Consider the following 72,089-nt stretch of genomic DNA (forward strand, 5'->3'; position numbering starts at 1 on the left):
TACTTTTCAAAAGCAAATGTAAACTATGAACATCGGGATAAGTTTTTCCTGATTTAGCATCCTATAAGATAGCATATGAGCTTCCCTGGTGGCTCAGATACTGAAGAATCTGCCTGCAAAACAGTAGAACTGGGTTCTATCTGAGTTGGGAAGATCCCCTGGAGAAGGAAATGGCTACCCACTCCAGTATTCTTGCCTTGAGAATTCCATGGACAGAGGAGCCTGGTGGGCTACAGTCCAAATGATCGCAAAGAGTCAGACACGACTGAGTGACTAACACTTTCACTTTCAAAATAATATACAGCCAGTATTGAAGAGACATTACCTTAAGGAATAATTGCAGAGCTGTGAGGAGTGTTAAGAGAACACATAAAGCATGTTAGCAAAAGCCAGAAGCTGCTGTTATGCTAAGGACTGAAGAGGTGAGTGGACAAATTAATTTCCAGAATTCAGTGAGACCTGAGGCTAAGAAGGAGAATCAGGTCCCATAAGCTCCAAACATGGATGGAATAGCTACTGCTAGAGATTCGACCTTTCAGAAAAAGTGTTGCAATCAGAGAAGACTTAATAGTTCTTGGCATTTAGGAAAAATGGCTATAGATAATATCTTTACTTGTAAAATATTGACTAATGTTGCATTTCAATACCTGAAAATGTTTTAAGTCAGTTCAGTCGCTCAGTCATGTCCAGCTCTTTGCAACGCTATGGCTAACCGAATGATTTACTTCATTTGATTATAGTGTATCTGAACATCTTGTGATATCTTGAGAGAATTCAGAACTACGAGAGAATTCAGCACCACCAAACCAGCTCTCCAACAAGTGCTAAATGATCTTCTCTAGACAGGAAACACAAAAGGGATGTATAAACTCAAACCCCAAACAATAAAGTAAATGGCAATGGGATCATACTTATCAATAATTACCTTAAACATAAATGGGTTGAATGCCCCAACCAAAAGACAAAGACTGGCTGAATGGATATAAAAACAAGACCCCTATATATGTTGTCTAGAAGAGACCCACCTCAAAATAAACTTAAGGGCTTGAACTTAAGGGCTGGAAAAAGATATTCCATGCAAATAGAGGCCAAAAGAAAGCAGGAGTAGCAGTACTAATATCAGATAAAATAGACTTTAAAACAAAGGCTGTGAAAGAGACAAGGACATTACATAATGATCAAAGGATCAATCCAAGAAGAAGATATAACAATTATAAATATATAGTCACCCAACATAGGAGCATCCACAATGTGTAAGACAAGTGCTAACAAGTATGAAAGGGGAAATTAACAATAACACAATAATAGTGGGAGACTTTAATACCCCACTCACACCTATGGATAGATCAACTAAACAGAAAATTAACAAGGAAACACAAACTTTAAATGATACAATAGACCAGTTAGACCTAATTGATATCTACAGATCATTTCACCCCAAAACAATGAATTTCACCTTTTTCTCAAGTGCACACAGAACGTCCTCGAGGATAGACCACATCCTAGGCCATAAATCTAGCCTTGGTAAATTCAAAAAACTTGAAATGATTCCAAGCATCTTTTCTGACCACAATGCAGTAAGATTAGATCTCAATTACAGGAGAAAAACTATTAAAAATTCCAACGTATGGAGACTGAACAACACGCTGCTGAATAACCAACAAATCACAGAAGAAATCAAAAAAGAAATCAAAATATGCATAGAAACAAATGAAAATGAAAACACAACAACCCAAAACCTGTGGGACACTTTAAAAGCAGTGCTAAGGGGAAAGTTCATAGCAATACAGGCATACCTCAAGAAATAAGAAAAAAGTCAAATAAATAACCTAACTCTACATGTAAAGCAACTAGAAAAGGAAGAAATGAAGAACCCCAGGGTTAGTAGAAGGAAAGAAATCTTAAAAATTAGGGCAGAAATAAATGCAAAAGAAACAAAAGAGACCATAGCAAAAATCAACAAAGCTGAAAGCTGGTTCTTTGAGAGGATAAATAAAATTGACAAACCATTAGGCAGACTTCTCAAGAAAAAAAGGGAGAAAAATAAAATCAATAAAATTAGAAATGAAAATGAAAAGATCACAACAGACAACACAGAAATACAAAGGATCATAAGAGACTATTATTAGCAATTATATGCCAATAAAATGGAAAACTTGGAAGAAATGGACAAATTCTTAGAAAAGTACAACTTTCCAAAACTGGACCAGGAAGAAATAGAAAATCTTAACAGACCCATCACAAGCAAGAAAATTGAAACTGTAATCAGAAATCTTCCAGCAAACAAAAGCCCAGGTCCAGACGGCTTCACAGCTGAATTCAACCAAAAATTTAGAGACAAGCTAACACCTATTCTACTCAAACTCTTCCAGAAAATTGTTGAGGAAGGTAAACTTCCAAACTCATTCTATGAAGCCACCATCACCCTAATACCAAAACCTGACAAAGATGCCACAAAAAAAGAAAACTATAGGCCAAATTCACTGATGAACATAGATGCAAAAATCCTTAACAAAATTCTAGCAATCAGAATCCAACAACACATTAAAAAGATCATACACCATGACCAAGTGGGCTTTATCCCAGGGATGCAAGGATTCTTCAATACCCACAAATCAATCAATGTAATACACCACATTACCAAATTGAAAAATAAGAACCATATGATTATCTCAATAGATGCAGAGAAAGCCTTTGACAAAATTCAACATCCATTTATGATAAAAAAAAAACTCTCCAGAGAGCAGGAATAGAAGGAACATAGCTCAACATAATAAAAGCTATATGTGACAACCCACAGCAAACATTATCCTCAATGGTGAAAAACTGAAAACCATTTCCCCTAAAGTGAGGAACAAGACAAGGATGCCCACTTTCACCACTACTATTCAACATAGTTTTGGAAGTTTTGGTCACAGCAATCAGAGCAGAAAAAGAAATAAAAGGAATCCAAACTGGAAAAGAAGAAGTAAAACTCTCACTGTTTGCAGATGACATGATCCTCTACATAGAAAACCCTAAAGACTCCACCAGAAAATTACTAGAGCTAATCAATGAATATAGTAAAGTGGAGGATATAGAAGCAACACACAGAAATCCCTTGTTTTCCTATACACTAATAATGAGAAACTAAAAAGAGCAACTACAGAAACAATCCCATTTGCCATTGCAACAAAAATAATAAAATACTTAGGAATATATCTACCTAAAGAAACAAAAGACCTATATATAGAAAACTATAAAACACTGGTGAAAGAAATCAAAGAGGACACTAATAGATGGAGAAATAAACCATGTTCATGGATCAGAAGAATCAATATAGTGAAAATGAGTATACTAACCAAAGCAATCTATACATTCAATGCAATCCCTATCAAGCTACCGATGGTATTTTTCACAGAGCTAGAACAAATAATTTCACAATTTGTATGGACATACAAAAAACCTCGAATAGCCAAAGAAGGAAATGGCAACCCACTCCAGTATTCTTGCCTGGAGAATCCCAGGGATGGAGGAGCCTGGTGGGCTGCCGTCTGTGGGGTCACAAAGAGGTGGACACGACTAAAGCAACTTACATGCATGCATTGGAGAAGGAAATGGAAACCCACTCCAGTATTCTTGCCTGGAGAATCCCAGAGATGGAGGAGCCTGGTGGGCTGCCGTCTGTGGGGTCGCACAGAGGTGGACACGACTGAAGCGACTTAGCAGCAGCAGCAGCAGCAGCCAAAGAAATCTTAAGAAAGAAGAATGGAACTGGAGGAATCAACCTGTCTGACTTCAGGTTCTACTACAAAGCCACAGTCATCAAGACAGTGTGGTACTGGCACAAAGACAGAAATATAAATCAATGGAACAAAAAGAAATTCCAGAGATAAATCCACACATATATGGACACCTTATCTTTGACCAAAGAGGCAAGAATATACAATGGAGAAAAGACAATCTCCTTAACAACTGGTGCTGGGAAAACTGGTCAATCACTTGTAAAAGAATGAAACTAGAACACTTTCTAACACCATACACAAAAATAAACTCAAAATGGATTAAAAATCTAAATGTAAGACCAGAAACTATAAAACTTCTAGAGGGGAACATAGGCAAAACACTCTCCAACATAAATCACAGCAGGATCCTCTATGTCCCACCTCCCAGAATATTGGAAATAAAAGCAAAAATAAACAAATGGGGCCTGATTAAACTTAAAAGCTTCTGCACATAAAGGAAACTATAAGCAAGGTGAAAAGACAGCATTCAGAATGGGAGAAAATTATAGCAAATGAAGCAACTGACAAAGAATTAATCTCAAAAATATACAATCAACTCCTGCAGCTCAATTCCAGAAAAACAAATGACCCAATAAAAAATGGGCCAAAGAACTTAACAGACATTTCTCCAAAGAAGACATACAGATGGCTAACAAACACATGACAAGATGTTCAACATCACTCATTATCAGTTCAGTTCAGTTCAGTCGCTCAGTCGTGTCCAACTTTTTGCGACCCCATGAATCGCAGCATGCCAGGCCTCCCTGTCCATCACCAACTCCCAGAGTTTCCTCAGACTCACGTCCATCGAGTCAGTGATGCCATCCAGCCATCTCATCCTCTGTCGTCCCCTTCTCCTCCTGCCCCCAATCCCTCCCAGCATCAGAGTCTTTTCCAATGAGTCAACTCTTCGCATGAGGTGGCCAAAGTACTGGAGTTTCAGCTTTAGCATCATTCCTTCCAAAGAAATCCCAGGGCTGATCTCCTTTAGAATGGACTAGTTGGATCTCCTTGCAGTCCAAGGGACTCTTAAGAGTCTTCTCCAACACCACAGTTCAAAAGCATCAATTCTTCAGTGCTCAGCTTTCTTCACAGTCCAACTCTCACATCCATACATGATCACTGGAAAAACCATAGCCTTGACTAGACGAAACTTTGTTGGCAAAGTAATGTCTCTGCTTTTCAATATGCTATCTAGGTTGGTCATAACTTTCGTCCAAGGAGTAAATGTCTTTTAATTTCATGGCTGCAATCACCATCTGCAGTGATTTTGGAGCCCCACAAAATAAAGTCTGACACTGCTTCCACTGTTTCCCCATCTATTTCCCATGAAGTAATGGGACCAGTTGCCATGATCTTTGTTTTCTGAATGTTGAGTTTTAAGCCAACTTTTTCACTCTCCTCTTTCCCTTTCATCAAGAGGCTTTTTTGTTCCTCTTAACTTTCTGCCATAAGGGTGGTGTCATCTGCATATATGAGGTTATTGATATTTCTCCTGGCAATCTTGATTCCAGCTTGTGCTTCCTCCAGCGCATCGTTTCTTATGATGTACTCTGCATATAAGTTAAATAAGTAGGGTGACAAAATACAGCCTTGACATACTCCTTTTCCTATTTGGAACTAGTCTGTTGTTCCATGTCCAGTTCTAACTGTTGCTTCCTGACCTGCATACAGATTTCTCAAGAGGCAGGTCAGGTGGTCTGGTATTCCCATCTCTTTCAGAATTTTCCACACAGTCAAAGGCTTTGGCATAGTCAATAAAGCAGAAATAGACAACTTTCTGGAACTCTCTGGCTTTTTTGATGATCCAGCGGATGTTGGCAATTTAATCTCTGATTCCTCTGCCTTTTCTAAAACCAGCTTGAACATCTGGAAGTTCACGGTTCACGTTTCACATATTGCTGAAGCCTGGCTTCGAGAATTATGAGCATTACTTTACTAGCATGTGAGATGAGTGCAATTGTGCAATCACTGATTATCAAAGAAATGCAAATCAAAACCACAATGAAGTACCATTTCACTCCAGTCAGAATGGCTGCGATCCAAAGTCTACAAGCAATAAATGCTGGAGAGGGTGTGGAGAAAAGGGAACCCTCTTACACTGTTGGTGGGAATGCAAACTAGTACAGCCACTAAGGAGAACAGTGTGGAGATTCCTTAAAAAACTGGAAATAGAACTGCCTTATGACCCAGTAACCCCACTGCTGGGCATACACACCGAGGAAACCACAATTTAAAGAGACACGGGTACCCCAGTGTTCATCACAGCACTGTTTCTAATAACCAGGACATGGAAGCAACCTAGATGTCCATGAGCAGAAGAATGGATAAGAAAGCAGTGGTACATATACACAATGGAGTATTACTCAGCCATTAAAAAGAATACATTTGAATCAGCTCTAATGAGGTGGATGAAGCTGGAGCCCATTATACTGAGTGAAGTAAGCCAAAAAGAAAAACACCAATACAGTATACTAACACATATATATGGAATTTAGAAAGATCGTAATGATAACCCTATATGCGAGACAGCAAAAGAAACACAGATGTATAGAAGTCTTTTGGACTCTGTGGGAGAGGGCGATGGTGGGATGATTTGGGAGAATGGCATTGAAACATGTATAATACCATATATGAAACGAATTGCCAGTCCAGGTTCAATACATGATACAGGATGTTCGAGGCTCGTGCTCTGGGATAATCCAGAGGGATGGTATGGGGAGGAGGTGGGAGGGGGGTTCAGAATGGGGAACACGTGTACACCCCTGGCGGATTCATGTTGATGTATGGCAAAACCAGTATAATATTGTAAAGTAATTAGCCTCCAATTAAAATAAATAAATTTATATTTTAAAAAAGTTTTAAAAAATACACATTGTATCCTGTTTTCTGAATTGAAATACATAGTGAATTTATTTCAAAAATATGAATTTCTCCTTTTGCAGTCTTTAATAACCAAAATTCTCTATCAGGTATTTCACATATTTATAATCAACTTTGGGCTTTCCAGGTGGTACTAGTGGTAAAGAACCCACCTGCCAATGCAGGAGACCTAAGAAACCAAGGTTTGATCTCTGGGTTAGGAATATCAGCTGAAGGAGGGCATGGAAACCCACTCCAGTATTCTTGCCTGAGGTTCCCATGGACTAAAAATCCTGGTGAGCTACTGTTCTTGGGGTCGCAAAGAGACAGACACGACTGAAGCGATTTAGTATGCACGCACACACACATAATCAACTTTAGAGCATCAATTCAATTTAAAAATGTTAACCCCAAGATTTTTGACACATTGTTTGGCTAGAAAAACAAAACTGTATTCTACCAAACATTTTTCTCTTTTCTGTATAGTATCTCTACCTGCTTTGAATAAGATTAGTTCATTGAGTGACTGTCTCAGGTATAGTATTTTCCTAGGCACCATGGAGGATACTAATTAGAAAACAGCATTCCTAGTATATGATGCCTAAAATCAGTTTGTAGGGAATCAGATCAGATCAGATCAGTCGCTCAGTCCTGTCCGACTCTTTGCGACCCCGTGAATCGCAGCATGCCAGGCCTCCCTGTCCATCACCAACTCCTGGAGTTCACTCAGACTCACGTCCATCGAGTCAGTGATGCCATCCAGCCATCTCATCCTCTGTTGTCCCCTTCTCCTCCTGCCCCCAATCCCTCCCAGCATCAGAGTCTTTTCCAATGAGTCAACTCTTCGCATGAAGTGGTCAAAGTACTGGAGTTTCAGCTTTAGCATCATTCCTTCCAAAGAAATCCCAGGGCTGATCTCCTTTAGAATGGACTGGTTGGATCTCCTTGCAGTCCAAGGGACTCTCAAGAGTCTTCTCCAACACCACAGTTCAAAGGCATCAATTCTTTGGCGCTCAGCCTTCACAGTCCAACTCTCACATCCATACATGACCACAGGAAAAACCATAGCCTTGACTAGATGAAACTTTGTTGGCAAAGTAATGTCTCTACTTTTGAAAATGCTATCTAGGTTGGTTATAACTTTCCTTCCAAGGAGTAAGCGTCTTTTAATTTCATGGCTGCAGTCACCATCTGCAGTGATTTTGGAGGCCCCCCAAAATAAAGTCTGACACTGTTTCCACTGTTTCCCCATCTATTTCCCATGAAGTGATGGGACTGGATGCCATGATCTTCACTTTCTGAATGTTGAGCTTTAAGCCAACTTTTTCACTCTCCTCTTTCACTTTCATCAAGAGGCTTTTTAGTTCCTCTTCACTTTCTGCCATAAGGGTGGTATCATCTGCATATCTGAGGTTATTGATATTTCTCCTGGCAATATTGATTCCAGCTTGTGTTTCTTCCAGTCCAGCGTTTCTCATGATGTACTCTGTATAGAAGTTAAATAAACAGGGTGACAATATACAGCCTTGACGAACTACTTTTCCTATTTGGAACCAGTCTGTTGTTCCATGTCCAGTTCTAACTGTTGCTTCCTGACCTGCATACAGATTTCTCAAGAGGCAGATCAGGTGGTCTGGTATTCCCATCTCTTTCAGAATTTTCCACAGTTGATTGTGATCCACACAGTCAAAGGCTTTGGCATAGTCAATAAAGCAGATTGTAGGGAATAGTCATCTACAAACAAATAGGTTGAAATTCAGAAGAGAAAAAGCTGGCAGAAAAGAGATAAAGCAACAACTTCACAAAGGATACGATATCTGAGCTCAAAACTTAAGAATGGGATATGCAGAGTGACAGGTTATTTTCCAATTACAGGGAGCAGAGAAGATGCCACCTTTTATTGTGATAATTGAAAATAAGTAGGCTCTGGGTACAGCCAACACCATTGTATATGGAAATAAATCAGCAGTGATGCAATCACTGGGATAGATTGCTCTCTGGGGAAATACAATTCTGTCTACCAGATTCTATATCCTTGGGAAAAGTGATGACATAATACTTTTCATAATGCTGAGTAAGCACTTTGTTCTGATCTACTATAACCACAGTATTTCTAGAAAATCATAAACCACACTATGTGATCATGTCTTCATAAGTTCATTCTAAACCTTTGAAATTGGTACATCATTATCCAATTTGGACCAGCAACAATATGTTTCATTTCCTTGGAAGTTGAGAAAATAGAATGAGATGATTTGCACTGAAAATCAAGATGCAAGTTTGTAAAAACAGCTGCCAGCTTAGTTATCTCTAGATAGTTCTTAAATTACCAAAAGGAGAACTGATATCTGGGGGGAAAAAAAAAAGAAAACAGATGATATAGAGTCTTGAGAAAGATATACATCACAAACCTGATTAAATGATGCTTATTCCTTTACAGTCAGCTTATTTTCTTACCAATGTGAAACTTACCATTTTAAAAATATTTGTAGTTATAAGTATCTGCTTAGTATTAACTATATTTTCATATCAGAAAATGATAATTGTGGTACACAAATCTCTAACTTTTGTGATCTTAAAACAGCACTCCACTTTTAACTATTTCCCTAGATTTTCTGTACAACATCCAAGGTGTCAAGGACACCATCAACCTGCAGATGCACCATCATCTTCAATTCAGTTCAGTTCAGTCACTCAGTTGTGTCCGACTCTTTGCGACCCCATGAATTGCAGCATGCCAGGCCTCCCTGTCTATCACCAACTCCCAGAATTTAACCAAATTCATGTCCATCGAGTCAGTGATGCCATCCAGCCACCTCATCCTCTGTCATCCCCTTTTCCTCCTGCCCCCAATCCCTCCCAGAATGAGGATCTTTTCCAATGAGTCAACTCTTCACATGAGTTGGCCAAAGGATTAGAGTTTCAGCTTCAACATCAGTCCTTCCAATGAACACTCAAGACTGATCTCGTTTAGGATGGACTGGTTGGATGTCCTTGCAGTCCAAGGGACTCTCAAGAGTCTTCTCCAACAACACAGTTCAAAAGCATCAATTCTTCAGCTCTCAGCCTTCTTCACAGTCCAACTTTCACATCCATACATGACTACTGGAAAAACCATAGCCTTGACTAGACGGACCTTTGTTGGCAAAGTAATGTCTCTGCTTTTCAATATGCTATCTAGGTTGGTCATAACTTTCCTTCCAAGGAATGTCTTTTAATTCCATGGCTGTGGTAACCATCTGCAGTGATTTTGGAGCCCCCAAAATAAAGTCAGCCACTGTTTCCACTGTTTCTCCATCTATTTGCCATGAAGTGATGGGACCGGATGCCATGATCTTTGTTTTCTGAATGTTGACCTTTAAGCCAACTTTTTCAGTTTCCTCTTTCACTTTCATCAAGAGGCTTTTGAGTTCATCAGTACCATCTTTCTAGATTCTATATATATGCATTATATATGATATTTATCTTTCTCTTTCTGACTTCAGTCTGTATAATAGGCTCTAGTGTTATCCACCTCATTAGAATTGACTCAAATCCTTTCCTTTTTATAGCTGAGTAATATTCTATTGTGTATATGTACCCAGCATTTTATCCATTCATCTGTCAGTGGACATCTAGGTTTCTTCCATGTTCTAGCTATTGTAAATAGTGCTGCAGTGAACATTTGGGTGCATGTGTCTTTTTCAATTTTGGTTTCCTCAGAGTATATGCCTAGGAGTGGGATTGCTGGGTCATATGGTGGTTATATTCCCATTTTTTAAAATAATCTCGATAATGTCTTCCATAATGGCTGTATCAATTTGCATTCCCCCTTAACGCGGAAGGATTCTTTTTTTTATACCCTCTCTGGCATTTATTATGTGTAGACTTTTTGATGGTGGCCATTCTGACTGGTGTGAGGTGATATTTCATTGTAGTTTTGATTTGCATTTCTTTAGCAAAATGTTTAGCATCTTTTCATGTGTTTCTTAGCCATCTGTCTGTTCTCTTTGGAGAAATATCTGTTTAGGTCCTCTGCCCACTTTCTGATTAGTTTGTTTATTTTTCTGGTTTTGAACTGCATGAGCTGCTTGTATATTTTGGAGATTAATTCTTTTTCAGTTGTTGCGTTTGCCGTTATTTTCTCCCATTCTGAGGGTTGTCTTTTCTCTTTGCTTATAGTTTCCTTCATTGTATTAAAGCTTTTAAGTTTAATTAAGTCCCATTTGTTTATTTTTGTTTTTATTTCCATTATTCTAAGAGATGGGTCATAGAGAATCTTGCTGTGATTTATGTCATAGAGTGTTCTGACTAGGTTTTCCTCTAATACTTTTATAGTTTCTGGGCTTACATTTAGGTCTTTAATCCATTTTGAATTAATTTTTGTGTATGGTATTAAGAAATGTTCTAAGTTAATTCTTTTACAGGTAACTGTCCAGTTTTCCCAGCAACACTTATTGAAAAGGCTGTCTCTGTCCCAATGCATATTTTTGCCTCCTTTGTCAAAACTAAGGTACCCATAGGTGCATAGGTTTATTTCTAGGCTTTCTATATTGTTCCATTGGTGTGTTTTTCTGTTCTTGTGCCAGTACCATACTAAACATACCATGTTTCTTATGCTTAGTGTTGTCCTAGTATGTAGTTTCATCCTTTTAAATTCACCTTAGTTCTGTCTTTGTATATAAAGTGCTCACTCTTGATATCACAAAATAATTGAGTTTTTTATCCAGTCTGATCACCTCTGCCTTTTAATTACAGTGCTTAAAAGTGAAAGTCACTCAGTCGTGTCTGACTCTTTGTGACCCTATGGAGTATACAGTCCATGGAATTCTCCAGGCCAGAATACTGGAGTGGGTAGCCTATCCCATCTCCTGCGGATCTTCCTGACCAAGGAATCAATGAGGCTTTCCTGCACTGCAGGTGGATTCTTTACCAGCTGAGCTACCAGGGAAGCCCAATTACAATGCTTAGTGCACTTATATTTAATATCATTAATTATATTGCTTGGTTTACATAAACTGTTTGCAATATTCTTTAGTGATATTATCTGGTTTGGCTTTCTTTTTCTCCTTTCCTCACTTCTTTGGAGTTGATCAAATATGTTTTATTATTCTATCTTCTTTATAGACTATTTAGCCATATTTCTTTAAATTATAATTTTACTAGTTTTCCTAGGGGCAGTGATATGGTTCTTAAGGTATCAAGTTTACTTAGACTCAACTATTACAAAATTGCAAGTAAAATGTCAAAACAGCAGAGAAATTTCATTTATTCCCCAACCTCAGTATTAATGTTTTCATATATTTTAATCTGCTTATGAAATCTGGCAATATAATGTTATACTTTGCTTTAAATAGTCATCTTCAGAAAAATTTAGAGAAAAAGTATAGTTTGTATTTATCCACATAACTTACCATTTCCTATGTTTTTCATTCCCTCTGGAAGAACTAAATTTCCACCATCTATAATCTCTCCTCAATCTCAAAACTTCCTCATTACCTGAAATTTGGGCATGCTACTGACAGTTTTTGTTAGCTGTCATTATCTGAAATTTGTTTATTTCTCTCTTTTTAAGGAATATTTTCATTGTTTACAGAATTTGGGGTTGAATATTCAGCATTGTTTTACATTCAGTTATTTAATGGTGTTGATCCATTTTTCCTTTGCCTACCTTGTTACAGTAAATCATCAGTCCTTCATAATCTTGTTGTTCTATATCTTTCTTTTTCTCTGCCTGCCTTCAAGATATTTTCTTTATTTTCACCTCGCACCATTCTTAAATATGCTGAAAAGGCCTACTTGCAAATATGAAGTCAGGTGGGCCTTAGAAAATATCACTACAAACAAAGCTAGTGGAGCTGATGGAATTCCAGTTGAACTATTTCAAATCCTAAAAGATGATGCTGTGAAAGTGCTGCAATCAATATGCCAGCAAATTTGGAAAACTCAGCAGTGGCCAAAGGACTGGGAAAAGTCAGTTTTCATTCCAATCCCAAAGAAAGGCAATGCCAAAGAATGCTCAAAATACTGCACAAACACTCATCTCACATGCCAGCAAAGTAATGCTCAAAATTCTCAAAGCCAGGCTTCAGCAATATGTGAACTGTGAACTTCCAGATGTTCAAGCTGGTTTTAGAAAAGGCAGAGGAACCAGAGATAAAATTGCCAACATCCTTTGGATCATCAAAAAAGCAAGAGAGTTCCAGAAAGTCGTCTATTTCTGCTTTATTGACTATGCCAAAGCCTTTGACTGTGTGGACCACAATAAACTGTGGAAAATTCTGAAAGAGATGGAAATACCAGACCACCTGACCTGCGTCTTTGATAAATCTGTATGCAGGTCAGGAAGCAACAGTTAGAACTGGACATGCAAAAACCGACTGGTTCCAAATAGTAAAAGGAGTACATCAAGGTTGTATATCGTCACTCTGATTATTTAACTTATATGCAGAATATGTCATGAGAAACGCTGGGCTGGATGAAGTACAAGCTGGAATCAAGATTGTCAGGAGAAATATCAATAACCTCAGGTATGCAGATGACACCACCTTTATGGCAGAAAATGAAGAAGAACTAGAGAGCCTATTGATGAAAGTGAAAGAGGAGTGTGAAAAAGTTGGCTTAAAGCTCAACATTCAGAAAACGAAGATCATGGCATCTGGTCCCATCACTTCATAGGAAATAGATGGGGCAACAGTGGAAACAGTGTCAGACTTTATTTTGGGGGGCTCCAAAATCACTGCAGATGGTGACTACAGCCATAAAATTAAAAGATGCTTTTTCCTTAGAAGAAAAACCATGACCAACCTAGAGAGCATATTAAAAAGTAGAAACATTACTTTGCCAACAAAGGTCCATCTAGTCAAAGCTATGGTTTCTCTAGTAGTCATGTATGGATGTGAGAGTTGAACTGTAAAGAAAGCTGAGTGCTGAAGAATTGATGCTTTGAACTGTGGTGCTGGAGAAGACTCTTGAAAGTTACTTCAACTGCAAGGAGATCCAACCAGTCCATCCTAAAGGAAATCAATTCTGAATATTCACTGGAAGGACTGATGCTGAGTCTGAAACTCCAATACTTTGGCCACCTGATGCAAAGAACTGACTCACTAGAAAAGATCCTGATGCTGAGAAAGATTGAAGGCGGGAGGAGAAAGGGACGATAGAAGATTAGATAGTTGGATGGCATCACTGGCTCGATGGGCATGAGTTTGAACAAGCTTCGTAAGTTGGTGATGGACAGGGAAGCCTACTGTGTTGCAGTCTATGGGGTCGCAAAGAGTTGAACAAAACTGAGTGACTGAATTGAACTAACTATGTGCACTATGTCATGATTTTATTTGTACTTACCCTTCTTAGAATTTAAAATCAATAATTGTAAGTAATTTGATCTTTCTTTTGAATTTAGAAAAGCTTCAGCAGTTATGTTTTCAAATATTCTCATCAACCATTCTCTCTCTCATCTCATTCTGGAAGTCACTGAGTTAATGTTTGTTGCTTATTTTTCCAGCATTTTCCCCTGCATTCTTCAGAGTGAATATTTTCTATTAATTATGTCTCAATTTAATGTCCCTTTTATTTCCTGACTCTGGTTCTAATAAGTTTATCCTGTAATATTTTTCAGATATTTTTCAATTCTGAAATTTCTGTTTGATTATATAGCTTCTGTTACTGTTCTAAAATTTGCTGTTTACTCTCTCCCATCAAATACTTTGCCCCTTTGTTTTAAAATGTATTAATAATAACTACTTTTAAACTCTTTGTCTATTAATACCAACATTTGTGTTTATTACTTTTTTTTTAATGGAAATGGGTCACGTTTTCATAATTTTTGACTATCCACACATTTTTTAAATGTTATCTTCACATTGTGTTATATGCTGAATGGAGCTGAACTTTGATGCCAGTTTTTGAAAGTATGTTGACCTTTTGGCAGGCAGTTAAATTGCTGACAGGTCCTTTGTTCCTTCTAGGCTTATTTATTCTCTTTGTTGATATAGATCTGCTGTCATTCAGAACTTCGACTTACAGCGGTTCCTCGCCATAGTAAGGCAGCCTAACCATTAAGGTGTGACCTTTTGGGGGCTTATATTATATGCACAAGGTACTCAGTGCGATCTTTCCATTCTAGGTGGAGTGGAATCCCAGTATCACTCAGAACGACACAACCTACAGTTCCAGCACTGTACAACTTCTGTCATCATTCTGCTTTCAGCCTCAAAGCACAGAGATCTCTGCTAGGCCTCAGGAAATCTCACCTTATGCATGTACAGCCTAGCTCTTGGCCAAGGATCCACAGTGAATGACCACACAAACTTCTAAAGTGTTTCCTCTATACAGCTTTCCCTTTTCAATGTATGCCCTGCAAATTCCAGCTCCTTAAGCAGTCAACAACTCTGATTTTGCATTCTTAGCTTGGAGAACAGGGTTTCTCAGCCTCCGTCTCACAGTTCTGTGCTATGGCTGGAAAATGTTAGTAGTTGATCCTCCGCTTTTAAGGAATCAAAATATCCTTCAAGACTTATTTTAAATGCTACTTAACTTTTCCTCATCCCAACTTCTATGAATCACCAGCAGTTATCCAGATATTCTCTTTGTATGGATCTCAGTAACATTTAAGTAGTATCTGGCTTTCAGGATAAATATGTTCTTGCTTAATATCCCTTGTTTAGAACAAGTCCTTTAAGGGCAGGTATATTTGTCATGCTGAAAGGGAATAAGAATGGAATTCAGTTTTAGGAACACATGAGATTTAGTAGTAGAGATGGCTCTGCCGTTTTTTGGTTCTAACTTACAGTCTTAGAAATTTAACCTCTCTGAATGTGAAATGTTAAATTTATGGTGTCTCGGATCAACTAGTTTTCAATCAAGATCAAGTTGTCATGAGGATAAAGTGAGATAATATACACAAGTGAAATTGTAACCAATAAAGGGCTTATAAAAGTGCTAAAGTATTATGCCAGGTCAACATCATCTGCATAATCACCCTAATACCTCATAAGGTAAAGTTTTCCATTAAATTATTTTAATGGTGGTGATAAAATATCTCTCAGGGAATATATAAGTGCACATAAAATTCATGGCCTTGAAGGGTAATATTTCTACTAAAATAAATTCTGTTTTGCTTTTTTACATTTAAAAAGTTGAACCTTAAAGAATGTAGAACATCACAATGTTGAATAACAGGGTTTCCTTGAATGAATGAAGCATCAGAGGTATCAACTAACAAAAGTCTGCAGTTCTTTAGCACTGCTCACTTACAAGATAATAAACTGTAGTAAATGCCAGTCTTTGTTAAGAAACAGGCTTTTTAAATATAACCCCTTTCTACACAACCTTCTGTACATAATAAACTACCCCCCCATGTTATTATGCTTGTAATGTCTGGTGGTACACAGTGATAGAATTCCAGAGAAATGACAAACTTCGCACCAGCCAAGGTGAGAGAAAGGATTAAAATTTTGTGTCATCAGCAAATTTAATTATTTCTTAATGTACTGGAGAAGGGTACCTCTTCAGTGCCTTTATAGAGGAGTTTTTCTAGGATCTACTTCACCTAGTTAATAAAACACTCTAAAATTTCATGTACTGTACTTTCAATAGTAACTCTTAGATTACTATATTTATGTAATGAATTTTCATCATAATATGCTAACAATAGAACGTAGCTTCACTGGAGAAGAAAATTGGACACAATGGAATGCTATGTGGCAAAAAATTTTATAAAATTATAATAAATAAGGATTTCTAACAGGATAAGTAAACACACTGAACTTGGTGTGGTACAGTCAAAAAGTAATTCTGTTTTTCTACCATCAGGGCCTTCAGATTCACTATGTGAGATCTCCATTCCCTCTCCCAGGACATCTTTGACCTGGTTGCTTTTCTGATAACTTCTAGGTATTAGAAGAGTGTCATGTTCATGATTAAAACATCTAGTATAATCTTGAATCAAAACTAACCTCTCACACAATTCAAACATTTTCTTCCTACCCTAGTTCAAGACTAAAGTTTTGACTAAATTTTAATGACTAACATTGACTAAAAGTTTGGGAACTGCAAGAGGAAAAGTGGGTTTTGCGATAGTTCTTTTCCTCTCCATAGATTTTGTGAGGTAAGGGAGAAGACAGAAATGATGAGAGAAAAATAAATCTTTTTACTTTGTTAATGCTGGTTATAGTCCTCTGGTGATTGCTTGTCAGGGATCAAAACATTGGCACTTTTAGAGATGTGCACGGAAGGATCTGGGGAGACTGTTCACAGGGGTCTTCATTCTGCATCATTCTAACTGTGATTCACAATGTGGTGACTTCATTCAGACTTATTGGCCCCCTCCCTCGTGGTACTCTCACCTCAACACACAGAGTCCTTTCTTTTTTTTTTTTAATTTTTTTAAATTTTATTTTATTTAACTTTACAATATTGTATTGGTTTTGCCATGTATCAAAATGAATCTGCCACAGGTATACATGTGTTCCCCATCCTGAACCCTCCTCCCTCCCTATACCCTCCCTCTGGGTCTTCCCAGTGCACCAGCCCCAAGCATCCAGTATCATGCATCAAACGTGGACTGGTGACTCATTTCATATATGGTATTATACATATTTCAATGCCATTCTCCCAAATCATCCCACTCTCTCCCTCTCCCACCTAGTCCAAAAGACTGTTATATACAACAGTGTCTCTTTTGCTGTCTCGTATACAGGGTTATTGTTACCATCTTTCTAAATTCCATATATATGCGTTAGTATACTGTATTGGTGTTTTTCTTTCTGGCTTACTTCACTCTGTATAATAGGCTCCAGTTTCATCCACCTCATTAGAACTGATTCAAATGTATTCTTTTTAATGGCTGAGTAATACTCCATTGTGTATATGTACCACTGCTTTCTTATCCATTCATCTGCTGATGGACATCTAGGTTGCTTCCAAGTCCTGGCTATTATAAACAGTGCTGTGATGAACATTGGGGTACACGTGTCTCTTTCAATTCTGGTTTCCTCGGTGTGTATGCCCAGCAGTGGGATTGCTGGATCATAAGGCAGTTCTATTTCCAGTTTTTTAAGGAATCTCCACACTGTTCTCCATAGTGGCATTCCCTCCAACAGTGTAAGAGGGTTCCCTTTTCTCCACACCCTCTCCAGCATTTATTGCTTGTAGACTTTTGGATCGCAGCCATTCTGACTGGCGTGAAATGGTACCTCATAGTGGTTTTGATTTGCATTTCTCTGATAATGAGTGACGTTGTGCATCTTTTCATGTGTTTGTTAGCCATCTGTATGTCTTTTTTGGAGAAATGTCTATTTAGTTCTTTGACCCATTTTTTGATTGGGTCATTTATTTTTCTGGAATTGAGCTGTAGGAGTTGCTTGTATATTTTTGAGATTAGTTGTTTGTTGCTTCATTTGCTATTATTTTCTACCATTCTGAAGGCTGTCTTTTCACCTTGCTTATAGTTTCCTTTGTTGTGCAGAAGCTCTTAAGTTTAATTAGGTCCCATTTGTTTATTTTTGCTATTATTTCCAATATTCTGGGAGGTGGGTCATAGAGGATCCTGCTGTGATGTATGTCGAAGAGTGTTTTGCCTATGTTCTCCTCTAGGAGTTTTATAGTTTCTGGTCTTACATTGAGATCTTTAATCCATTTTGAGTTTATTTTTGTGTATGGTGTTAGAAAGTACTCTAGTTTCATTCTTTTACAAGTGGTTGACCAGTTTTCCCAGCACCACTTGTTAAAGAGATTGTCTTTAATCCATTGTATATTCTTGCCTCCTTTGTCAAAGATAAGGTGTCCATAAGTGTGTGGATTTATCTCTGGGCTTTCTATTTTGTTCCATTGATCTATATTTCTGTCTTTGTGCCAGTACCATACTGTCTTGATGACTGTGGCTTTGTAGTAGAGCCTGAAGTCAGGCAAGTTGATTCCTCCAGTTCCATTCTTCTTTCTCAAGATCGCTTTGGCTATTCAAGGTTTTTTGTATTTCCATACAAATTGTGAAATTATTTGTTCTAGCTCTGTGAAGAATACCGTTGGTAGCTTGATAGAGATTGCATTGAATCTATAAACTGCTTTGGGTAGTATACTCATTTTCACTATATTGATTCTTTCAATCCATGAACATGGTATATTTCTCCATCTATTAGTGTCCTCTTTGATTTCTTTCACCAGTGTTTTATAGTTTTCTATATATATGTCTTTAGTTTCTTTAGGTAGATATATTCCTAAGTATTTTATTCTTTTCATTGCAAGGGTGAATGGAATTGTTTCCTTAATTTCTCTTTCTATTTTCTCATTATTAGTGTATAGGAATGCAAGGGATTTCTGTGTGTTGATTTTATATCCTGAAACTTTACTATATTCATTGATTAGTTCTAGCAATTTTCTGGTGGAGTCTTTAGGGTTTTCTATGTAGAGGATCATATCATCTGCAAACAGTGAGAGTTTTACTTCTTCTTTTCCACTTTGAATTCCTTTTATTTCTTTTTCTGCTCTGATTGCTGTGGCCAAAACTTCCAAAACTATGTTGAATAGTAATGGTGAAAGTGGGCACCCTTGTCTTGTTCCTGACTTTAGAGGAATTGCTTTCAATTTTTCACCATTGAGGATAATGTTTGCTGTGGGTTTCTCATATATAGCTTTTATTATGTTGAGGTATGTTCCTTCTATTCCTGCTTTCTGAGAGTTTTTATCATAAATCAATGTTGAATTTTGTCAAAGGCTTTCTCTGCGTCTATTGAGATAATTATACGGTTTTTATTTTTCAATTTGTTAATGTGGTGTATTACATTGATTGATTTGCGGATATTGAAGAATCCTTGCATCCCTGGAATAAAGCCCACTTGGTCATGGTGTATGATCTTTTTAATGTGTTGTTGGATTCTGATTGCTAGAATTTTGTTAAGGATTTTTGCATCTATGTTCATCAGTGATATTGGCCTGTAGTTTTATTTTTTTGTGGGATCTTTGTCAGGTTTTGGTATTAGGGTGATGGTGGCCTCATAGAATGAGTTTGGAAGTTTACCTTCCTCTGCAATTTTCTGGAAGAGTTTGAGTAGGATAGGTGTTAGCTCTTCTCTAAATTTTTGGTAGAATTCAGCTGTGACGCTCTCTGGACCTGGGCTTTGGTTTGCTGGAAGATTTCTGGTTACAGTTTCAATTTCCATGCTTGTGATGGGTCTGTTACGATTTTCTATTTCTTCCTGGTCCAGTTTTGGAAAGTTGTACTTTTCTAAGAATTTGTCCATTTCTTCCACGTTGTCCATTTTATTGGCATATAATTGCTGATAGTAGACTCTTATGATCCTTTGTATTTCTGTGTTGTCTGTTGTGATCTCTCCATTTTCATTTCTTCAATATGACAATCTCACATGCTGAGCCTACAGCAGAACCTCTTGCTCACTCTGTCATCTTACCTCTATGAATGTTTTCCATTTGCCCCTACTCACATGGCTTGAGACAAGGTAAATCATAGACCTTCACTTATTAAAAGAGGAGAGAAATACATTTAAAAAAATAAAAAACACTTGGCTTTCACATTATCTCTTCAAGGAAGTCTCTGTGGAATACTCTTTTATTTTACTCAATATGTAAAGGTGAATACTTTCTATGAAGTGAATTTGGTCTCCTCTTCAATTAGTCCAACAGATATGTCTATAGCCACTCTTGTTAAAATGTAGGAACATTTTCCAAAATTTACTCAAATTCGGGGGCAGTAGTCAAAGATCTACCATGAAGTTAATGATGCTTAAGTTTCAGGTTTCTTCACTTGCACATGCTCTTTGTAAGGCACTATACCTTTTTGCATTTGTAATTTTTTGTTCCTTTTCTAAAAGGTGCCCCCCTATCATATAATGTTGAAGTTCCAAAAGTATTGTTTTGCCTTTATCTTTTCAGTTGCTCAGTAATGTCTGACTCTTTGCAACCCCATGAACTACAGCATACCAGGCTTCCCTGTCCATCACGAATTCCCAGAGCTTGCTCAAACTCATGTCCACTGAGTTGGTGATGCCATCCAGCCATCTCCTCTGTCATCCTCTTCTACTTCTGCCCTCAATCTTTCCTATCATCAGGGTCTTTTCAAATGAGTCAGCTCTTAGCATCAGGTGGCCAAAGGATTGGAGTTTGAGTTTCAGCGTCAGTCCTTCCAATGAATATTCAGGACTGATCTCCTTTAGGACGGACTGGTTGGATCTCCTTGCAGTCCAAGGGACTCTCAAGAGTCTTCAACAACACAGTTCAAAAGCATCAATTCTTGGCTCTCAGCTTTTTTTATACTCCAACTCTCACAGCCATACATGACCACTAGAAAAACCATAGCCTTGACTAGATGGACATTTGTTGGCAAAGTAATGTCTCTGCTTTTGAATATGATGTCTAGGTTGGTCATAACTTTCCTTTCAAGGAGTAAGCATCTTTTAATTTAATGGTTGCAGTCACCATCTGCAGTGATTTTGGAGCCCCAAAAAATAAAGTCAGCCACTGTTTCCACTGTTTCTCCATCTATTTGCCATGAAGTGATGGGACCAGATCCCATGATCTTAATTTTATGAATGTTGAACTTTAAGCCAACTTTTTCACTGTCCTCTTTAACTTTCATCAAGAGGCTCTTTAGGTCTTCATTTTCTGCCATAAGGGTGGTGTCATCTGCATATCTGAGGTGATTGATATTTCTCCTGGCAATCTTGATTCCAGCTTGTGCTTCTTCCAGGCAAGTGTTTCTTATGATGTACTCTGCATATAAGTTAAATAAGCAGGGTGACAATATATGGCCTTGACATACTCCTTTTCCTATTTTGAACCAGTCTGTTGTTCCATGTCAGGAATTTAATAATTTAAAATTTTGTAATAATGACATTGTAATAATGTAATGATGTAATTGATTTAATGTAATAATGAATTGTGAGAATTGATTTAAACATGCAATAATTTGGTACAAATTCCCAAGATGTATTTTACCAATACTAATAAGATCTCAGCATCTTGAGAGGTTTCGTATGGCATCCCAAACATGGCAGGAAACTACTGCCATGAATCATTTAATGCAGAAATAAACTCCATTTGGAAGTTTTTTTTTTTTTTTTTTTGAATCTATAAATTGCTTTGGGTAGTATACTCATTTTCACTATATTGATTCTTCCAATCCATGAACATGGTATATTTCTCCATCTATTAGTGTCCTCTTTGATTTCTTTCACCAGTGTTTTATAGTTTTCTATATATAGGTCTTTAGTTTCTTTAGGTAGATATATTCCTAAGTATTTTATTCTTTTCGTTGCAATGGTGAATGGAATTGTTTCCTTAATTTCTCTTTCTGTTTTCTCATTATTAGTGTATAGGAATGCAAGGGATTTCTGTGTGTTGATTTTATATCCTGCAACTTTACTATAATCATTGATTAGTTCTAGTAATTTTCTGGTGGAGTCTTTAGGGTTTTCTATGTAGAGGATCATGTCATCTGCAAATAGTGAGAGTTTTACTTCTTCTTTTCCAATTTGGATTCCTTTTATTTCTTTTTCTGCTCTGATTGCTGTGGCCAAAACTTCCAAAACTATGTTGAATAGTAATGGTGAAAGTAGGCACCTTTGTCTTGTACCTGACTTTAGAGGAAATGCTTTCAATTTTCATCATTGAGGATAATGATTACTGTGGGTTTGTCATATATAGCTTTTATTATGTTGAGGTATGTTCCTTCTATTCCTGCTTTCCGGAGAGTTTTTATCATAAATGGGTGTTGAATTTTGTCAAAGGCTTTCTCTGCATCTATTGAGATAATCATATGGTTTTTATTTTTCAATTTGTTAATGTGGTGTATTACATTGATTGATTTGCGGATATTGAAGAATCCTTGCATCCCTGGGATAAAGCCCACTTGGTCATGGTGCATGATCTTTTTAATGTGTTGTTGGATTCTGATTGCTAGAATTTTGTTAAGGATTTTTGCATCTATGTTCATCAGTGATATTGGCCTGTAGTTTTATTTTTTTGTGGGATCTTTGTCAGGTTTTGGTATTAGGGTGATGGTGGCCTCATAGAATGAGTTTGGAAGTTTACCTTCCTCTGCAATTTTCTGGAAGAGTTTGAGCAGGATAGGTGTTAGCTCTTCTCTAAATTTTTGGTAGAATTCAGCTGTGAAGCCGTCTGGACCTGGGCTTTTGTTTGCTGGAAGATTTTTGATTACAGTTTCAATTTCCGTGCTTGTGATGAGTCTGTTAAGGTTTTCTATTTTTCTTCCAGTTTTGGAAAGTTGTACTTTTCTAAGAATTTTCCATTTCTTTTGTCATTTTAAGAATTAATTCCATTTCTTCTTTGTATTTCTGTGTTGTCTGTTGTGATCTCTCCATTTTCATTTCTTCAATATGACAATCTCACATGCTGAGCCTACAGCAGAACCTCTTGCTCACTCTGTCATCTTACCTCTATGAATGTTTTCCATTTGCCCCTACTCACATGGCTTGAGACAAGGTAAATCATAGACCTTCACTTATTAAAAGAGGAGAGAAATACATTTAAAAAAAATAAAAACACTTGGCTTTCACATTATCTCTTCAAGGAAGTCTCTGTGGAATACTCTTTTATTTTACTCAATATGTAAAGGTGAATACTTTCTATGAAGTGAATTTGGTCTCCTCTTCAATTAGTCCAACAGATATGTCTATAGCCACTCTTGTTAAAATGTAGGAACATTTTCCAAAATTTACTCAAATTTGGGGCAGTAGTCAAAGATCTACCATGAAGTTAATGATGCTTAAGTTTCAGGTTTCTTCACTTGCACATGCTCTTTGTAAGGCACTATACCTTTTTGCATTTGTAATTTTTTGTTCCTTTTCTAAAAGGTGCCCCCCTATCATATAATGTTGAAGTTCCAAAAGTATTGTTTTGCCTTTATCTTTTCAGTTGCTCAGTAATGTCTGACTCTTTGCAACCCCATGAACTACAGCATACCAGGCTTCCCTGTCCATCACGAATTCCCAGAGCTTGCTCAAACTCATGTCCACTGAGTTGGTGATGCCATCCAGCCATCTCCTCTGTCATCCTCTTCTACTTCTGCCCTCAATCTTTCCTATCATCAGGGTCTTTTCAAATGAGTCAGCTCTTAGCATCAGGTGGCCAAAGGATTGGAGTTTGAGTTTCAGCGTCAGTCCTTCCAATGAATATTCAGGACTGATCTCCTTTAGGACGGACTGGTTGGATCTCCTTGCAGTCCAAGGGACTCTCAAGAGTCTTCAACAACACAGTTCAAAAGCATCAATTCTTCGGCTCTCAGCTTTCTTTATACTCCAACTCTCACAGCCATACATGACCACTAGAAAAACCATAGCCTTGACTAGATGGACATTTGTTGGCAAAGTAATGTCTCTGCTTTTGAATATGATGTCTAGGTTGGTCATAACTTTCCTTTCAAGGAGTAAGCATCTTTTAATTTAATGGTTGCAGTCACCATCTGCAGTGATTTTGGAGCCCCAAAAAATAAAGTCAGCCACTGTTTCCACTGTTTCTCCATCTATTTGCCATGAAGTGATGGGACCAGATCCCATGATCTTAATTTTATGAATGTTGAACTTTAAGCCAACTTTTTCACTGTCCTCTTTAACTTTCATCAAGAGGCTCTTTAGGTCTTCATTTTCTGCCATAAGGGTGGTGTCATCTGCATATCTGAGGTGATTGATATTTCTCCTGGCAATCTTGATTCCAGCTTGTGCTTCTTCCAGGCAAGTGTTTCTTATGATGTACTCTGCATATAAGTTAAATAAGCAGGTGACAATATATGGCCTTGACATACTCCTTTTCCTATTTTGAACCAGTCTGTTGTTCCATGTCAGGAATTTAATAATTTAAAATTTTGTAATAATGACATTGTAATAATGTAATGATGTAATTGATTTAATGTAATAATGAATTGTGAGAATTGATTTAAACATGCAATAATTTGGTACAAATTCCCAAGATGTATTTTACCAATACTAATAAGATCTCAGCATCTTGAGAGGTTTCAGATGGCATCCCAAACATGGCAGGAAACTACTGCCATGAATCATTTAATGCAGAAATAAACTCCATTTGGAAGTTTTTTTTTTTTTTTTTTTTGAATCTATAAATTGCTTTGGGTAGTATACTCATTTTCACTATATTGATTCTTCCAATCCATGAACATGGTATATTTCTCCATCTATTAGTGTCCTCTTTGATTTCTTTCACCAGTGTTTTATAGTTTTCTATATATAGGTCTTTAGTTTCTTTAGGTAGATATATTCCTAAGTATTTTATTCTTTTCGTTGCAATGGTGAATGGAATTGTTTCCTTAATTTCTCTTTCTGTTTTCTCATTATTAGTGTATAGGAATGCAAGGGATTTCTGTGTGTTGATTTTATATCCTGCAACTTTACTATAATCATTGATTAGTTCTAGTAATTTTCTGGTGAGTCTTTAGGGTTTTCTATGTAGAGGATCATGTCATCTGCAAATAGTGAGAGTTTTACTTCTTCTTTCCAATTTGGATTCCTTTTATTTCTTTTTCTGCTCTGATTGCTGTGGCCAAAACTTCCAAAACTATGTTGAATAGTAATGGTGAAAGTGGGCACCCTTGTCTTGTTCCTGACTTTAGAGGAAATGCTTTCAATTTTTCACCATTGAGGATAATGTTTGCTGTGGGTTTGTCATATATAGCTTTTATTATGTTGAGGTATGTTCCTTCTATTCCTGCTTTCCGGAGAGTTTTTATCATAAATGGGTGTTGAATTTTGTCAAAGGCTTTCTCTGCATCTATTGAGATAATCATATGGTTTTTATTTTTCAATTTGTTAATGTGGTGTATTACATTGATTGATTTGCGGATATTGAAGAATCCTTGCATCCCTGGGATAAAGCCCACTTGGTCATGGTGCATGATCTTTTTAATGTGTTGTTGGATTCTGATTGCTAGAATTTTGTTAAGGATTTTTGCATCTATGTTCATCAGTGATATTGGCCTGTAGTTTTATTTTTTTGTGGGATCTTTGTCAGGTTTTGGTATTAGGGTGATGGTGGCCTCATAGAATGAGTTTGGAAGTTTACCTTCCTCTGCAATTTTCTGGAAGAGTTTGAGCAGGATAGGTGTTAGCTCTTCTCTAAATTTTTCGTAGAATTCAGCTGTGAAGCCGTCTGGACCTGGGCTTTTGTTTGCTGGAAGATTTTTGATTACAGTTTCAATTTCCGTGCTTGTGATGAGTCTGTTAAGGTTTTCTATTTCTTCCTGGTCGAGTTTTGGAAAGTTGTACTTTTCTAAGAATTTGTCCATTTCTTCTTCGTTGTCCATTTTATTGGCATATAATTGTTGATAATAGTCTCTTATGATCCTTTGTATTTCTGTGTTGTCTGTTGTGATCTCTCCATTTTCATTTCTAATTTTATTGATTTGATTTTTCTCCCTTTGTTTCTTGATGAGTCTGGCTAATGGTTTATCAATTTTATTTATCCTTTCAAAGAACCAGCTTTTGACTTTGTTGATTTTTGCTATGGTCTCTTTTGTTTCTTTTGCATTTATTTCTGCTCTAATTTTTAAGATTTCTTTCTTTCTACTAACCCTGGGGTTCTTCATTTCTTCCTTTTCTAGTTGCTTTAGGTGTAGAGTTAGGTTATTTATTTGACTTTTTTCTTATTTCTTGAGGTGTGCCTGTATTGCTATGAACTTTCCCCTTAGGACTGCTTTTACTGTGTCCCACAGGTTTTGGGTTGTTGTGTTTTCATTTTCATTCGTTTCTATGCAAATTTTGATTTCTTTTTTGATTTCTTCTGTGATTTGTTGGTTATTCAGCAGGGTGTTCTTCATCCTCCATACGTTGGAATTTTTAATAGTTTTTCTCCTGTAATTGAGATCTAATCTTACTGCATTGTGGTCAGAAAAGATGCTTGGAATGATTTCTATTTTTTTGAATTTACCAAGGCTAGCTTTATGGCCCAGGATGTGATCTATCCTGGAGAAGGTTCCGTGTGCGCTTGAGAAAAAGGTGAAGTTCATTGTTTTGGGATGAAATGTCCTATAGATATCAATTAGGTCTAACTGGTCTATTGTATCGTTTAAAGTTTGTGTTTCCTTGTTAATTTTCTGTTTAGTTGATCTATCCATAGGTGTGAGTGGGGTATTAAAGTCTCCCACTATTATTGTGTTATTGTTAATTTCTCCTTTCATACTTGTTAGCATTTGTCTTACATACTGCAGTGCTCCTGTGTTGGGTGCATATATATTTATAATTGTTATATCTTCTTCTTGGATTGATCCTTTGATCATTATGTAGTGACCTTCTTTGTCTCTTTTCACAGCCTTTGTTTTAAAGTCTATTTTATCTGATATGAGTATTGCTACTCCTGCTTTCTTTTGGTCCCTATTTGCATGGAAAATCTTTTTCCAGCCCTTCACTTTCAGTCTGTATGTGTCCCTGTTTTGAGGTGGGTCTCCTGTAGACAACATATGTAGGGGTCTTGTTTTTGTATCCATTCAGCCAGTCTTTGTCTTTTGGTTGGGGCATTCAACCCATTTATGTTTAAGGTAATTACTGATAAGTATGATCCCGTTGCCATTTACTTTATTGTTTGGGGTTCGAATTTATACACCATTTTTGTGTTTCCTGTCTAGAGAATATCCTTTAGTATTTGTTGGAGAGCTGGTTTGGTGGTGCAGAATTCTCTCAGCTTTTGCTTGTCTGAGAAGCTTTTGATTTCTCCTTCATACTTGAATGAAATCCTTGCTGGGTACAATAATCTGGGCTGTAGGTTATTTTCTTTCATCATTTTAAGTATGTCTTGCCATTCCCTCCTGGCTTGAAGAGTTTCTATTGAAAGATCAGCTGTTATCCTTATGGGAATTCCCTTGTGCGTTATTTGTTGTTTTTCCTTGCTGCTTTTAATATTTGTTCTTTGTGTTTGATCTTTGTTAATTTGATTAATATGTGTCTTGGGGTGTTTTTGCCTTGGGTTTATCCTGTTTGGGATTCTCTGGGTTTCTTGGACTTGGGTGATTATTTCCTTCCCCAGTTTAGGGAAGTTTTCAACTATTATCTCCTCAAGTATTTTCTCATGGTCTTTCTTTTTGTCTTCTTCTTCTGGAACCCCTATGATTCGAATGTTGTAGCGTTTAATATTGTCCTGGAGGTCTCTGAGATTGTCCTCATTTCTTTTAATTCGTTTTTCTTTTATTCTCTCTGATTCATTTATTTCTACCATTCTATCTTCTAATTCACTAATCCTATCTTCTGCCTCTGTTATTCTACTATTTGTTGCCTCCAGAGTGTTTTTAATTTCATTTATTGCATTATTCATTATATATTGACTCTTTTTTATTTCTTCTAGGTCCTTGTTAAACCTTTCTTGCATCTTCTCAATCCTTGTCTCCAAGCTATTTATCTGTGATTCCATTTTAATTTCAAGATTTTGGATCAATTTCACTATCATTATTCGGAATTCTTTATCAGATAGATTCTCTATCTCTTCCTCTTTTGTTTGGTTTGGTGGGCATTTATCCTGTTCCTTTATCTGCTGGCTATTCCTCTGTCTCTTCATCTTGTTTAAATTGTTGAGTTTGGGGTGTCCTTTCTGTATTCTGGCAGTTTGTGGAGTTCTCTTTATTGTGGCTTTTCCTCGCTGTGTGTGGGTTTGTACAGGTGGCTTGTCAAGGTTTCCTGGTTAGGGAAGCTTGTGTCGGTGTTCTGATGGGTGGAGCTGTATTTCTTCTCTTTGTTCAGTCGCTGTGGGGAGGGAGGGAGGGATGCTGCAAACAAGTAACACTGGCGCGGCGCCGCAGTGCCTCAGCCACACTGGGTCTGCCCGCCACGGGCGCATGTAGCCTCCCTGCCCACACTGCTTGGGCTCTAGGTTGTTCCGCTGGGAACAATCCAGGGCTGGCCCTGGGTTGCATGTACCTCCCAGGTCCAAGCCGCCAGGTTCAGGCACTCGGGTAGTCCTCAGAGGCGCAGACTCAGTTGGGCCTGAGTTTTGTGCTCTTCCCAGGTCCGAGCAGCTCAAGTGATGAGGTGTTTGGCAAGCGCCAATGCTGCGACTTATCGCCTCCCGCCACTCGGTTATCTGGGTGTAAAACCGCGCACCTTCTCAGGCAGATGTTAACCGCCCAGACCCCAAAAAGTTTTAGTTAGCAAAGAAGCCTGCTTACAGTTTTATAGATAATGTCTCTCTGGGGCTGCGATTGCCCCCTTCCGCTCTGGCTGCCTGTCACCGGAGGGGGAAACTGCAGCCGCTATCTCTGTTCAATTCTTTGTTCCGCGCGCTGGCCTGGCGGTGTCTTAGGTTGGGGCTGGCTTTTCGCGTGGTAGATATCCCACAGTCTGGTTTGCTAGCCCAAATTATTTTGCTCAGATAGTGCTCAGGTATTCAGGCCAGATTCTTACTCTAAGCGATGCAGCCCGCGCTGCGCCTCCCTGCCCAGCCCCCGCTTGCTAATGGCGCATGCAGGCGTCTGCGCTGCTTCTCCGCTGGGGGAGTTACCGTAGGACTCGCAATCTTCGAGTTTTAATTGTTTATTTATTTTTTCTTCCTGTTATGTTGCCCTCTGTGCTTCCAAAGCTCGGCACAGATTCGGCAGTGAGAAGGTTTCCTGGTGTTTGGAAACCTCTCTCTTTTTAAGACTCCCTTCCCGGGACGGAACTCCGTCCCTCCCTCTTTTGTCTCTTTTTTTGTCTTTTATATTTTTTCCTACCTCCTTTCGAAGAGTTGGATTGCTTTTCTGGGTGCCTGATGTCCTCTGCCGGCATTCAGAAGTTGTTTTGTGGAATTTACTCGACGTTTAAATGCTCTTTTGATGAATTTGTGGGGGAGAAAGTGTTCTCCCTGTCCTACTCCTCCGCCATCTTGGCTCCTCCCCCATTTGGAAGTTTTGAAGAGGAAGTTAATGCAGCAGGTGTTGGGCTGACATATCTAATATTATGGGCACTCAATAAAATTGTTAACTAAATTAGGTGACACACAGGAGAATCATTGGGAAATTGATCACAGTATGACACAATGAGGTGATTCAGATAGTATTTCACTGAATTTAGAAAGTCTGTCTACTATTTTGAACCTGCAGAAATTAAAAGTGTGGTCAAACTGTTTCTGTGACCTCAGCCAGACTTTCAGGCCCCTACCATCCTCCACAGCCTCCAAACTTTGTGTGTCAGTTATAGCAGAGTTTTATTTTATTGACAACATTTGATAGGGACTACCTGAGTACTGTGTTTAAATGGCATTTTTCTACCTCTGGATTCAATTGAAAAGCATTTCATGGTCAATATGCAATGCTGCCATAGGAATTGCAATGCAAAATGATGACGTTATGCTATGTACCTGCCATTCGTGTATGAGGATAAGCTGATGTGCTGCCTGGTAACTGTTATCATTACATCATCCTACACCCATGTGTCAAGAGATACCCTACAGTCTATCTTGGCATTTTTATGATTAAATTTTGTACAACAGTCTGAAATAAATGCAAAATGCCTACATCTTGTATATTCATTTAAAACATGTGTGACCCTCAGCATCGCATCATAGCAGGCAATGATTGGAATACCTGAATAGGGTTTTTTCTGTCTCTATTTCTAATACCTCGTCTTCCGTGTATAAAATGTAATACCATGTATGATTTATCAACAGCAGTGCAGTGCTGCCAAGCAAATGTCAGTCAGTGAGATTACCATATATATGGCTGTACATCAAAATATTTTTCTGTGGTTTTCGATTATCCAACATTATGGAAATGTAACAAAAGTTAAGGCAAATAAGAAGCTTTTAGTCCAGTGGTGGGAATGGAGAATTTTTCTCCATAACAAATGTGTTGAAAGAGTCCAGGTGAGAAGAAAAGGCTTCTTTTAGCTGCTACACCAAAGCTGACAGACCTTGGCGATCCAAGTTAGCAGACAGGTATCACAGCCAAGCTCCCTAGATGCCACTGCCTCTCATTCTGATATGAGCCATACTTTTTCACATGGCTGCTTCAAGGTGCTGAGTCACGGACCTGAAGATAGATGCCTGAGACCAGAGAGAGGTTGGTGTTTTCTCTCTTAAAGTTCATGGGATTTTTTCTTCACTGTCATTTAATATTTCAGTGTCTAATTCCTTTGAGAGGGATGAAAGAAATGAGTTTAAGACCTACTATGCTTCAGGCAGTGGGCTCAGTACTTTATACATATTAATTTATTTAAATATACATCTACTCTCTGAACACATTTATGTATACTTAAATCCACATTTTATAGATGATAAAACTGCAGATCAGAAAACTGACATAATTTGAGTAAGGTTACCCAAAATTTGAGCTAAGTGCTTGTTGTTTATAGTCTCCCAGTCTTGTCCAACCATTTGCAACCCCATGAATTGCAGCAAGCCAGGCCACCCTATCCTTCACCATCACTGAGCTTCAATTTGTTTTTTCTACTATATCACTCTACCTCATGATGAAAAATCACATTTTCTCCAGTTATTTGTTGTATTTTGCTTCATGTGCCTGAATCTCCTTGACTGTCTACATCTTACCACCTTGTAGATGAGGTCACTTTCTCACCATATTTTGCAAATTTGACCAACTTCTACAAGAAGTATAAACTAAGTAGTTTTCTGTAATTTGGCTGTATTTCACATTCAATATTTTTCAAATAGTTCCTCTTTTTGCTTTTAAGATAATTAGAGGTAATGATATTTAGAGAAAGGTTGGTGATCTCCTCATCTGAAGCTTTATTTTCATGTTCTAGAAGGGCAGCAGAGCATCAGGGCAGGTGGCTTTCTCTGTGATTAGCTGAAAAATACCAACCCTAGAGATTCCACTTACCCTTGCAGAAGTTAACATCAATAACACCTTTTACTATATTAGGCATCTCCCTCTACTCAAGGATCTTCTCCCCCTTATTACTTTCCATTTCTAAAGGCTGACCTTCACACATTCTCTTAGTTCTGACCACAGTCTTTATCCTTTCGAATCCAACACCTGTCTTTATTCCCCTTCCTGCTTAGTGAATCACTATGTCACATCAAGGTCATTATTCTGCAGTCTCCAATATGGCTCCAGATATATATATATATATATATATATATATATATATATATATATATATATATATATAAAACTTAATTTGGAATGGAGATTGCAAATATATTGTTTTAACAAAAATAGCCTTTATGGGGCTTCCCTGGTGGTTCAGTGGCTCGGACTCCACACTCCCAATGCAAGGGCCCTAGGTTCGATCCCTTGTCAGCGAACTAGATCCCACATAAGGCAACTAAGACCTGGTGGAGTCTAATAAATAAATAAATGTATTTTTTAAAATAACCCTTGTCTATTGAGTACTTGCCATATGCTGTTTTGTTGTTCAGTCACTTAGTTGTATCTGACTCTTTGCAACCCCATGAACTGCAGCACACCTGGCTTCCCTGTCCTTCACTATCTCCCAGAGTTAGCTCACATTCATGTCAGTTTAATCAATTATGCCATCCAATCATCTATTCCTCTGCTGCCTCTTTTCTTCTTATGCCCCCTATCTTTCCCAGCATCAGGGTCTTTTCCAATGAGCCATTTCCTCAAATCAGGTGGCCGAAGTATTGGAGCTTCAGCTTCAGCATCAGTCCTTTTAATGAATATTCACGACTGATTTCCTTTAGATTTGACTGGTTTAATCTCCTTGCAGTCCAAGGGACTCTCAAGAGTCTTCTCAGCACCACAATTTGAAACAATAAGTTCTTCAGCACTCAGCCTTCTTTATGGTCCAACTCTCACATCCATGCATGGCTACTGGAAAAACCATAGCTTTGACTCTGCTTTTTAGTACGCTATCTAGGTTTGTCATAGCTTTTCTTCCAAGGAGCAAGAGTCTTTTAATTCCATGGCTGCAATCACCATCTGTAGTGATTTTGGAACCCAAGAAAATAAAGTCTGTCACTGTTCCCATTGTTTCTCCATCTATTTGCCATGAAGTCATGGGACAGGATGCCATGATCTTGATTTTTGAATGTTGAGTTTTAAGCTGACTTTTTCACTCTCCTCTTTCACTTTCATCAAAAGGCTCTTTAGTTCTTCTTCACTTTCTACCATAAAGGTGGTGTCTTCTGCATATCTGAGATAATTGATAATCCTCCCGGCAATCTTGAATCAGCTTGTGCTTCATCCAGCCTGGCATTTTGCATAATGTACTCTGCATATAAGTTAAATAAGCAGGGTGACAATATAAAGCCTTGACATATTCCTTTCCCAATTTTGAGCCAGTTTGTTGTTTAATTTCCATTTCTGCTGTTTCTTGACATGCATACAGGAATCTCAGAAAGCAGGTAAGGTGGTCTGGTATTCCCACCTCTTTAAGAATTTTCCAGTTTGTTGTGATCTGCACAGTCAAAGGCTTTAGCATGGTCCATGAAGTAGAAGTAGATGCTTTTCTAGAATTCCCTTGCTTTTCTTATGATCCAGTGGATGTTGGCAATTTGATCTCTGGCTTTTCTGTATTTTCTAAACCTAGATTTTACATCTGGAAGTTCTCAGTTCGTGTACTCCTAAAGCCTAGCTTGAGAGATTTTGAGCATTACCTTGCTAGCCTGAGAAGTGAATGCAATTGTGGGTAGTTTAAGCATTCTTTGGCATTACCCTTCTTTGGGATTGGAATGAAAACTGACCTTATCCATTCCTGTGGCCACTGCTGAGTTTTTCATATTTGCTGGCATACTGAGTGTAGCACTTTCGCAGCATCATCTTTTAGGATTTGAAATAGCTCTTCCAGAATTCTATCACCTCCACTAGCTTTGTTAGTACTTCCTAAGACTCACTTGACTTCACATTCCAGGATGTCTGGCTCTAGGTGAGTGACCACACTATCTTGCTTGTTGAGGTCATTAAGACCTTTTTAGTATAGATTGTCTGTGTATTCCTAACACCTCTTCTTAATATCCTCTGCTTCTGAAAGGTCCATGCCATTTCTGTCTTTTATTGTGCTCATCTTTGCACAAAATGTTCCCTTGATATCTCTAATTTTCTTGAGTTATTGAGTAGTAGAACAAAGACTGAGACTAGATTCTGCTTTACCTCTGATATACTGTACTCTCCTGATCATGCTAATGCCCTAGTAGTGCATGTTATGCATCATACTTAAAGGTTTCTTCTAGAGGATGAGCAATATATTCTCACAGGAAATTTTTCATAACTGTTACATTGTAGTAAACAGTTTGAATCAGCCTACAGTTCCAAAGTGTGGCTCAGCTGGTAAAGAATCCACCTGCAATGCAGCAGACCTGGGTTGGATCCCTGGGTTGGGAAGATCCCCTGGAGAAGGGAAAGGCTACCCACTCCAGTATTCTGTCCTGGAGATTTCCATCCATGGATGACTGTATCATCCATGGCATTGCAAAGAGTTGAACACCACTGAGCGACTTTCATGGTTCCAAAGTGCTAAACAGCTTATAAAAAATGTCTTCTAAATAAACACTAGACCACCTGACCTGCCTCTTGAGAAATCTGTATGCAGGTCAGGAAGCAACAGTTAGAACTGGACATGGAACAACAGACTGGTTCTAAATAGGAAAAGGAGTATATCAAGGCTGTATATTGTCACCCTGCTTATTTAACTTATATCCAGAGTACATCATGAGAAACGCTAGACGGGAAGAAGCACAAGCTGGAATCAAGATTGCCGGGAGAAATATCAATAACCTCAGATATGCAGATGACACCACCCTATGGCGGAAAGTGAAAAGGAACTCAAAAGCCTCTTGATGAAAGGGAAAGAGGAAAGTGAAAAAGTTGGCTTAAAACTCAACATTCAGAAAACAAAGATCATGGCACCTGGTCCCATCACTTCATGGGAAATAGATGGGGACACAGTGGAAACAGTGTCAGACTTTGTTTTTCTGGGCTCCAAAATCACTACAGATGGTGACTGCAGCCATGAAATTAAAAGGCGCTTACTCCTTGGAAGGAAAGTTATGACCAACCTAGATAGCATATTCAAAAGCACAGACATTATTTTGCCAACAAAAGTCCGTCTAGTAAAGGCTATGGTTTTTCCAGTGGTCATGTATGGATGTGAGAGTTGGACTGTGAAGAAGGCTGAGCGCTGAAGAATTGATGCTTTTGAACTATGTTGTTGGAGAAGACTCTTGAGAGTCCCTTGGACTGCAAGGAGATCCAACCAGTCCATCCTAAAGGAGATCAGTCCTTGGTGTTCATTGGAAGGGCTGATGATGAAGCTGAAACTCCAGTACTTTGGCCACCTTATGCGAAGAGTTGACTCATTGGAAAAGACCCTGATGCTGGGAGGGATTGGGGGCAGGAGGAGACAGGGATGACAGAGGATGAGATAGCTGGATGGCATCACCAACTCAATGGACGTGAGTCTGAGTGAACTCCGGGAGTTGGTGATGGACAGGGAGGCCTGGTGTGCTGTGATTCATGGGGTCACAAAGAGTTGGACATGACTGAGCGACTGAACTGAAATAAACACCACAGAAAACAATACAAAAACTAGATGGTATTTTGTAATTTAAAAACGAAAATAAAAAATACAGGGAAAATTGCCAAAACTCATTTAAGTCTTCAGGTTTTCATATTTTTCATAGAAAAACAAAGCAAAACAAAACTTTACTAGGGACAACATGGAGGCCAGGAACTTTCCATTATAAATTCCTAAATTGTCTTCATGTACTTGTAAAGGGGTTATTTGTATTTTTAGACTTTTTCTTTAATCAGAAAACCCACACTATAAAAATTAGGCTATTCCTACATACCCACTCTCAGTTACCCTAGATAACCCTGAATTACTCATTTTAGAACATCATTGTTATTATGGTATAATGATTTCTCTTGTATAGTTAAGTGGTAAAGAAAATGGGATATGGTATCACAAAGACTTTTGTTTATATCATGTATATAGAAGTGTGATCTTAAGTGAGTTTCATGTTCTCAATTTCAATTTATTTGCCTCTAAAAATATGGTTGATAATGCCTATATTTCATGGCTGTTTTAAGGTTAAATAAAGTGCTTTAAAGGTATTGGTTTCTTCCACTTCTTCAAACCTCAGCATCTTAGTCAAGGCCATTTTGTGTCAAAGGAATGAAGCTCATTTAAACTAGTTTAGGCATAAAATGCGGAGAAGACAATGGCACCCCACTCCAGTACTCTTACCTGGAAAATCCCATGGACAGAGGAGCCTGGAGGGCTGCAGTCCATGGGGTCGCTGAGGGTAGGACATGACTGAGAGACTTCACTTTCATGCATTGGAGAAGGAAATGGCAACCTGCTCCAGTGTTCTTGCCTGGAGAATCCCAGGGATGAGGGAGCCTGGTGGGCTGCAGCTATGGGGTTGCACAGAGTTGGACACCACTGAAGTGACTTAGCAGCAGGCATAAAATGAAAGTTGTTGAAAAGATATTCTGCAAATTCATTCCAAGTAAAATATAATTAACTAGGTGTCAAGATGGGTGGTAAGAATAAAGAGTAAGCTATCAAGAGCCCACGCAGTTATTTTAAAAGTGTCTTTTCTCTACTGCCAAATGGGTACTTAACCTATTTCTCTACCTCACTTTTGAAAAAAATCAAATGTAATTGACTTAAGATGCTTTGTTAGTTTCAGGTGTACAGAGAGTGTTATGTATTTTTTCAGATTACTTTACATTTCAGGTTATTACAAAATATTGAATACTGTTCCCTGTGCTACATAGTAAATCCCTATTGCTCATTCATTTTATATATAACAGTGTGTATCTGTTCACCCCAATTTTACTAATTTATACACCCCTCCGTTTCCCAATTGGTAACCATCAGTGTATTTTCTATATGTGTGAACCTGTCTCTCTTCTATTAGTAGAATCATTTGTATTTTACTTCCACATATGAATGATATTTTGTTGAGTCGCTAAGTCATGTCTGATTCTTTGTGACCCATGGACTGTCACACTCCAGGCTTCTCTGCCTTTCTTATGTCCCAGAGTTTGCTCAGATTCATGTCCATTTACTCGTGATGCTATCTAACCATCTCATCCTCTGCCACCCTTTTCTTTATTTTCCTTCACTCTTTCCCAGCATCAGGGTCTTTTCCAATCAGCCAGTTCTTTGCATAAGGTGGCCAGAGTACTGGAGCTTGAGCTTGAGCATCAGTCCTTCCAGTGAATATTCAGGGTTGATTTCCTTTAGGATTGACTGGTTTGATCTCCTTGCAGTCCAGGGAATTTCAAGAGTCTTCTCAAGCCTCACAATTCAAAGCATCAATTCTTTGGCGCTCAGCCTTCCTTATGGTTCAACTCTCGCATCCGTAAATGACTACTGGAAAAACCATAGCTTTGACTTTATGACCTTTGTCGGCATAGTGATGTCTCCTTTTTTATATGCTATCTAGTTTTATTGGAGAAGGCAATGGCACCCCACTCCAGTACTCTTGCCTGGAAAATCCCATGGATGGAGGAGCCTGGTAGGCTGCAGTCCATGGGGTCGCTAACAGTCGGACACGACTGAGTGACTTCACTTTCACTTTTCACTTTCATGCATTGGAGAAGGAAATGGCAACCCCTCCAGTGTTCTTGCCTGGAGAATACCAGCGACGGGGCAGCCTGGGGGGCTGCCGTCTGTGGGGTCACACAGAGTCAGACATGACTGAGGTGACTTAGCTGCAGTAACAGTAGCAGTAGCAGTTTTGTTATAGCTTTCCTTCCAAGGAGCAAATGTCTTTTGATTTCATGGCTGCAGTCACTATCCACAGTGATATTGGTGTCCAAGGGGTGGGAATCTGTCACTGCTTCCATTTTTAACCTTTATATTTGCCATGAAGTGAGTCCCTTGGACCGCAAGGAGATCCAGCCAGTCCATTCTGAAGGAGAAAAGCCCTGGGATTTCTTTGGAAGGAATGATGCTAAAGCTGAAACTCCAGTACTTTGTTCACCTCATGTGAAGAGTTGACTCATTGGAAAAGACTCTGATGCTGGGAGGGATTGGGGGCAGGAGGAGAAGGGGACAACAGAGGATGAGATGGCTGGATGGCATCACTGACTCGATGGACGTGAGTCTGAGTGAACTCCAGGAGTTGATGATGGACAGGGAGGCCTGGTAGTCTGCGATTCATGGGGTCGCAAAGAGTCGGACACGACTGAGCGACTGAACTGAACTGATGTGACCAGATGCTATGATCTTAGTTTTTAGAATGTTGAGTTTCAAGCAAGCTTTTCACTCTCCTGTTTCAACCACATCAAGAAGCTCCTTAGTTATTCTCCACTTTCTGCCATTACAGTGGTATTGCCTGCACATCAAAGGTTGTTGATATTTTTGCCCAGTCTTGATTCCAACTTGTGACTCATCCAACCTGCCTTTTTGCATGATGTACTATGCATATATTTTAAATATACATGGTGACATTATACAGCCTTCATGTACTCCTTTCACAATTTTGAACCAGTCAGTTGTTCCATGTCTGGTTCAAACTGTTGCTTCTTGACCCACATACAAGTTTCTCAGGTGACAGATAAGGTGATCTGGTACTCCCATCTCTTTAAGAATTTTTCATAGTCAAAGGCTTTAGTGTAATCAATGAAGCGAAGTACATGTTTTTTCTGGAATCCCCGTGTTTTTTCTATGATCCCACAGATGTTGGCAACTTGATCTCTGGTTCCTCTCCCTTATCCAAACTCAGCTTGTACATCTGGAAGTTCTAGGTTCAAGTACTGGTGAAGCCTAACTGGAAGGATTCTGAGAATTACTTTGTTAGCACATGAAATGAGCACAACTGTGTGATAGTTTGAATATTCATTGATATTGCCCTTCTTTAGAAATGGAATGAAAATTGACCTTTTCCAGTCCTGTGGCCATGGCTGAGTTTTCCAAATTTGCTGGCATATTGAGTGCAGCACTTTAACAGCATCATCCTTTAGGACTTTGAGTTTCTCAGCTGGAATACTGTCAAACTCCACTAGATTTGTTCATAGTAATGCTTCCTAGGGCCCACTTGACTACCCTTTCCAGGATGTCCATCTCTAGGTGAGTGACCACACCATCGTGATTACCCTGGTCATTAAGATCTTTTTTATATAGTTCTTCTATGTATTTTTGCCACCTGTTCTTAATCATTTCTGCTTCTCTTAGGTCCTTACTATTTCTGTTCTTTATCATGTCTTTCCTTGCATGAAATGTTCCCTTGATATCTCCAATTTTCTTGAAGAAATCTCTAGTCTTTCCTAATCTATTATTTTCATCTATTTCTTTGTTTTATTTAAGAAAGCTTTCTTATCTCTCCTTATTCTCTGGAACTCTGCATTCAGTTGGGTGTATCTATTGCTTTTTGCCTTGCCTCTCACTTGTTTTCTTTCCTCATTTATTTGTAAAACCTCCTCAGACAACCACTCTGCCTTCTTGTATTTCTTTTTTATTGGGATAGTTTTGGTCACTGCTTCATGTACAATTTTACAAACTTCCATCCATAATTCTTCAAGCACTCTGTCTACCAGATCTCATCTCTTGGATCTATTCATCACCTCCACTGTATAATCTTAAGAGTGTTGATTTGGGTCATACCTTAATGGCCTACTGGTTTTAACTACTTGCATCAAGGTAAGCTAGAAATTTCGATATATGAATGATATCATATGTCTTTCTCTGTCTGATTTACTTCACCTAGTATGATAGTCTCTAGGTCCATCCATGGTGCTGCAAATGACAATATTTCACTCTCGTTATGGCTGAGTAATATTCCATTATATATATACACCACAACTTTTCTATCCCATCAACAACCAGTCCTCATTTATGTTGCTTCTATGTCTTGGTTTTATAAATAGTATTGCTATGAATATTGGGCTTTGCTGGTGGCTTGGCTGGTAAAGAATTCTCCTGCAATGTGGGAGGCCTGGGTTCAATACCTGGGGTGGGAAGGTCCCCTGAAGAAGAAAACGGCTACCCACTCCAGTATTCCAGCCTGGAGAATTCCATGGACCATATAGTCCATGGGGTCACAAAGAGTCATTGTGGTCCATATATGTTTTTTAAATAGAATTTTTAACTTTTTGGATACACACCCAGGAGTGGGATTTCTGGATCATATGGTAACTCTTTTTTTTTTTTTTTAAGGAACCTCCATACTGTTTACCATAGTGGTTGTACCAATTTATATTACTTCAAACAGTGCAGGAACATTCTCTTTTCTCCACTCATTCTCCAACACTTAATAATTGTGCTTTTTTATTATAGCCATTTTGAACAGTGTGAGGTGTTACCTCACTCATTGCAGTTTTGATATGTATTTTTCTCATAATTGGCAATGTTGAGCATCTTTTCTTAAGCTTGTTGGCCATCTATATATGTTCTTTAGAGAAATGTCTGTTTAGGTCTTCTCATTTTTTGATTGGGTTATTTGTGTGTGTGGGGTTGATATTGAGTTGTATGAGCCACTTTCTATTTCACATTTTATTATTATTTCTTTTTAAATTAGAGAATAAGTACTTAGCATACCTGCCAGAGACTCTTAGAGGGCACAAACAAAACCCTGTGTGCTCTAGGACCCAGGGGAAAGGAGCAGTGACCCCCACAAGAGACTGAACCAGACCTGCCTATGAGTGTTTGAGGGTCTCCTGCACAGGTGTGTGCCAGCAGTGGCCTGACACAGGGACAGAGGCACTGGCAGCAGCAATCTTGGGAGGTGCAGCTTGTTGGCAATTAAGTCCTCTTATGGTATGTTGCCATTAACCCTACCTTAGAGATGTGGACTGGGCAATCCACAAACTGGAGAATAGTAATACCAAAGAAGTTCTCACACTGTTGTGAAGGACTTAGGCTCCATATCAGACTTCCCAACCTGGGGATCTGGCGAAGAGACTGGGAATCCCCAGGGAATTTGACTTTGAAGATTAGAATTTGATTGCAGAAATTCCACAGGACTGGAAGAAACAGAGACTCATTAAGGGCACAAACAAAACTTCATGCACACCAGGACCCATGGGAAAGGAGCAATGACCCCACAAGGAACTGAACCAGACATGCCTGTGAGTGTCTGGGAGTCTCCTGCAGAGGTGTGGGTCAGTAATGGCCTGTCATGTGGACAGGGGCACTGGTAGCAAGAGTCCTGGATGGTGCACCCTGTTGGCATAAGTCCTCTTGGAGGAGGTTGCCATTAGCCCTACCATAGAGACTGCAGACTCCAAGACTGAGCCACCTTAAGCCAAGCAACTAATTAGGCAGGGAGCACAGACCCACCATGGGCAGAAAATTGGATTAAAGATTTACTGAGTATGGCCCTGCAGGCTTCCATGGTAGCTTATAAGGTAAAGAATCAGCCTGCAATGTAGAAGACCCAGTTTTGATCCCCACGTTGGGGAGATCCCCTGGAGAAGGGACTGGCTACACACCAGTATTCTTGCCTGGAGAATTCCATGGACAGAGGAGCCTAGTGGGCTACAGTTCATGGGATCACAAGGCCCTACCCACGAGGGCAAGACCCAGTTTTCCCCGCAGCCAGTCCCTCCTATCAGGAAGCTTGCTCTAGCCTTTTTTCCTCATCCATCAGTGGACAGAGAGAAGCAGCAAGAACTACAATCCCATGGCCTCCAAATAGAAAAACACTATGACATAAAACTAACCAAAACGATCACATAGACCCCAACCTTGTGTAATTCAACAAAACTATGAGCCATGCCATGTAAAGCTGCACAAGATGGACAGGTCATGGTGGAGAGTTCTGACAAAATGTGGTGTACTGGAGAAAGGAATGTCAAACCACTTCAGTATCTTGTCTTGAGAACTCTATGAACAGTATGAAAAGCAAAAAGATATGACACTGAAAGATGAGCCCTGCAGGTTGGTAGGTGTTCAGTATGCTATGGAGAAATAGCTCCAGGAAGAATGAAGTAGCTGAGCCAAAGTGGAAAAGAACCCCATTTATGGATGTGTCTGGTGGTGAACACAAAGTCCAGTGCTATGAAAGAACAATATTGTATAGGAACCTGGAATGTTAGGTCCATGAATCAAGGTAAATTGGATGTGGTCAAACAGGAGATGGCAAGAGTGAACATCAACATTTTAGGAATCTTTTTAGACCTAATCTAAAATGGATGTGAATGGGTGAATTTAATTCAGATGACCATTATATCTACTAATGTGGATAAGAATCCCTTAGAAGAAATGGAGTTGCCTTCATAGTCAACCAAAGAGTCCAAAATGCAGTACTTGAGTGCAATCTCATAAACAACAGAATCATCTTGGTTCATTTCCAAGGCAAACCATTCACACAGTAATCTAAGTCTGTGCCCCAATTACTAATGCCAAAGAAGTTGAAGACGAATGGTTCTATGAAGACTTACAATACCTTCTAGATCTAATGCCAAAAAAAAGATGTCCTTTTCATCATGAGAATTGGAATGCAAAAGTAGAAATTCAAGAGATACCTGGAGGAACAGGCAAATTTTAACTGTACAAAAAAAAGTAAGGCAAAAATTAAGAGTTTTACCAAGAGAACACCCTGGCCATAGCAAATGCCCTCTTCCAACAACACAAGAGATGGCTGTAAACATCAGTTCAGTTTACTCAGTCGTGTCCAACTCTTTGGACTCCATTGACTGCAGCACACCAGGCTTCCCTGTCCATCACCAACTCCCAGAGCTTACTCAAGCTCATGTCCATTGAGTCAATGATGCCATCCAGCCATCTCATCCTCTGTCATCCCCTTCTCCTCCCACCTTCAATCTTTCCCATCATTGAGGTCTTTTCCAATGAGTCAGTTCTTTGCGTCAGGTGGCCAAAGTATTGGAGTTTCAGCTTCAACATCAGTCCTTCCAATGAATATTCAGAACTAATTTTTTTTAGGATTGACTGGTTTGATCGCCTTGCAGTTCAAGGGACTCTCAAGAGTCTTCTCCAACAATACAACTTAAAAGCATCAGTTCTAAACATGGACATCACCAAATGGTCCATACTGAAATCACTGATTATATTCTTTGCAGCTGAAAATGGAGAAGCTCTATACATGCAGTAAAAGCCAGACCTGGAGCTGACTGTGGCTCAGATCATGAGCTCATTATTGCAAAATTCATACTTAAATTTAAAAAAAGAAGGGAAAACCATTAAGCCTTTCAGGTATGACCTAAATCATATACCTTATGATTATACAGTGGAAGTGAGAAGTCAATTCAAGGGATTGCATCTGATGGAATGCCTGAAGAACTATGGATGGGGACTCATAGCATTATACAGGAGGTAGTGACCAAAATCATCCCCAAGAAAAAGAAATGCAAGTAGGCAAAGTCATGGTCTGAGGAGGCCTTACAAATAGCAGAGAACAGAAGAGAAACAAAAGGCAAAGGAGAAGAGGAAAGATACAACCAACAGAATGCAAAGTTTTAAAAGAATAGAAAAGAGATATAAGAAAGCCTTCTTAAATGAATAGTGCAAAGTAATAGAGGAAAACAATAGAATGGGAAAGACTAGAGATCACCTTAAGATAATTAGAGGTACCAAGGGACATTTCATGCAAAGATGGGCACAATAAAGGATAGAAATGGTATGGACTTAACAGAAACAGAAAAGATTAAAAAGAGGTGGCAAGAATACACAGAACTATCCAAAAAAAGGTCTTAACAACCTGAATAATCATGATGGTGTGGTCCCTCACCTAGAGGCACACATACTGGAATGTGAAGTCAAGTGTGTCTTAGGAAGTCTTAGACACACTTAGGAAGTGTGTCTTGTGTCTAACTGCAAACAAAGCCAGTGGAGGTGATGGAATTCTATCTGAACTACTTAAAATCCTAAAAGATGATGCTGTGAAAGTGCTGTCCTCAATATGCCAGCAAATTTGGAAAACTCAGGAGTGGCTACAGAATTGGAAAATGTCAGTTTTCATTCCAGTCCCAAAGAAGGACATTGTCAATGAATGTTTAAAGTACTGAACAATTGCACTCATTTTTTTGTGCTAGCAAGGTAATGCTCAAAATCCTTCAGGCTAGGCTTCAGCAGTACATAAACCAAGAAGTTCCAGATGTACAACCTGAATTTTGAAAAGGTAGAAAAACCAGAGATCAAATTGCCAACATCCTATGGATCACAGAAAAAGGAAGGGAATTCCCAAAATACATGTACTACTGGTTCATTGACTGCGCTAAAGCCTTGGACTGTGTGGATCAAATTAAACTCTGGAAAATTCTTAAAGAGATGAGAATACCAGACCACCTTACCTGCCTACTGAGAAACCTGTGTGCAGGTCAAGTAGCAACAGTGAGAAACAGTCATGAATGGACTGGTTCAAAATTGGGAAAGGAGTATATCAAGGCTATATATTATCACTGTGCTTATTTAACTTATGTGCAGAGTACATCATGCAAAATTCCAGGCTGGACAATTCACAAGCTGGGACAATGATTGCTAGAAAAAACAGCAATAACCTCAGACATGCAGCTGATACCACCCTAGTGGCATAAATTTAAGTGGAGGTAAAGAACTTGCTTATGAAGGTGAAAGAGGGGAGTGAAAAAGCTGGCTTAAAATTTAACATTCAGAAAACTAAGATCATGGCATCTGGTCCCATCACTGCATGTGTGGAAAATTGATGGGGAAAAAAATGGAAACAATGGCAGATTTTATTATCTTGGGCTCCAAAATCACTGGGGATGGTAACTGCAGCCATGAAATTAAAAGATGCTTGCTCCTTGGAAGAAAAGTTATGACAAAGTTTGACAGCAATATTAAAAAGCAGAGACATCATTTTGCCTCATAGTCCTGTATAGTCAAAACTTTGATTTTTCCAATAGTCATGTATGAATGTGAAAGTTGTACCATAAAGAAGGTTGAACACTGAAGAATTAATGCTTTTGAACTGTGGTGCTGGAGAAGACTCTTCAGAGTTCCTTGGACAGCAAGATCAAATCAGTCAACCCGAAAGGAAATCAATCCTGAATATTCACTGGAAGGACTGATGCTGAAAGGGCAGCAGAAGGGGGCAACAGAAGATGAGCTGGCTGGATGGCCTCATCGACTAAATTGACATGAGTCTGAGCAAACTGTGGGAGATAGTGAAGGACAGGGAAGTCTGGTGTATGCAGGTCATGGGGTCACAAATTGTTGGACACAACTGAGTGACTGAACAACAACAACAAATTGCTTAAAAATTGGTTTTAATTGTGGTGGTTTTTCCATACATGAACATGAATTGGCCATAGGTATACATATGTCCCCTCCCTCTTGAACAACCCTCCCACCATCCTCTCCATCTCACCTCTCCAGGTTGTCATAGAGCTCCATTTTTTGGTTCCCTGTGTCTTACATCAGACTCCTACTGGCTCTCTGTTTTACATATAGTAATGTATATTTTTAATACTATTCTCTCAAATTATACCCCTGAACTTCCCCCACTGTGTCCAAAATTCTATTCTTTATGTCTGTCTCTCCTTTGTTGCCCTGTAAATAGAATCATCAATGCTATCTTTCTAGATTTCATTTATGTGTGTTAATGTAAGATATTTGTCTCTTTCTGACTTACTACACTGTATGTAATAGGCTCTAGGTTCATCCACCTCATTAGAGCTGACCCAAATGAGTTACTTTCTATAGCTGAGTAATATACCGTTGTGTATATGTACTACAACTTCATCCAGTCATCTGTCAATGGACATCTAGGTTGCTTCCATTTCAACCTACTGTAAATAGTAAATTTAGTGTTGCAGTAAGCATTGAGGTACCTGTGACTTTTACAATTATGGTTTAGTCAGGGTATATGCCCAGTAGTGGGATTCATGGGTTATGGTATTTTTATTCCTAGTTTTTTAAGGAATCTCTATACTGTTATCCATAGTTGACCATATTATGGTCATTCTGACCAATGCAAGATGATGCCTCATTGAATCTTTTTTATTTTTTAATTTATTCCTTTATTTTAAATGAAACAAAGATATTTTTAATGATAAAAGGTGACATTCACAAAGAAGATAGACATCATAAGCCATTAGACACCTAACAACAAAGATATATAAAGGAAAAATCAGAAGAAATATAAGGTCAAAGAAAAATATATAATCATAGTGATTCATGTTAACATTTCTCTAAGAATATTTTAAGTGCATAAAAATAAGACTAGAGCCTCTTAAATGATATCATTAATAATAGATTTATATTTAATGAATTTATATTATTCTTATATCCTACACAAATATGTTTGAAATTTTTCACCTCATATTTGTTTTTAGATGTCCATATGACATTTAGAGAAACTGGCAAAAAGATAAAAATTACTAAATTTCAAAAAGTGGAATCTTTTTTTGTGAGTAATTCAGTTATACACATATATAAATTATTTTCTATTATAGTTTATTATAAGATATTGGCTCTAGTTCCTGTGTTATTCAGTAAATCTTTGTTGCTTGTTGATATCTAGTTTTTAAATTAGAAATCTAGTATTCTGTTGAGTATGCTAAGTCAAACAAGTAGAATAAAATTTTTTAGTTATAAATTTTTAAGCAAAAATTCATGTTTTCAAATATATATATATTATGCATATTATTTTTATATGTGTATACAAAAGCTTTTCTACTACACCTAGTAAAGTCTCAAGAAAAAAACATTAAAAAAAAAAAAAGATGGAGAAACTGGAAAACATAACCTAAATGCAATGGGAGCCCTGAATATGAAATAGAAAAAGTAAACCATCCATGGATTCTCCAGACAAGAATACTGGAGTAGGTTGCCATTTCCTTCTCCAGGGGATCTCTTGACCCAGGGATCAAACCCAGGTCTCCTGCATTGCAGGCAGATGCTTTATCCTCTGAGCCACCACAGAGGTCTGAACCAAACTAGATAATAGTAAGGTTCTCACACAGTCCAGTTGTTTTTTTTTTTTATTATTATTATTTTTTTAGTCCAGTTGTTTTTAAACATGACTGCTCATTAGAAAAACATCTGGAGCTCTGGCAGGAAAAAAGAAATACCTGGGCATTTATATTTTTCTAAAAATTCCAAGATAATTCTGATATGTGTATGGGTTTTAAAAATGATTACAGATTTTTCTATTAAATGTTATTTTTGGTGATAACGATTTCTATTATTTTTCTGTTGACCAATCATGATACAATGGTATTGTGCTCAGTCATGTCCAACTCTTTGCAAACCCATGAAATGTAGCCCACCAGTCTCCTCTGTCCATGGGATTTTCCAGACGAGAATATCAGAGTGGGTTGCCATTTCCTTTTCCAACAGAGTAGAATTAAGTGAGAATAATTACATAATCACACCAGTGAAATATGTTTATCAGTTTACAAAATTAATAACCAACAAAAAAAGAAGATAATTGTAATTGCATGCCATAATGGGAACATGATTAACCTTACAATATAAAATAATTACATGTAATTTGGGGGAAGGGAGTCAAGCAGAGTAATGTGGTAAGTGAAAGTGCATACATGAGCATGTCTTTTGTTTGGTGCATTTTATCCAGTTACATTTAAGGTAATTAACAATATGTAATTATTGTGGAAAATTTTGAAACAGATGGGAATACCAGACCACCTGACCTGCCTCTTGAGAAACCTGTCTGCAGGTCAGGAAGCAACAGTTAGAACTGGACATGGAGCAACACACTGGTTCCAAATAGGAAAAGGAGTACATCAAGGCTGTATACTGTCACCCTGCTTATTTAACTTCTATGCAGAGTACATCATGAGAAACGCTGGGCTGGAAGAAGCACAAGCTGGAATCAAGATTGCCAGGAGAAATATCAATCACCTCAGATATGCAGATGACACTACCCTTATGGCAGAAAGTGAAAAGGAACTAAAAAGCTTCTTGATGAAAGTGAAGGAGGAGAGTGAAAAAGTTGGCTTAAAGCTCAACATTCAGAAAATGAAGATCATGGCATCTGGTCCCATCACTTCATGGGAAATAGATGGGGAAACAGTGGAAACAGTATCAGACTTCATTTTTTTGGGCTCCAAAATCAATGCATATGGTGATTGCAGCCATGAAATTAAAACACGCTTACTTCTTGGAAGGACGGTTATGACCAACCTAGATAGCATATTGAAAAGCAGAGATGTTACTTTGCCAACAAAGGTCCGTCTAGTCAAGGCTATGGCTTTTCCAGTGGTTATGTATGGATGTGAGAGTTGGACTGTGAAGAAAGCTGAGCACCAAAGAATTGATGCTTTTGAACTGTGGTGTTGGAGAAGACTCTTGAGAGTCCCTTGGACTGCAAGGAGATCCAACCAGTCCATTCTGAAGGAGATCAGCCCTGGGATTTCTTTGGAGGGAATGATGCTGAAGCTGAAACTCCAGTACTTTGGCCACCTCATACGAAGAGTTGACTCATTGGAAAAGACTCTGATGCTGGGAGGGATTGGGGGCAGGACGAAAAGGGGACGACATGGGATGAGATGGCTGGATGGCCTTACTGACTCAATGGACGTGAGTTTGAGTGAACTCCGGGAGTTGGTGATGGACAGGGAAACCTGGAGTGCTGCAATTCATGGGCCACAAAGAGTCTGACAAGACTGAGTGACTGAACTGAACTGAACAATATGTATGGGAGAAGGCAACGGCACCCCACTCCAGTACTCTTGCCTGGAAAATCCCATGGATAGAGGAGACTGGTAGGCTGTAGTCCATGGGGTCGGGAAGAGTCGGACACGACTGAGCGACTTCGCATTCAATTTTCATTTTCATGCATTGGAGAAGGAAATGGCAACCCACTCCAGTGTTCTTGCCTGGAGAATCCCAGGGACGGAGGAGCCTGGTGGGCTGCCGCTTCTGGGGGTCACACAGAGTCAGATACGACTGAAGCAACTTAGCAGCAGCAGCATGATCCTATTACCGTTTTCTTAATTGTTTTGGGTTTATTTTCTGTAGGTAGGTCTTTTCCATCTCTTGTTTTCTGCCTATAGAAGTTCCTTCAGCCTTTGTTGTAAAGCTGGTTTGGTGTTGCTGAATTCTTTTAACTTTTGCTTGTCTGCAAAGCCTTTGATTTAAATCTGAAGGAGAGTCTGGCTGGGTAAAGTATTCTTGGTTGTAGGTTCTTCCCTACAACTTTAAATATATCATTCCATTCCCTTCTGGCTTGTAGAGTTTCTGGTGAGAAATCAGCTGTTAGCCTGCAGGGAGTTCCCTTGTATGTTATTTGTTGTTTTTCCCTTGTTGCTTTTGATATTTTATCTCCATCTTTAATTTCTGTCAGTTTGATTACTATGTGTCTCAGTGTGTTCTTCCTTGGATTTGTCCTTCCTGGGCCTATCTGTGCTTCCTGGACTTGGTTGATTATTTCCTTTCCTATGTTAAGGAAGTTCTCAGCTATTATCTCTTCAAATATTTTCTCAGGTACTTTCTTTCTCTTCTCCTCCTGGGACCCCCTATAAATGAAAATATTTGTGCACTTAATGTCCCAGAGGTCTGTTAGGCTGTCTTCATTTCTTTTCATTCTTTTTTCTGTATTCTTCTCTGTAGCAGTGATTTCCACCATTCTGTCCTCCAGGTCATTTATCTGTTCTTCTGCATCAGTTTTTCTGCTGTGGATTCCTCCTAGAGTATTATTCAACTCTGCTTGTTTGTTCTTTAGTTCTTTTAGGTCTTTGGCAAACATTTCTTGCATCTTCTCAATCTTTGCCTTTATTTTTTTTTCTGAGATCCTGAATCATCTTCACTAACAATATTCTGAATTATTTTTCTGGAAGGTTGCTATCTCCACTTCATTTAGTTATTTTTCTGGGGATTTATCTTGTCTCTTCATCTGGGATGTAACTTTCTGTGTTTTCATGCTGATTAACTTTTTCTGTAATGTGGTTTTTGTTGTTGTCACCATGGGATTGTGGTTCTTTTTGCTGCTTCTGTCTGCTCTCTGATGGAGGAGGCTAAGATGCTTGTGTAAGCTTCCTGATGGGAGGGACTGCTGGTGGGAAAAACTGGATCTTGCTCTGGTGAGCAGGGCTTTTCTCAGTAAAGCTGTAATCCAATTATCTGCTGATGGGTGTGGTTGCTCCCTCCCTGGTAGTTGTTTGGTCTGCAGTGATAGAGCCCTTGGATCTATGGGCTCTATGGTGGGGTTAATGGTAACGTCCAAGAGGGTTTGTGCCAAGGGGATCTTCCTAGACTGCTGCTGCCAGTGCCCTCCTCCCTGTGGTGAGGCCCTGCCTACCCACACCTCCACAGGAGACCCTGTAACACTAGCTGGTCGTTTTGGTTCAGTCTCCTGTGGAGCCACTGCTCCTTTCCTCTGAGTCTTGGTGTTGCAAGGTTTTATTTGTGCCCTCCTAGACTGGAGTCTGTTTACCCCCATTCTGTGGAAATCTTTTCATCCAATCCTGCTGGCCTTGAAGGTCAGATTCCCTGAGGATTCCCAGTCCTTTTGTCCGCTACCCAGTCTGGGATGCCTGACGTGGAGTTCAGAACGTTCACAACAGGGAAAGAATGTCTTTGGTTTTATTGTTTTCCAGTTTATAGGTCACCCATCTGACAGGTATGGGATTTGATTTTATCATGCTTGTGCCCATTTTGCTATCTCTCTGTGGCTGCTTCTGTCTTTGGACATGGTGTATCTTTTTTTGGTAGGTTCCAGTGTCAGGCTATCAACTGTTGTTCAGTCGCTAGCTGTGATTTTGGTGCTCTTCTGGGAGGAGATGATCAATACCTCATTGTAGTTTTGATTTGCATTTCTTAAATAATGAGAGATTCTGAGCATTTTTCATGTGTTCCTTAGCCATCTGGCTGTCTTCTTTGGAAAAATGTCTGTTTCGGTCTTTTGCCCTAACTTTCTGATTGGGTTGTTTGTTTTCCTGGTATTGAGCTGCATGAGCTGCTTGTATATTTTGGAGATTAATTCTTTGTCAGTTGTTTTGTTTGCTATTATTTTCTCCCATTCTGAGGCTGTCTTTTCACCTTGCTTCCTTATATAGTTTCCTTCATTGTGCAGGAGCTTTTAAGTTTAATTTGGTCCCATTTGTTTATTTTTGGTTTTATTTCCATTACTCTAAGAGTTGGGTCATAGAGGATCTTGCTGTGATTTATGTCATAGAGTGTTCTGCCTATGTTTTCCTCTAAGCTTTTTATAGTTTTTGATCTTATGTTTAGGTCTTGAATCCATTTTGAATTTATTTTGTGTATGGTGTTAGGAAGAGTTCAAATAGCATTCTTTTACACGTAGTTGACCAGTTTTCCCAGCACCACTTGTTGAAGAAACTGTCTTTTCTCCATTGTATATTGTTGCCTCCTTTGTCAAAAATAAGATGTCCATAGGTGTGTGGATTTATCTCTGGGCTTTCTATCTTGTTCCATTGGTCTATATTTCTGTTTTTGTGTGTGTGTGTGTGTGTGTGTCAGTATCATACTATCCTGATGCTGTAGCTTTTTAGCATAGTCTGAAGTCAGGAAGGTTAATTCCTCCTGTTCCATTCTTCTTCCTCAAGATTGCTTTGGCTGTTCGGGATCTTCTGTGTTTCCATACAAATTGTAAAGTTATTTGTTCTAGTTCTGTGGAAAATACCATTTGAAGTTTGATAAGGATTGCATTAAATCTATAGATTGCCTTGGGTAGTATAGTCATTTTCACTGCATTGCTTCTTCTAATCCAAGAGAAAGGTACATCTCTCCATATGTTTGTGTCATCTTTGATTTCTTTCACAAATGTCTTATAATTTTGTGCATACAAGTCTTTTGTCTTTATTCCTAAGTATCTTATTCTTTTTGTTGCAGTGGTAAATAGGATGGTTTCCTTAATTTCACTTTCTGATTTTTCATTGTTAGTGTATAGGAATGCAAAACATTTTTGTGTATTAATTTTATATCCTGTATATATTTACTATATTCATTGATTAGCTCTAGCAATTTTCTGGTGGCATCTTTAAGCTTTTCTAGTAGAGAATTATATCAGCTGCAAACAGTTTTACTTCTTTTCTAATCTAGATTCCTTTTCTTTCTTTCTTTCTTTTTTTTTTTTTCCTGATTGCTCTGACTAGGACTTGCAAAACTATGTTGAATACTAGTGCTTACAGTGAGCACCCTTGTCTTATTCCTAGTTTTAGAGAAAATGCTTTCAGTTTTTCACCATTGAGGATGTTTGCTGTGGCTTTGTCATATATGGATTTTACTATGTTGAGGTATGTCTACTTTCTGGAGAGTTTTTTATCAAAAATGGTTGTTGAATGTTGTCAAAATCTTTTGCATCTTTTGAAATGATCATATGGTTTTTATCTTTCAATTTGTTAATTTAGTGTATCACATTGGTTGATTTATGTTCATTGAAGAATCCTTGCATCCCTGGGATAAAGCCCACTTGAACATGATGTATGATTTCTTTAAAGTGTTGTTGGATTCTGTTTGCTAGAATTTTGTTGAGAGATTTTGCATCTGTGTTCATCAGATATTGGCTTGTAATTTTCTCTTTTTTTGTGGCATCTTTGTCTGGTTTTGGTATCAGGATAATGGTGGCCTCATAGAATGAGTTTGGGAGTTTTCCTTCCTCTGCAATTTTCTGGAAGAGTTTGAGCGTGATATGTATTGCTCTTCTCAAAACTTTTGGTAGAATTTAACTGTGAAACCATCTGCCCCTCGGCTTTTGTTTGTTTAAAGATTTTTTATTACAGTTGATTTCTGTTCTTGTGATTTATCTGTTCATGTTTTATATTTCTTCCTTGTTTAGTTTTGGAAGGTTATACTTTTTTAAGAATTTGTCTATTTCTTCCTGTCCATTTTATTGGCATAGAGTTGCTCATAGTAATCTCTTATGATCCTTTTTATTTCTGTGTTGTCTGTTGTAACTTCTCCCTTTTTGTTTCTAATTTTATTGATTTGACTCTTCTTTTTTTTCTTGATGAGTCTGGTCAACAGTTTGTCAATTTTACTTATCTTCTCAAAGAACCAGCTTTTTAGTTTAATTGGTCTTTGCTATAGCCTCCTTCATTTCTTTTTCATTTATTTCTGCTCTGGTCTTCATGATGTCTTTCCTTCTACTAATTTTTTTTTTCTTCTTTATTTTTCTAGTTGCCTTAGGTGTAAAGTTAGGTTGTTTATTTGATGTCTCTCTTGTTTCTTGAGGTAGGCTTGTATTGCTATAAACTTTTAGCACTGCTTTTATTGTGTGGCTCAGATGGTAAAGAAACTGCAATACAGGAGACCCATGTTTGATTCCTGGGTCAGGAAGATCCCCTGGAGAAGGAAATGGAAAACCACTCCAATATTCTCGCCTGGAAAATCCTATGGACAGAGGAGCCTGGCAGGCTACAATCCATAGGGTTGCAAAGAATCAGACACTACTAAGTGACTAACATACATTTTGGTTGTCCTGTTTTCATTGTCATCTGTTTCCAGGTTTATTTTTATTTTCTTTTTTGTTTTCAGTGACCTGTTGGTTATTCAGAAGGGTATTGTTTAGCCTCCATGTGTTTGTGTTTTTTATACTTTCTTTTTCCCTGTAGTTGACATCTAATTTACAGACTTGTGATCACAAAAGATGCTTGAAATGATTTCAGTTTTTTAAATTTATCAAGGCTTGATTTGTTGCTCAGGATGTGACCTATCCTAGAAAATGTTCCATGTGCACTTGAGAAAAAGTGAAATATGTTGTTTGGGGATGGCATGCCCTATAGATATCAATAAAGTCCAGTTGGTCCAGTTAGCATGCCAGTCTAATTTATCATTTAAAGCTTGTGCTTCCTTATTAATTTTCTGTCTCAATATGTCCATTGGTGTGAATGGGGTATTAAAGCCCCCCACTATTATTGTCTTACTGTCATTTCCTCTTTGATAGTCATAAGCATTTCCCTTATGTATTGAGGTGCTCCTATGTTAGGTGCATACGAATCTTTAATTGTTATGTCTCCTTTTTAGATCAATCCCTTGATCATTAAGTAGTGTTCTTCTTTGTCTCTTATAACCATCTTTCTTTTAAAGTCTATTTTATTGGATATGAGTATTGCTACTCCCACTTACTTTTGAGTCCTGTTTGCATGGAATATCTCTTTCCAATCCCTCACTTTCAGTCTGTATGTGTCCCTTGGGTTGAGGTGGTTCAATTGTAAACAGCATAGACAGGGGTCTTGTTTTTGTATCCATTCAGCCATTCTGTCTCTTGGTTGGAGCATTTAACCCATTTAAGGTAATTATTGATAAGTATGATCATGTTACCATTTACTTTATTGTTTTGAGTTTGTTTTTATATACCTTTTCTGTATTTCCTGTTTATATGCTTTTCTGTGTTTCTCTAGAGAAGTTTCTTTAGCATTTTTTGAAGAACTGGTTTTCTATTTGTCCTTTGAATCTGAATGAGATACTTGTTAGATAGGGCAATCTTGGTTGTACATTTTTCCCTTTCATCACTTTAAATATATTCTGTCATTCCCTTCTGGTCTGTAGAGTTTCTGTTGAAAAATCAGTTATTAGCCTTATGGGGATCCCCTTGTATTTTTAGTTGCTTTTCCCTTGCTGCTTTTAATACTTGTTCTTTGTGTTTAATTTTTGTTAATTTGATTAATGTGTGTCTTGGCATGTTTCTTTCAATTTATCCTGTATGGGACTCTCTGGGTTTCCATGACTTGGGTGGCTATTTTTTCCCCATTTTAATCAAGTTTTTTACTATAATCTTCTCAAATATTTTCTGATGCCCTTTCATCTTTTTCTTCTGGGACACTTATGATTCAGATGTTTGGGTGCTTAATGTTGTCCCAGAGGTCTCCGAGGCTGTCCTCATTTCTTTTTATTTATTTTTTTTCTGCTCTGCTTCAGTTATTTCCACCATTCTATCTTTCAGCTGTCTTTTCCTTTTGTCCACCTCATTTACTTTGTTCTTTGTTCCCTCTAGTATATTTTAAATCTAATTTCTTGCATGTTTATTAAAGATTGTTTATTCTTCTAGGTCCTTGTTAAACACTTTTTGCATCTTCTTAATCTATGCTGCTGCTGCTAAGTCACTTCAGTCGTGTCCTACTCTGTGTGACCCCATAGACGGCAGCCCACCAGGCTCCCCCATCCCTGGGATTCTCCAGGCAAGAACACTGGAGTGGGTTGCCATTTCCTTCTCCAATGCATGAAAGTGAAAAGTGAAAGTGAATTCGCTCAGTCGTGTCTGACTCTTAGCAACCCCATGGACTGCAGCCTACCAGGCTCCTCCATCCATGGGATTTTCCCGGCAAGAGTACTGGAGTGGGTGCCATCACCTTCTCTGTTCTTAATCTATGCCTCCAGTCTATTTATCCATTCCTCCATTTTTTTTTTTTTTTCAAGACTTTGGATCATTTTTCTGTCATTATTCTGAATTCTCTTTCAAGTAGACTGCCTTGCTTCCTCGTTTGTTTGGTCTGGTGGGTTTTACCATATTTCCTCGCCTGCTGCATATTTTTCTGTCTTTTCATTATATTTAGTTTACTGTAGAGTCTGCCCTGTGGGTGTTGCAGGATGGACCAACGCCTTGTGAAGGTTTCCTGGTTGGAGGTCATGTGTCTGTGTTCTGGTGGGTGGAGCTGGATCTCGTCTCTCTAAAGGGAAGTGCCATGTCCAGTAGTGGGTTTTGGTGTGTCTGTGGTTTTGATATGGCTTGGGCAGCCTGTCTGCTCATGTGCGGGGTTGTGTTCCTGTTTTGCTAAAGAATTGGCATGGTGTATTTGGGCATTGTGTTTTGCTGGACTTTAGGTGGATTTGGTTTTAGTGCTGAGATGGAGGCCTTTGGGAGGGCTCTCACCTATTAATGTTCTCTAGGATTTTGCCGTTCTCTGGTGGATCAGTCTTGAGCATAGTTCTCCCACTTCAGGGGTTCAGGCCCAACCCCTGCTGTAACAACAAGACCTCACAAGCCACACAACACAGATGAAAAATCCCCAAGACTCCTGGTGAAGGCAACATTCAGTAGCCCAAAACCCCCAGTGAGACTTATACCAAAGTCCTCTAATATTCCTAGGAAGGTCTCTAGACCTGTTGTAGGCAGTGTGGGATCAGATCACTCTCAGATCTGCCTTATTCCAGCTTGTAATGCTCATAAAGTTCACAGTTTTCCCTGAAGTCCACAGTCTATTCCTTGCCCATATACTAGGGGGCAAAGGCCTAGGCTCATTCCAGCCACTCTCTTGGGCTGGAAAGATGGGAAAATATGGCAGCCACAATTGTGATGTACTGGGGAGTACCTGCCAGAGATGTTATTACATCTACAGACCTGCCAGGTGTTATAATAGTCTAAGGCAGGTCATGAGTTCTTCCAGAGAAAATGACCCCAGGTGGTGGGTGCCTGAGAAGTACTAAGCTGTTTAACCTCCAAGTAAGGTTCAGACAGTAATCTGTGCCTGCCCACAGCCTGGTGGTAGCTGCCACCTCTGGGGTCGGGACTGCATCAGCAGTGTTTTGTCCTCTGCCTCAGGCACCCTCCCCAGCTTTGACAGTGGCAGTCACATCTAATTGCACACCTGTGTCAAAGCAGCCCTCTCAGCGGTATCCTCACAGCTGTCAACCTCTGATCTTTCCCTGGGATCTGTGCCAGAGACTGAGAACCCTGCCCCTGCCCTCTCTTGCAGGTGGAGGCCAGTGAGCTGCCTCAGCTCTACTCCATGCAGATGGAGGCTTGCTAGCTCCTTCTTAGTTAAAAGTGCCATCTGGCAGTGACTTTTGTGGTGAATTTTCTTGTCCTCTGAGCACCCACTGTTCCACTCCACCTGGAAGTTCCAAAGACCCCAGCCTCACTTGTGAGGGGGTTTCCTAATGTGCGGAAAATTCCTCTTTCACAACCCCCTCAGAATCCAGGTCTCTGTCCTGAAATCCTTTGTCTCTTTTTATATCTTTATCTTTTGCTCTACCTCCTTCCAAGGATATTGGCTTTCCTTTTGGGGAAGTTTAGGGTCTTCTGCTGTCATTCAGAAGTTTTTCTGTAGGAATTGTTCCATATTCTGATGAATTTTTGATGTATTTGTGGAGAGGCAGGTGATCTCCACATATTATTCCTCCTCCATCTTCTTCTGTCTCTGTATGAGCCATTTTATATTTTGAAAATTAATCCCTTGTTGGTCACGGGTTCCAAATATGTTCCCCCAGTCTGTAGGTTATCTTTTCCTTTAATTGATGGTTTCCCTTGCTGTGTTAAAGGTTTTAAGTTTGATTAGATCTCATTTGCTTATTTTTTATTTTCTTTTTTTTGCCTTTGGAGTCTGATCTAAGAAAATATTGCTACCATTTATATCAAAGATAATTTTGCCTATGTTCTTTCTAGGAGTTTTAGGCCTTATATTTAGGTCTTTGAAACATTTTGAGTTTATTTTTGTGTATGGTATGAGGAAGTATACTAAAGTCATTGATTTCTATGTCACTCTCCAGCTTTCCCAACACCACTTGCCAGAGACTATCTTTTCTTCATTTTATATTCTCACCTCCTTTGTCAAAGATTAATTGACTGTCATTTTGTGGATTTATTTCTGGGCTCTCTATTCTGTTCCACTGATCTATATATCTGTTTTTGTGCCAATACAATTTTGATTACTGTAGCTTTGTAGTATTATCTGAAGTCTGGGAAGGATGTGCCTCAACCTTTGTCCTTTTTCCTCAGGATTGCTTTCTCAGTTCTGTGTCTTTGTGATTGCATATAAATATTAGGGTTATTTATACTAGTTCTATGAAAAAGATCAGTACTTTGATAGGGATCACATTAAATCTGTAGATTGCTTTCAGTAGTATGGCCATTATAGTAACAGTAATTCTTTTAATCAAAGAGCATGAGATATCTTATTTCTTAGAATATTCTTCACTTTCCCTTATCAGTGTTTTATACTTTTCAATGTATAGATCTTTCAGCTCCTTGGTTAAGTATGTCTCAAGGTATTATTTTTAAGCAATTTTAAACAAGATTTTACTTTCTTACTGATATTTCATTGTTGTGTAAATAAATGCAACAGACTTCTGTATATCAATTTTGTATTCTACTACCTTGTATATGCAGGTCAGAAAGCAACTGTTAGAACAGAACATGGAACAACAGACTAGTTCCAAGTAGGAAAAGGAGTATGTTATGGCTGTATATTGTCACCCTGCTTATTTAACTTCTATGCAGAGTACATCATGAGAAACACTGGGCCGGAGGAAGCACAGCTGGAATCAAGATTGCTGGGAGAAATATCAATAACCTCAGATATGCAGATGACACCACCCTTATGGCAGAAAGTGAAGAGGAACTAAAAAGCCTTTGATGAAAGGGAAAGAGGAGAGTGAAAAAGTTGGCTTAAAGCTCAACATTCAGAAAATGAAGATCATGGCATCCGGTCCCATCACTTCATGGGAAATAGATGGGGAAACAGTGTCAGACTTTATTTTGGGGGCTCCAAAATCACTGCAGATGGTGACTGCAGCCATGAAATTAAAAGACGCTTACTCCTTGGAAGGAAAGCTATGACCAACCTAGATAGTATATTCAAAAGCAGAGACATTACTTTGCCAACAAAGGTCCATCTAGTCAAGGCTATGGTTTTTCCAGTGGTCATGTATGGATGCGAGAGTTGGACTGTGAAGAAAGCTGAATGCCAAAGAATTGATGCTTTTGGACTGTGGTGTTGGGGAAGACTCTTGAGAGTCCCAGGAGATACAACCAGTCCATCCTAAAGGAGATCAGTTCTGGGTGTTCTTTGGAAGGACTGATGCTAAGGCTGAAACTCCAGTACTGTGGCCACCTGATGCAAAGAGTTGACTCATTAGAAAAGACCCTGATGCTGGGAGGGATTGGGGGCAGGAGGAGATGGGGATGACAGAGGATGAGATGGCTGGATGGCATCACTGACTCGATGGACATGAGTTGGGCAAACTCTGGGAGTTGGTGATGGACAGGGAGGCCTGGCGTGCTGCGATTCATGGGGTCGCAAAGAGTTGGACACGACTGAGTGACTGAACTGAACTGAACCTTTTTGAATTCATTTATTCTAATAGTTTCTTTTAGGATTTTTTAGGCATATTTAGGATTTTCTGTATAGAATCCCATCTTCTGCATGTAATGACAGTGTTACATCTTCCCTTCCAATTGGATACCTTTATTTTTCTTTTTTTTATTTTTCTTTGTCTGATTGTTGAATAGAAGCCATGAGAATGGAAATCCTTGCCTTGTTCCAGAATTTAGTAGGAAGGCTTTCACCTTTTCAGTATTGAGTATTATGTTGGTTGTGGGCTTATCCTAAATGTTGAGATATTTTCACCTATAGCCACTTTGGTGGGAGTTTTTATCATGAATGGATGTTGAATTGAATCAAATGGTTTTACTGTATCTGTTGAGATAATCATGTGGTTTTTTGGTCTTTTCTTTCAATACTGAGGTGTATCACATTGATTTTGCATATGTCAAACCAACCTTGTAACCTTGGAAGGAATACAACTTGAGCATGGTGTATGATCCTTTTTCGTATTGTTGGATTCAATTGGCTAAATTTTTGTTGAGGATTTTTGCATCTGTATTTCATTAAAGATATTGGCCTGTAATTCTTTTGTAGTATCTTTGTCTGGTTTTGGCATCAAGGTGATGGTGGCTTCATGGCATAACTTTGGGAATTTTCCTATGTCTTCTATCTTTTGAAAAAGTTTAGTAAGGACATGTATAAGTTCTTTATATGTTTAGTACAAATCCCAAGTGAAGCCATCGAGTCTTGGACTTTTGTTTGCAGGATGTTTTATTATTACTATTATAGATTATACTTCACTTCTAGTGATTGGTGAGTTCAAATTATCTGCTTCTTGACTCAATTTTGGCAGATTGCATGTTTCTAGAAACATGACTGTTTCTTCTAGGTTGCCCAATTTGTTGGCATGTAACTGTTCATACTTTTTGATGATTTCTTTGTACTCCTGTATTATTGGTTGTTATTTCTCTCTTTTATTTCTTATTTACTTTACTTGGGTCTTCTCTGTTTTCTTGGTTAACCTGGGTAGAGGTGTGTTACTTTTATTTATCCTTTCAAAAAACTAACTCTTGGTCTTATTGAACTTTTATGCTGTTATTTTTATCTCTATTTTATTTCATTTCTGATCTTTATTATTTCCTTCCATCTACTGACTTTAGGCATTGCTTGTTTTTTTTTTTTTTTTCATAATTCTTTTAGGTTATAGGTTAGTTGTTTATTTGAGATTTTTCTTTTTACTTGAGGAAGAACTGTATTGCTCTGAACTTCCCTTCTAGAGCTGCTTTTGCTGCACCCCCATAGGTTTTTGTTTTTTGTTTTTTAAGGCTGTGTTTTCATTGTAATTTGTCTTGAGGTAATTTCTGTTTTCTTCTTTTATTTCATTGTTGACTCATTCGTTTTTTTAACAGCATGTTGTTTAATCTCCATGTAACCGGGTTTTTCTCCCCCTTTTTTCTATGATTGATTTCTATTTTGATACTAGTATGGTCAGAAAGGATGTTTGAATTAATTCTGTCCTCTTAAATTTGCTGAGATTTGTTTCGTGTCATAGTATGTCATCTATACTAAAGAATGTTTCCTATGTACTTGTAAGCAACTTGTATTTTAGGGGTTTTGGGGTGTAGTGTCCTGTAGGTATCAGTTAAGTCCAAGTATTCCATTGCATCATTTAGGATCTCTGTGGCCTTATTGATTTTCTGTCTGGAAGATCTGTCTGTTGATGTCAGTGGGGTGTTAAAATCTCCTACTATTAATGTCCCTAAATGTCTAGAGCACTGCTGTTCTTCTTGGCATTGTTATTTCAAGTAGAGGCCAGCAGGCACTGAAAGGAGTGGATGCCTGCCTGCTTTCCTAAGAATTACCATATGGTTTCTTTTCAACAGAAATCTAAAACAGTGATAGAAAGAGTAATAGGAGGTAGCAGATACTGGCTGGGTTTACCGCTGGTAACTTGGACTATGTTATTGTTATTGTTCAGTGTTATAAGTCAGATCTGACTCTGCGACCACGTGGACTGCAGCCTGCCAGTCTCTGTTCTTCACTGTCCTGAAGAGTTTGCTCAAATTCATGTCCATTAATTCCATTGATGCTATCCAACCATCTCATCCTCTGCCGCCCCTTTCTCCTTTTGCCTTCAGTCTTTCCCAGCATCAGGATCTTCTCCAGTGAGTTGCCTCTGCACATCAGGTAGCTAAAGTATTGGAGCTTCAGCATCAGTCCTTCCAATAAATATTCATGGTTGGTTTCCTTTATGGTTGACTGGTTTGATCTCCTTGCATTCCTAGGTCTCTCAAGAGTCTTCTCCAACACCACAATTTGAAAGCATCAATTCTTCAGCTATCAGCCTTCTTTATGGTCCAACTCTCACATCCATACATTGCTGCTGGGAAAAACACAGCTTTGACTATACAGACCCTTTGTTGGCAAAGAGATGTCCCTGCTTTTTAATACACTATCTAGGTTTGTCATAGCTTTCCTTCCAAGGAGAAAGCATCTTTGGTTTCATGGTCTCAGTCACTGTCTACAACAATTTTGGAGCCCAAGAAAATAAAATCTGTCACTGCTTGCACTTTTCCCCCTTCTATTTGCCATGAAGTGATAGGATCAGTAGGTAAAAGCTCTGAATCATTATCTGGAACTTCCAAAAAAAAGTTCTCTACTTTTTATCTGAAAATGTTAACAAATGCTGAGGGTAAGCTCCTAAGAAAGCCTCCTAAAACCTTACTTCTTCCATCTCTTCTTCCTCCTAGACCATGCAACAGATGTGTTATGTCTAACAGTTGATTTGTGAATTTTAAGATAATCATACTAAGGTGACCATTACAGATGTAATTAACTAAAAAATTTTCTCTTATTTTCTGGAGACAAGAATATGTTTATTAAGAACTAGCTTCAGAAATAGTAACCTCATCTATCATTACCTTCTTGTCATGGAGTATTTGGTAAACTAATTGGTTATCCTACAAGGCAGATTTGATAAATTTTCAATTCTTAATTCCTTCCTTCCTTAAATCCTTAATTCCTTCCTTCCATCCCTCCTGCTTTATAGCCCTCTTCCTTCCCTGATATTAACATGTTGTTCTTCTCTTTTTGAAATTAGAAGCAAAGTGAAAGCCACTTATCCCCTTACTTGTGATATTGTGCTTGAACTGAGCTTACATCATCTCTGAGTAGGAATTCTGACAAGATATTTTATTTCACTGGGTCTCAGGTTTGGGGGGCTTCCCAGGGTCTTCCCTGATGGCTCAAACAGTAAAGAACCCACCTGCAATAAAAGAGACCTGGGTTCGATCCCTGGTTTGGGAAGATCCCCATTGACAGAGGAGCCTGGTGGGTTACAGTGCCTGGGGTTGCAGAGTCAGACACGACTGAGCAACTAGGTGGCACTAGGGTAAAGAACCTGCCTTCCAGTGCAGAAGACATAAGAGACACAGGTTTGATCCCTGTGTCAGGAAGATCCCCAGGAGGAGGAAATGGCAACCTACTTCAGTATTCTTGCCTGGAGAATCCCATGGACAGAGGAGCCTGGAAGGTTACAGTTCATAAGGTCACACAGAGTTGGACACAAATGAAGTGACTTAGCACACATGCACGCACTATTTATGTATTACTGTCACATTTTCTCTTTATGTCCATTCAGTTCAGTTGCTCAGTCATGTCAGACTCTTTGCAACCCCATGAACTGCAGCACACCAGGCCTCCCTGTCCATCACCAACTCCCAGAGTTCACCCAAAACCATGTCCATTTGTTAGGGGAAGGACACTGATTGAAACCGCCCATGCTGGCCAGGCACCATAGTAACCATTTGCATGAGTTGTTTTATGACAGGAGATCCTGATCAGAATAAGCCACCACCAACTGGAAGAGTTCGGGAAAGGTCTGAAGGAGACCCCGTGTGTCCGTCCACTTCCCAGAATCCCTCTTGCTAGCATCCATCTTGGCTGAGTGATGCGTGTGCCACCAGAAAAGACTCTGAATTAGAATGATTGGCCAAAGACCACCGGGAAACTAAACCCATCACCATAAAACCCGTGACTGCGAGCCACATGGCAGAGCAGTTCTCCTGGGTTCCCTTACCCTACTGCTCTCCACCCGGGTGCACTTTCCCAGTAAAATCTCTTGATTTGTCAGTATATGTGTCTCCTCAGACAATTCATTTCCAAGTGTTAAACAAGAGCCCAGTTTCAGGCCCTGGAAGGGGCCCCGCTTCCTGCAACACATTGAGTTAGTATGTGTTATATGTTTAGGTTCTCTTATATTTGGTGCATATATATTAATAAATATAATGTCCTTTTCTTGTATTCATCCCTTCATTATGTAGCTTCCTTCTTTATATTTCTTTATAGATTTAAATATCTATTTTGTCTGATATAAGTATTGCTACCCTGTTTTCTTGTCATTTCCATTTGCATGAAATATTTTTTCACTCCCTCACTTTCAATCTGTGTGTGCCTTTTGCCCAATGTAAGGCTCTTGTAGGCAGCATATTATAGGCTCTTGTTTTTGTTTTTTATCTAATCTGCTGCTCTGTGTCTTTAGAAGAGAACATTTAGTTCTTTGACATGTAAAGTAATTATTGATAAGTATGTATTTATTGCTGTTTCCAGTCAATTTTCTAGTTTGATTTTTCTTTTTTCTTTTGGATTTTGATAGTTTTCTTTGTATTAGGCTTGAGTTTCTTCTTTTTGGTTTTTGTGAGTCTATTGTGTCTTTGATTTCTGGTTACCCTCGTTCAAGTATATTAACCCATAACTATATCTACTTGCTCTAGACTAATAGTTTTATAAATTCAAATACACTCTAAAAGATGTACATTTTATATTCTCCTCCACTGCATTTTGGGGTTTTGATGTCCTATTTTCTATCTTTGTTTATCCTTTTGCTGTTAATTGTAGTTATAATTGCTTTTACAAAAATGTTTTGACTATTTTTAATCTTTATACTAGCTTATTTAAATGATCTTCAATCCTTTTATATATTTGGCCTCTCCTGTTGTGTTTTCTCATTTTCAGTAGATTCATGCTGCATTTCTATTTGGAGAAGACCATTCAGTATTTCTTTTAGGTTAGGTTGCTGTCTTCTTTTAGTTTTTGTTTATCTGAGAAATTATTAGTTTCTCCTATTCTAAATAATAATCTTGCTGGGTATAGAGTATCCTAGGTTGAAATGTTTTACTTTTCACGTTTTTAAATATATCATGCTACTTCTTGTGACCTGCAAAGTTTCTGTAGAAAACTCAGCTGATAGACTTGTGAGGGTTCCCTTAAAACTGACTCTTTTTTTTTCTCTACCTGCCGTTAGAATCCTCTCTTTGTCCTTACCTTTTGTGATTTTAATTATATCTTGGCATGGATCTGAGTGGATTCATCTTGTTTGGACCCTCTGTGCTTCCTGTACCTGGAAATCTATTTCCTTCTTTAGGTTCAGGAATTTTATACCCATAATTCTTTGAAGACTTTTTCAATCCCATTTTTTCTTTCTTCTCCTTCTGGAACCTCTATTATGCAGAGACCAGCATAGTTTATACTATTTATCCCATAGATCTCGTACATTGCTTTGGTTTTTACTTCTGTCTTTCTGTCTGCTGTTTTATGGAGAAGGCGATGGCACCCCACTCCAGTACTCTTGCCTGGGAAATCCCATGGATAGAGGAGCATGGTGGGCTGCAGTCCATGGGGTCGCCAAGAGTCGGACACGACTGAGCGACTTCCCTTTCACTCTTCACTTTCATGCCTTGGAGAAGGAAATGGCAACCCACTCCAGTGTTCTTGCCTGGAGAATCCCAGGGACGGAGGAGCCTGGTGGGCTGCCATCTATGGGGTCACACAGAGTCGGACACGACTGAAGTGATTTAGAAGCAGCAGAGCTGCTGTTTTAATTGGGTGACTTCCATTATTCTGTCTTCCAGATCATTTGTTCATTCTTCTACATTATTTAATTTGCTATTCATTGCTTTTAGCTCTGTATTTATCTCAGTAATTAAGTTAGCTAATTTTGATTGGTTCTTCTTTATAGTTTCTGTTGTTGCTGCTAAGTCACTTCAGTTGTGTCCGACTCTGTGTGACCCCATAGATGGCAGCCCACCCGGCTCCGCTGTCCCTGGGATCCTCCAGGCAAGAACGCTGGAGTGGGTTGCCATTTCCTTCTCCAATGCATGAAAGGGAAAAGTGAAAGTGAAGTTGCTCGGTTGTATTCGATTTAGCAACCCCATGGACTGCAGCCTACCAGGTTCCTCTGTCCATGGGATTTTCCAGGCAAGAGTACTGGAGTGGGGTGCCATTGGCTGTTTCTACCTCCTTGTTAAAGGGGTATGCATTTCTGTCCATAAATTTTCTTAATCCCTGTAGCATTTTTATTGCCTCCTTTTTGAACTTAGCATCTAGTAAGCTGGAGAGGTCTATTTCATTGTTTGTTCTTTCAGGAGATTTCTTTTTTCCTTTAATTAGGAGTTGTTCTTCTGCTTTTCCATTTTAAATTTCTATGTCTCTATGAATTTAGGAGAAACAATTATCTGCTGTGGTCTTAAAGGGGAGTTTTGATGTGTGAGTATCACTGTGTAGACTGCGAGAGCCCAGTATTTTTGCTGTGAGGGCTGTTTCTGGTATGGAAGCCTGCTGTGTCTTTCTTCAGAGTGTGCTGGGCATTATCCCCTCGATAAGGGGGTGTGCTTGATGTTGTAGTGACCAGAGACTGCACCAAATGTTGGATAGGGTCTCTTCTGTGCTCTGTGACTGACACAGCCCTACTGGGGACAGAGTTTCCTCCTCAGCTGTTGAAGTAGAAGCCCTGAAGGTCCAGTTCAGTAAGTCTCCATTGTCCTTAAGTGTGTTCTCTATCCTCAAAGAAGTGGGCACTAAAGCAGATGAGGCCTATCACAGTGAACCTGTGTGCTGCCCATGCAGGCAGCCTCTGTTTTGTTCAAATTACTGCTTTTATCCTGGGTCCAAGAGAGTGTGAGATTTCTGTATACCTTTTAAGAGTTCAGTTTCTATCCTCTTGAGAAATTAAACCCCACTGGCTTTGAAAGCCAGATGTTCTGGGAGCTCCTCTTCTTGGTGCAGGACTCCCAGGCTAGGGAGCCTGATGTAGGGCTCAGAACTCTCAGTCCCGAGAGACAGAACCTCTGCAATATAAATATTCTCCAGTTCCTGGGTGTCCAACTCAGGACTTGATTGTATCATGGTCCACTCCTCCTACTCATCTCTTTGTAGTCCCTTCTTTGTGTCTTTAGTTGTCGAAGATCTTTTCTGGTAGATTCTGGTCTTTTTCATTGATGGCTGTTCTGCAAATAGTTGTGATTTTGGTGTGCTTGTGAGAGGAGGTGAGCTCAGGGTCTTTCTATTCCACTATCTTTAATGATCTCCAGTTTTTACATTATTAAATTGTTAAGAACTCAGTGACACAATCAAGTGTCTGGTTCACAGTAATACCAACAGCTAAGAATGATTGAACATCTGCTCTGTGATAGGTGTGTTCTAATTGTTTTTCTTGTCTGACACTCTTAATACAGTGACCCTGTGTTACCCAATTTATACATGAGGAAAATAAAGCAGAAGTGTCTGCTCAGTTTCACATATCCAGAAAATAATAGGGCCAGTATTCAAACTCAGTCAATGTGGTTCCCTAAAACCAGGGCTCTTAATTATGCCCTTAACCAATAAATAGCAGAGCCTCAATAATACCAGCCAGTCTCCTCATTTGTTCTATGTTGAATCATATCATGCAATGCATACCTTCAGTGATCTTTCAGAAGTAATTATGTAACTTAGTTCTATAACATAGATTGTTAATCTACAGCTGTCCCTAGTAAAGTGTGCACCAGAATCATCTTTGCATTTTTTTTTAAACACAAATGCCTGTACGCACGGAGTCTGTGACATTCTAAGGGTGAAGCAAAAAAAAAAAAAAAGAGTAATTTTGGTTAGCTTTACAGTTGATTTCCTACTCAAGAACCAATAAATCCATTTTGGGGAACTTGTTCAGCACAGAAGGGCTCACTTTCTACATGAGACTCAACTTTAGTGCCTACAAATCAGAATGTCCTAGGGTAGGGCCAGGAAATTCAGCAAATTTCCCAGAATAATGTTTTGCACAACAGAATTTGATGCTCATTAACCTAGAGTTAAGACTTGAATGATCAGCCAAGTTTCTCTTCCTGTGAAGCAACAGGAAAATCACAGACAGAAGGGGCAGTGGTGTCTCCCTACCCACCATGACATGGAGCTCCCTGGCCTTCATCTCAGCCACAGATCAGTCAGTTGCTCTGGTGCTTTGGTATCTTCCCTGTTAGGTATGCTGCCCTGCCACCATCAATTGTTATGCATTTGGATAGTCTTTGGGCAAGTCAGCCCCCTCAGTGTTTCCTCAATCAACTCACAGTCAGAAAACTCATGTTAAAGAAGCTTCTAAGTCAGCCACAAGGTTGGCAGTTTTAATTTGATGTGATTTATAAATTGCTGCTGTTATTGATTCTGTTGTTGCTGGTGAACCCTGCTGCTCCATGAGGCAGCTGCCTTCTGTACTTGAGGTGTGCCTGCATCCACTAATGTCTATCTTGGTCACAGATACAATTTTATAACAGATGTCAGTTACCTAGACCGACACTGCGTATGGTAATCCCTGCTGTTTGCCTTTAGCACACCAGTGAGAGGAAGCCGTCTCCTTGCTGCACGCCAAGTTGTATCGCTGTCGGCTAATGATTTAGAACGCAAGAGCGACCCTTTAAAAAAATTCCACTGGGATACTTTTCTCAGTATGGCAAAGAAATAACCATTTTTTGCATCGATTTCTTGTGAAGTAGGCAAAGAAACTTGGTATAATAACAAGAAGTGGAAGAATGATCAAACATAAATAGTTATATATCTGTAGCCCAAATCCTGCATGGACTTTTCGTAAGAAGCACTGTGGTGAAAGCTACTTCATTTCTTTTGACAACTCACTTTATTTTCAACTCTTTTTTTTTCCCCTTAGTTCAAGAACACCAAAAGTTTTAAGACGTACCAATCATTTTTTAGTAGCTTTTCAGGAACAAAATTTTTAAATGGAAAAAATGTATATTTACATTCAGCTTTTTTACATTTTATTTTTGGTGGTGCTGGGTCTTCACTGCTGTATGCCAGCTTTCTCTAGTTGCATTGTGTGGGATCCTCATTGCAGTGTCTTTTCTTGTTGCAGAACATGGGCTCTAGGCTCATGGGCTCAGTAGTTGTGGTACATGGCATGTAGAATCTTCCCAGGAAAATTAAACCCATGTCCTGCAGATTCTCAAACACTGGACTAACAGGGAAGTCCTCCGTTCAACTGATTATAAAATACAACACAGACTAAGAAATATTAAAATGTTAAAAAGTACCTTGAAGCAAGCAAATATAGTACATTTATTATGAGATTCTTTAGGCCTTTAAAAAAACTTTGCCATCAGTGGCCAAGAATCAATTTATAATTGTGTTACAAGGCCTGAGGATAACACTTCCAATCACAAATTAAATTTGATCAGCCTGGGCTCCAATTTGACTTGCTGTGTGTAATGTATTCTATTATATTTTTTCTCTTTAAAGAAAAAAAAAAAGCTTGTGAGAAAATAGGTCTGCTTATTACTATCATTAATAGCTAACAATTGCTGTATGACTGGTACTTTCTGAGCATGATCTCATTAAATACACACAAAAACCCCAGGGACTAGATACTATCATTATCCTCTGGAGTAATAATTAATGCTATTCACAAACGTTTCTTGCGATCCACCTCCTGGGCAATTGATATGATTCCATGCCTCCAAATTCCCTCCCCCCTTTGACATTAGGCTTGTCTATTGACCTGAATCCTGAGTGACTATAAGTAGCAGAGCACCCTGTCTACCCACCCTGGACAGGAGAGAGAAAAAAAAAAACTTTTATTAGAACACTAAGATATGGGGGTTGTTTGTTACTAGCACATAACCTATAAAATCCTCACAGATTTATCCTCATTTTTTAAATTAAGAATCTAGGGTCCTTTCCTGTCATTACAAGCTCTATTCTTCATTCCTCCCCCTGAAAATACAGTTCTTTACTGCTCTGTTTATACAATTTGTTTCAATTCCTGCTTGCCTCTTTAATTTTGTGGCATAATTTTCTCAGCTCTTCCGAACACCTCTTTTGCAATTCTCTGAAGTCTTTGGTGTTTGATGGAAATCATCACCCTAAAGTAGGGATGAGGTAGAAGGGAGTTTAAAGTTTGGAAGAAACTGTATGCTGTCACCCATCTACTGAAAGGTAAATGGCAGTGACCAGTTTCTGGGGTAGTTTTCAATGAGAAATAAACATCTTCATTTTATTAATACTCCCTAACTTGGGAAGTAGGCTCATGGCTCTTCAAATATCATGACCAATTTTTATTGTGTATTAAGTTTTTAACTGTGAGGAACTTCCTTAAGTGTTATTACAGGGCTCTTTAGCTAACAATTCTGACATGATAGTCATTGAGGGTCAAAACAGAATTAAGCAAAGTGATCCTAGTCTTTGCTTAGATTTAAAAATCTAAACTGTGCCATTTTCTTGCTTCTCAAATGTAAGGAAATTTAATAATCATATTGTCTCAGTTTTTTGTATATAATGTGAGGACTATCCTGGAACATACCTTTTGAGGTCACTAGAAATATTAAATAAATTAATACATTAAAAATTTTGTACAGAAAGTTATTATCACTAATTCCCAAATGTGACAGACTGCAGAAGCGCCTCAGATCAATAGAGCATTGTCTTTACTTTCAGGATACTCACAGGGGAGGAAGGGAAACGTACAGATTATTGCAATCCAGTGTGCTGATTCTTAGGATGACAAGAGGTAGACAGGTATGTGAGCATGAAGGAAGAATTTAATCTTGGCTGAGGGAACCAGAGGAATCAAGGTTTAAGCGGAAAAGGAAATCCTGGCAAAAAAAAGAACAGCAAAACCATGGAGTTCTGAGAGCATAGGCTTGAAGTATAAGGAGAACAGATCATGAACAGAATCTAGAAAATTAACCAACAATAATTCGACATGTGTATGTGGGGGGGGGGGCAGCAAGCTCTATCTGTTTCTGTCTTGTGTTTTTGGTTTTTATCTTAAACTACTCTAAATCTTTTTGCAAGAATGTGAGGTATAAAAACTGATGCCTTTAGACAGCAGTGCTTAGCCCTTGGCACCGCTGTAGGAGTTGTTTGACAGCCAGCTGAGAATCAGGACAAGAGATGCCTAAAGGTAAGTCGTCCTGGTGATGAAGGAAGAACATAGACACAGAGGAGGAGCACCACTGGAATAAGGATGGGACCAGAGGTTAAGTGAGGGCTTCTCTACTTTTTAATCATTGCTTCTAACACCTACACTTATTTTGCAATGTCTCTGCACCATGGGTACAAATAATAAGGCTTTTTGTTTACATTTAATACTATGAGATCTCATCTTCAGTAATAATGTCAGTGAGTTCAAAAGGTATGTATGCACTAGTTATAATTTTCTAACACACATTAAGATAAATATGAAACTAAAATCACTGCATTGCCACTAAAATTATATCATTTTCCCACCTGTTACATTTAACATATTTTAGAGAAAAGCATCCTTAACCAATCATGAGAGAAGATCCTGGCTTGAAGAGAATGACGTGTGTACCTGCCTGGCTCTTTTTAGTCATAATGCTTTTCAGAACCAGTAGATTTCTGAAAAGGAGTTAAGCATACTGAGGGAGCAATAAAAAAGAGAGAAAAATAATTAAAAGGCAAGAGAATAAAAGAGAAAACCCAGCAGATCTCTACACACCTTGAGGTACTATGGCATAGAGGTTCAGACAGCAAAATCTAGCAGGCACTGCCAGGGTTCAAATTGTCTCTGCTACTTGCTAACTACGTGATTTGAGCAAAATTCCTTACATCCTTGGTTTCTCAGTTTTCCCATCTTTAAAACAAAATTCATCATATACCAAAAAGGGTTTTGTGAGGAGTAAAATTTGAAGATAGAAAGGTGTAGGAAGTGATGCTGAATAAGTGCAAAATGTTAGGTAACATTATTCTTATTAGATATACCAGTACCATAATGCATTCTTAGGGCTTTTTGAAACCTGCAAGGGATTTTTTAAAGCTGCTCAATGGACTCAATAAAAGAAATCAAATCTACAGTTTTGATCTGTATATGAGCATACCACAAACAAAATGCAGTAGGGCTCAGGTAATAGTCTTGTATTCAGGATGGTGACAGGACAACTTCTGGTCTCCCTTGAGATCCGCTTCTTCCAGGTGCAATCCTCTGCCATGTCCCACACCAGAATGGACAATGGTCCTCTTTGATACTTATCTCAAGATACACGTGCTTGGGTTTGTCGCTTCCCTATTTCAGAGTGTATTCTATTTGCAGGAAAAAAAAAAAAAATTGAATCTTTACTCTTGTCCCGACTTAAATTTAACTTTAAGTGCTACTTGAATCAGTTTCTTTCAGATCTGAGGTATTCTGTCTCCTTTACATTGTGCTTTAAGAATGATGATGCTTAATTTCTTCTTTGCCTGAGGCTCCTCTTCTCCACCTCAATCAACATTCTTTCATACGTGTCAGATTTTAATCCGCACCATTTCTTGTGTCACATTCATTTCACTTTGGGGGGCTCAACCCCCTATTCAAATAAAGTGAAAGTGAAGTCGCTCAGTCGTGTCCGACGCTTTGCGACCCCATGGACAGTAGCCTGCACCAGGTTTCTCCTGCACCAAGCTTCTCCGTCCTTGGGATTTTCTAGGCAAGAGTATTGGAGTGGGTTGCCATTTCCTTCTCCAGGGAATCTTCCGACCCAGGGATCGAACCCAGGTCTCCCACATTGTAGACAGACACTTTACCATCTGAGCCACCAGGGAAGTCCAAAAAAAAAAACCACACACAAAAAAAAAAAAAAAACAAACCCTTGTGTCGAGGGCTGACTTTCAATAGATCGCAGCGAGGGAGCTGCTCTGCTACGAACGAAACCCCGACCCAGAAGCAGTTCGTCTATGAATGATTTAGCACCAGGTTCCCCACGAATGTGCGGTGCATGACGGGCGAGGATATGACTATTGCACAAAAGCAAGGAAGCCGTTACAATGCCTGAGTCATATATCTCAACATCCTCTACAGTTGCTGCTGATGGCATTTCTTTTCATCCTTATCATTTCTTATGAGAATTCTCTTTCCCTAAGCTTTGTTTCCTTTTCTCATATGAAATATGGCTAAACATGGAGAGAGATTCTTGTCCATGGTTTGTGACAGCTCATCACTTATGACGACCATGAAAGCATTCACAAGGCAAATAAATAATATCTTAGAGAACAGAGTTTCAGGGGGTATTTCTTCCCCTGGGACCCCATAGACTGTTGTGCACCTTGAAGTTGGAGCATGATCCTTTGTAGGTTCAAGGCCAGAATTCTATAAGTTCTGTAATAAAATTCTGTTACTAAGTGATTGGGGAGTGTGGAGAATGTTAAAGAAACCAGTTCTATTCAAAGCTAAGGGGGAACAACTTGCCGGTCAACATAGATCATTTCTAGAATTGTAAAAGCAACCTTGCTGAACTTGGAGAAATTATAAAGAAAAACAGTCAAGACTCCTTATTCCAGGAATTATAAAACTGCTAATTATCCACTTCAAGCCTTTTGCTACATTTTGCCCTGGGTCATCTATCAGGCTGATTTTTGGCATTAACTCCTATATTTTCAGCTTTTGATAGACAAATGAGATA

Source organism: Bos mutus, chromosome 15 (genome assembly GCF_027580195.1).
Source record: "Bos mutus isolate GX-2022 chromosome 15, NWIPB_WYAK_1.1, whole genome shotgun sequence".
Lineage (NCBI taxonomy): Eukaryota > Metazoa > Chordata > Mammalia > Artiodactyla > Bovidae > Bos > Bos mutus.